The sequence below is a fragment of the Balaenoptera borealis genome, assembly GCF_965194805.1.
Source record: "Balaenoptera borealis genome assembly, chromosome: 14".
Classification (NCBI taxonomy): domain Eukaryota; kingdom Metazoa; phylum Chordata; class Mammalia; order Artiodactyla; family Balaenopteridae; genus Balaenoptera; species Balaenoptera borealis.
In genome coordinates, this window is record NC_138875.1 from 25,796,170 (window position 1) to 25,868,258 (window position 72,089).

The 72,089-nt window shown below is 46.2% G+C and overlaps 1 long non-coding RNA gene across 1 annotated transcript; it reads left to right on the plus strand.

The window, feature by feature from the left end:
* The first annotated feature begins 329 nt into the window (after positions 1-329).
* On the plus strand, positions 330-20,726 carry LOC309610970. Its single transcript, XR_014234265.1, has 2 exons — positions 330-8,165; positions 16,814-20,726. It is a non-coding gene; the product is annotated as an uncharacterized lncRNA (long non-coding RNA).
* The last annotated feature ends 51,363 nt before the right edge of the window (positions 20,727-72,089 follow it).

Below are 72,089 nucleotides of genomic sequence, written 5' to 3' on the forward strand. Positions count from 1 at the left end.
TGGAAACATGGGTAACTGGCCACCCAGGCTGTCTGCCAGACTCTCCGGAACAGCCATGAACCCCTTGCACCTCCAGGTTCCTGCTTCTTGTGTTATAGCCACATCTCAGAGGCCCCCTGTCCTGAAGAAACCACACAGCCTCAGTTGATTACCAGTACCTCAGAAGGTGACCTTCTTTAGAAATGGGGTCACTGCTGATGTAATGAGTTAAGTTGAGGTCATTAGGGGGGGCCCTCATCCAATATGACGGATGGCCTTATAAAAAAAGGAAATTGGAGACAGATTCACACATGCACGCGCGCGCGCACACACACACACACACACACACACACACACACACACAGAATGTCACGTGAAGAGGAAGGCAGAGATCAGGGGGATGCATTTACAAGGCAAGAAACATCAAAAATTGCCAGCAAACCACCAGAAGCTAGGACAGAGGCAGGGAACAGAAATTGTCTCACAGCCCTTAAAATGAACCAACTCTGTCGATACCTTGATCTTGGACTTCCAGCCTCCAGAACTGAGAATACATTTCTGTTGTTTAAGTCCCCCGTCTGTGGTACTTTGTCTCGGCAGTCCTAGCAAACCAACACAGGGACTAATCTTACCACTTTATGACACTGAGGACCCCTAAGAAACAGCTCAAGGTCACACAGCTACTAAGAAAATTGGGCTGACATTTAGCTTCTCTGACGGTGTCACAGGCTGGTTTGACGCTTTATCTGAGAGTGTCAGTGATTTCATCAGGGGCTGGGAATAAAAACATATTGCAGTTTATTCTTCTATTAAGCGTGACAGGTTACATCTACTTTCTGGGTGGTCTGTTCCTGAGTTAGATCTAGATGGTGTTTGGGGAAAACAATACTTTCACTTATCACCCTTACGAGATCATCTAAAAGCCAGCTGAATGTCCTGGGACCCGTCATAAAGACTGCAGGCTTCAGACACATCGTCAGCTTGCTGGGTAATTATAACGAGTCTGGCGTGTTTGGCTGCTTTGTTTATGGCACCCATGGCATTTTGGCATAGGCTTGGCTTTCTGATCCAGGCGTCTTTGCTACTTTATATACTTGGGTGTGGATGATTCTCCCTTCTTTGGGAGCAACCCCGCTCTTCCCTGTGACTCTGCTAAGCGGGTTCCCACACTGTGCTGTCAGGCTGTTGGTTGGAGTTTGGGGGTTGAGCAATTGGGAGGGTGTAGAAGTGGGAAGCACGGTGGCCACCAATCAGGAGGTCTGTGGCTCGTCTCTGCATCCGTAGCTGTGCGACCTTGGCTGAGCCATTTCCCCTCCTGGGCTTTAGTTTTCCCACCAGTAAATTGAGGAGATCGGATGGGAAGTTTAGCTCTTTCCACCTTGGGAGGAGCCCGGAGACCAGCAAAGTTGCCAAAAGATGCCAAGAGTGGGGCTGGCTTACCAGGTTTTTCGGGTGTTTTTCAACCTCCCGTCCAAAGTGATGGGTTTTTCTCCAGGCTGAGCCTGAGTGGGAGGCAAATGTCCGGCATCTGGCAGCTCAGCTTGGTCCTGTTGTTTTGCTCATGTTCATCAGGCCCTCTGACCAGCAGATATGTGTCTTACGTAAAAAACACAGGAAACATGAATTAATTCTTTATTTGTACAATTTAATTGTCAAGAACTCTTAAAACAGAAGCCTATTGGGCTGATACTTTTTAAAAGGTGTCTTTGATTTTGAAAATGTGGAGACCTACTGGGCCAGGGGGTCTCCAGATTGCCTCTTGCTCTAAATGCCAATGATCCCAGCCCTACCCTGAAGTGGTGCCCCCAGTCTCAGTGGTCCAAGTGGGTGGTAATCCCAGCATCTGTAACCCATCTCTGAGGTTGTCAGTGGCAGTGCCCCATAACTTCCCTCCCTCCCCTGGTCATGTCACATCTTCCCTCTTCAGAATATAACTCAAGGTCATTTGATGTAAGATGGTTTCCACTTCCAACTTGCTGGTAGCTGCCAAGACCATCCTTGGCAATTTTTGTGTATGTCTTCATGTTGTGAATGACTTTTGTGTGTGTCTTTGTGTTGGATGTGGTGTACCTTTCCTATAAGATGTGAAACTCCTCAAACTTCAAGACAGAGTTATCAGAGCCCATAACTCAATCTGGGGCCATGGATTCTTCCATCCCATGGCCGGGACCTCTGCCTTTGGCACGGTGGTGTCAGGTTCAATGAGGAAGGGTCTCTAAAAGTGAACCAGTGATGGCCAGCACAGCTGAAGAGGGGCAGAATTGGAAAGCCCACCCAGGTCTGATGCCTCCCCAAGCAATGCTCTCTCCTCTATAGCAGTGCTTTGCCACTCCACAGTCCACTTAGCACGGGGGGCCCTGTAAGAGATGGACTCAGGGGGCAGGGCAGGTTTAAGGGGCCTAATAACAAGATGTAACCTTAGTAGGGAGAGAGAAGTGCTTTCCTAAGCTCAGAAGGTGTGCAGAGGAGCTGCAAGGTCAAGGCCAACTTCAGAGGCAGGTGGAAAGGTCAGCTCAAGGCCTGGGTTTGGAATGACTTAGGTGGTTCACCTAAGGTGAATCTTGGAAGAAGATGGGTGGGGCATGGAGAATTGTAAAATCACAGAGATTGCTATTGTCTATCCATTTTCCTCTAATAACAGAATTCCCCCTTCCTTTTTTTAAGCTAGGCACTTGGCTGCCCAACATAAAAACTACATTTCCCTGTCTCCCTGGCTATGTGAATAAGTTCCAGCCAATGAGATGCAAGCCAAAGTGGAGAAGTGTTCTCAAAGAGAAGAGGTATTCCTTTTTCTTCTTTTTTTCTTCTTTTTGTTCCCTGGAGAGCAGAAGTGATGGCTGGTGTTGGAGCAGCAATCTTGGGCTTTGAAGTGACCATGTAAGCTGTATTAATGGGACCACAAGATAGGTGCCTCTTCACAGCACTGTGGGGTGTCATACCAGCCAGTCCTCCTACCTGTGGACTTTTGTGTGAGATAGAAATAGTTTCTACTTTGTTTAAGCCACAGTTCCTGTGGGGTTTCTGTCACCGAATCCCAAAATTACAAAGAAGACTACTTTTTTCGGTTTTTTGGTAATTCTTCTGCTTGCCTTTTGGTGCTGGTCTGTCTTGGAGAGCTTTCCACCTTTGCTAAATTTTCCCTGTTTTAGCAAAGAGAGAACAGAACTCACTCAGGCTCAGGCCCTCGGCAAACACCAGCATCTAAATGTAATCTATTGACATTGTTTTGTTTCTATGGTATTTATTTTTAGGTTACCATTTAATTAAGGTAAAGGACACTGCTTTTCCATTTACAATAGTGACATGAGGTCACTTTCCTTTTTAAATAATTTACTTAAGCAAAAACAATTGAGTCGATTTAAAAGGTATTAAGTGACTGAGAGCACAGGTTATATCAGCCATGGCAGAAATCAAGGAGGTAGCTGGAGGATGACTAAATCTTGGAAGACAAGGGTATAGATTTTGCTGCTTCAGAAAGAATTATATAAACATTTCCTCCTCCAGTATTTTTTGGTTCTCAGTTTGGATGATTCAAAGTATTCTTGTAATGGGGTTTCCTAATTCCTCAAGACAATAATTTAGTAAACACTCCCACAGACCATGCATAGTAGTTAAAGAGTCTGAGTGCTGAAGTCACACTCCCTGGGTTCAGTTCTTGGCTCCTGCAATTACCAGCTGTGTGACCTTGGGCAAATTACTGTAATTCTCTGTGTTCAACATCTCACCTGTAAAATGGAGTTGATGATGTTATTGGGAGGATTAAATGACACATTGTATGTAAAATACTGAGCTGAGTATCTGGCCTACATTAAGATGCAATAAATGGCTGCTGTTATTATTACTGTTATGTCTGACTTGAACACATCAAGAAATCAGTGTTGAAAGCTTTATATTAAGCCCTTGGGAGTTGAATAACTGTCCCGATGCTCAAGAAGATTTACATTTTAAAGGGAAGGTTTATCTCAGTTTTTCTATTAATGTCCTTTTTCTGTTCTAGGATCCAATTCAAGACACCACGTTGCCTTAATCTTCACATTTACTTTAGTTACCTCCAATCTGTGATAGCTCCCTACTCTTTCCTTGCCTTTCATATCCTTGACACTTTTTAGGGGTACTGGTCTGATATTTTGCAGAATATCCTGCAATTTGGACTAGTCTAATGCTTTCTCACAATTAAAGTGATCATCTTGGGGAGGAATACTACCGAGGTGACTTGTCCTCATTGCATCATATCAGAGGGTACATGGTGTCAATGTGTCTCACTACTGGTGATGTTAACCTTGAGCAATTGGTTCGTGGGTGCCTGCCAGGTGTCTCCACTATACAGTTAGTATTTTTCTCTTTTTATACTCTATTTGTTAGATGAAGGTCTACATCCAGCCCACACTCACAGAGAGAAAGATTAAAGTCTCCTTCCTGGAGGGAGAATTGTCTGAGAATTTGTGAATATATTCCACCACAGGAATTAATAAATATTTGAGGAAGATATTTTGAAACTACTCTGTTTTGTCTTAGACCTTCACCCACAACTTTTAGCATTCATTGGTGAATCTTGCCTGCAACCATTGTTACTGTGATGTTCTCATGGTGGTTTTCTATTTCCTTCTTTTGTTCTACATTGATTAGTTGGAATTTTTATGAAGGAGGAGTTGTCTCATCCCCCATCCCATTTACTTATTTAGTCAACAATTAATTTATATCAGTATGGAACAATCAATATTTATTATATTATTTGGGATATAATTCAACACTAATGTATTAGGAGCCCTTTCACAGTGGCTTGTGTCCTTTGGTAAGCCCCCATAATTTTTTTTGAGCACTTCCTTACTTTTTGATACCACAAGATGCTCAATATTCATCTTTTATTTCCTCTGCCCTAGCCCCCTTGGGATCAACCATTTCTCCAAGGACCCCTGTTCCTTTCATTAGAGAATGGTATTTAGAAACCAAGATCTGGGCACTAGGTGCACTCATTGCTATGGGAGTGTCATTGTTTCTAAATCCTCTCAGTGAATAGAGTTAGGAATATATGTATGTACACTAACTCATGTGAACCCATCTATTTCTATCTCTCTCTCTCTCTCTCTTTCTCATCATCACAATAAATGAGTTTCTACTGATATCCAACACTAATCCAATGCAATGGGGGTTCATTCTAGCCTTCCTCTCTTGCTTATTTGTAACTTCTTTCTCCAATAGTGAAAAGCCTGACCCTCAGGATTAATATCAAAAGGGGATGACAAGAAAAAAAATCAGTGAATGTAAAGGTACATCAATAGAAATTATCCAATCTGAAGAAAAAGAGAAAAAAAGATAAAAAAAAAATGAACAAAGCCTCTAGCACCTGTAGGACAATATCAAAAGTTCTCATATAAATATAATAGAAGTCTCAGAGGAAGAGGAAAGAAAGAATGGATCAGAAAAAATATTCGAAGAAATAATGACTGATATTTTTCTAAATTTAGTGAAAGACATAAATATGTATAGATTCAAGAAACCTAGAGTATATAAAGTAAGATAAAGGCAAAGAAAATCACATCTAGGTTCATTATAGTCAAAACACTGTAAACTAGACATAAAGAGAATATTTGAAAGCAGCCAGAGAAAAACAGCACGTGACATACTGGACAACAATAATTTTAACATTCACCAAGTTCTTAACAGAAAACATAGAGGCTAGAAAATAGTGGAACAACATCTTTAAAGGGTCAAGAGAAAGAGTTATCAGTTTAGAATTCTATATCCAGTAAATATATTCTTCAAAAAAGAAGGCAAAGTAAATATTCTTTTACATTGCCTGCAGAACTTCACTGGAAGAAAGGCAAAGCAATTTCTTCAGGCTGAAAGGAAGTTATACCAGAGGGAAATTTGAACCGCCTGGAAGGAATAAAGAACATTAGCAATGGTAAATATCTGGGTAATATATAAAACTATTTTTTTCCTCTCAATTTCTTTAAAATACATATGACTATTTAAAAAAGAAATTATAATATTTCTTATGGATATAGATATAATACACATGGCAATTACAGCATAAAGAATACTGTGAGTAGAGTAGTATTAGGGATAAATGGGACAATACAACTGTAAATTTTCTACATTTTATATGAAATGGTACAATATTAACTTCGTGAAAAATCAAGGGTGTGTAGTATAATCCCTAGTGTAACCTTTAAAAAATGATGCAAATAGTGCTAGTTAAAAAGCCAATATGTACATTAAAGAATTCTAAAATATATTTAAATAGTCTAAATTAGGAAGGAGAGGGGAACAGAGGAACAAAAAAACAAGAAACAGATAACAAATAATAAAATGGTAGACTTAATTCCAATCGTATCATTAATTTAAATGTTAACGAACTAAGCACTCATAATAGTAATTCTCATTAACATCATTATGACTTAGACTGCAGAAAAGTGGCGTCATTCTTTGATTTGACTCATCTTTCAGATTATCATTCAACCCTTGAGCATCCAGGGTTTGGCTTTGAATTATCTGCTGCTTTTGGAAAAACCTTCCTTGTCTCCCCAGCATGCAGGATGCCCTAAGGAGAGAATCTCTATGCTCTTTCTGTCTCCCCTGAGTTCCCAGGCCTGAGCTCACCTTGGATGCTTAGAGCACGGTCCTAACCACATGTGGGGCAGTGCAGAATCAGCCCCTGGGAGGGTATAGTGATTACTGAATCCATCCTGACAAATGCCTCAGTTTTCCTTAATAGAAATCTCTTATCTGAGATTAGTTTTTAAACAGATTTTAAATATATATATATTTAAATACTGTGCAGAAAGATTTACAGTGAAAAGTCAGCCTCCCTCCTATCCTGGATCCTTGAATCCATCAGCATGAAGTTTTTATGTGTTCAGCCTGAACCGCCTCTTGAGGGACTGTTGGAGGTTGTGGGTACCGACAGAGACACCAGCAGTAGGAGCAGTTGGATTTTACATTCTTCTCTGTTCAAGCAGATGTCTGCCTCATGTTCTTTTTTTAGCATTTGAAACCAACTTCCTGGAATCTATGTCCTCACCATGGGCAAGGAACAGTGTTCCAGAAAGCTTGTTTTTATGGAGGAAAATCCAGCTAAGCATGGTGTTCTGGTCCTGCCAGCTTTATAAAATACAGAATTTGAGGAAAATACAGATTAAGAGGAAAGTCCTTCATAACTGAGAGTTGAAGGGGTGGGGGAGGGGAAGTATACCTAGAAATAATCTCTGCTGGTTAAATTTAGGAATTTGGAAAACATAAAAGCCATCAGTAAAACCCTATTTGATATTCAAATGGCTTGGGATTGTTTCTCTTCATAGGACAGGAAGTAGAGTGGAAAAGTGAAAAGGTTGTGGGCTGTGGAATCTGATAGAATTTGTTTCATCCCCATTCTGCCACTAATAGCTTTGGCAAGTCCCTAAACCTCTCTAAGTTTCAGTTTTGCCAAATGATCCTGGTACATGGTAAATGTTCAATAAATACAGTTTTCCTACCCAGCCCTCCCCTCTCCCTGTGTTTTGGTGTTTTCTAGTTATCTAACACTGCATAACAAACCATCCCAAGGCTTAGTGGATTAAAATAACAAGACATTAATTTTGCTCAGTGTGAAAGCCTTTTCTGATATGGCTCCTGGTATTCTCTCCCCTGTGTAATCCTCTCCCCTTATGTGGCTGGTCCTAGTGACTTGCTTCTAATAAACAGAATATGGCAAGAGTGACGGGCGGTCGCTTGTGTGATTAGGTGGTAAGACGGTGATTTCCATCTTGCTCTATTTTCACTCGGTTGCCTTCTTGGCCTGAGTGAAGTAAGCCACCATGTGACGTGAGGCCCACATGACAAGGAACTGAATGCGATAATTCAACGGGCTTTAAGGAACCGAGTCTTGCCAGCAACCCTGTGAATGAGGTTGGATGTAGAGACTCCCAACTGGCACCTTGAGATGATTAAAGTCTCAGCCGACACCTTGATTACAGCTCCTGAAAGACTGACACAGAGAACCCAGCCAAGCCGTGCCCAAATTCCTGATCTGCAGACCGTGTGGGAAAATAAATGTTTCAAGCCACAAAGTTGTGGGGTAATTTGTTACGCAGTAATAGATCACTAATACATCAGGAATCTGCAATTTGAGGAGGACTTCGTGGGGATAGCTCGTCCCTCTTCCACTTGTCAGCTGGTTGGGTGTGGAAGCTGGGAACTGAAATCAGGTGAAGGCTCCCTCCTCCCGCCCTCCCCCCTTCACTTGTGTAGCAATCCATGCTGGCTGTGGGCTGAGACCTCAGTTCGCTGTTGGCTGAAACATGCGTGTGGCCTCTCCCTGGGGCCTGGGCTTCCTCATAACAGGAGGCTGGGTTCCAAGGGAGAGAGAGAGAGAGAGAGAGATGGAAGCCTCCTCACCTCTTCTAACCCTAGCATCAGGAATCAAACAGCATTACTTCCTCTGGATTCAGTTCATTAGAAGAAAGATTCTGAAGCTAAGCAATATTCAAAGGGAGGGGAATCAGACTCTATCTTTTGTCAGAGGATTGTCCAAGAATTTGGACAAGCACGTGGGATCAGAACTATTTCTGTATCCATTTTTGGAAAATGCAAACTTCCACCCTTGGGGAACTCATTCTTCCTGTTTTTGTCAGGTCTCCCCTCTGTCGTTATTTGCCTTACTCTAGTTGGTCCCCTTTAGAGGATAGTGTAGCTGGGTAAGAGATTTCAGAAAAGTCTGTTTCCTAAACTATTCCACTTCCCAGGGAATCAACTTGGCCAGAGGCTCTATCTGCCTTAGGGAGCTCCCCCCGACTCCACTCCCTGCTTTTTTTTTTTTCCTTGGAAGACACAGTCTATGTGATGTGCAAAAATATACTTAGGTAACTCATAACTGTGACAAGGGGAAAACTGTGAAGTTCACTGGCTCAGTGGAAAGCCACTAGCTCGGTGACTTACAGGATCTCTGCATGAGCAAATCTGCAGAGGCAGCACTTCTGAGAATTTTCTGGATTCTTGAGGAGAGAGAAATCAAGTGGGGGGGGGGGAGCTAAGAGAGGGAGGAGAGAGAGAAAAAGAGAGGGAGAATATCAGAGATAAGAGACATAAATCCAGAAAGATGAGTGGGATAAAAATACGGAAAGAGGAAAAGAATGGAAAGCATGAAATGTAAGAAAGCAATGACCCAGTCCTACCCAGGATAAGCAAGTGAGGATTAATGCTGTTTTTAAACAACAGATTTAGTGAGATATAATTTACATACCACACTATTCACTTGTTTTAGTTCAATGTTTTTTAGTATGTTCACAGTTGTGCAACTATCACCACAGTCAATTTGAGAATATTTTCATCATCCCCAAAAGAAATCTTGTACCCTTTAGCTGTCACCCTCCATCCTTCTCCACCCTCTCAGCCGTCGGCTGCCACTAATCTACTTTCTATTTCTATAGATTTGCCTGTTCTAGATACTTCATATAAATGAAATCATACAATATGTGGTCTTTTGTGACTGGCTTCTTTCACTTAGCATAATGATTTCACGATTTGTTCACATTGCAGCATGTATCAATCCTTCATTCCTTTTTATGGCTGAATAATGTTTCATTGTATTGATACACCACATTTTACTTAGCCATTCATCAGTTGATGGGCATTTGGGTTGTTTCTGTTTTTTGGCTATTATGAATATGCCGAAATAAACCTTCATATACATTTTCTTATGCTTTCATTTCTCTTGGATCTATAACTAAGAGTAGAATGGCTGGGTCATATGGTAACTCTGTATTTAACATTTTGAGAAGCTGATAAATTGTTTTCCAGAGCGACTGCACCATTTTACATTCCAAACAGCAATGTATGAAGGTTCCAGCTTGTTCACATCTTTGACACACCCTCTGTCTTTTTGATTCTAGCCATCCTTGAGGGTGTGAAGTGATACTTCATTTTGGTTTGTATTTGCATTTCCCTGATGGCTGATGATGTTGAGCATCTTTTCATGTGCTTATTCGCTGTTTATAAATCTTCATTGAAGAAATGTCTATTCAGATCTTTGCTCACTTTTTTTTTTTTCATGAGTGTTGACACCACATTTAGGAGAACACTTGGTTTTTAGAACTTTTTTAAAAATTTTTATTTATTTATTTATTTATTTTTGGCTGTGTTGGGTCTTCATTTCATGTGAGGGCTTTCTCTAGTTACGGCAAGTGGGGACCACTCTTCATCGCGGTGCGGGGGCCGCTCTTCATCGCGGTGCGCGGGCCTCTCACTATCACGGCCTCTCTTGTTGCGGAGCACAGGCTCCAGACGCGCAGGCTCAGTAGTTGTGGCTCACGGGCCTAGTTGCTCCGCGGCATGTGGGATATTCCCAGACCAGGGCTCGAACCCATGTCCCCTGCATTGGCAGGCAGATTCTCAACCACTGCGCCACCAAGGAAGCCCCTTTGCTCACTTTTTATTTGGGTTATTTGTCTTGTCAAGTTGTAAGTGTTCTCTATATATTCGGGACACAAGTTTCTTATCAGATATACAACTTGCAGATATCTTCTCCTATCCTGTGAGTTGTTTTTCCATTTTCTCAATGGTCTTGTTTGCATCACAAAGTTAGTAATTTTCATGAAGTCAATTTAATTGGTTTTTTCTTTTGTCACTTGTGCTTTAGGTGTCATATCTAAGAAGGTTTTGTTCAGCCCAAGGCCTCAAGGCCATGAAGATTTATTCCTATTTTTTTTTTTAAGAGTTTTATTGTTTTGCTCTTACATTGAAGTGTTTGATCCATTTTGAGTGAATTTTTGTGTATGTGTAAGGAAGGGATTTAACTTCATTCTTTTGCATAACATAATACATAACACTATTTTTTTTTAAATGATAAAACTTATAAATCCACTTTTTATATACTGCTTTCCTGGACCAAGCAAGAGAAAGTGGTATTCGCTTGCCCCTAAGTTCAACCTTATTGTAAACAGGAGATTTCTATGACCACTGCTACGTCTTTACTCTCTACTTGTGTGTAATGTGAATATGGGTACATTTCTAAGATAAATAATTGTGGAGAAGGGTCTTAGTTGTTCCATTTGTTTTTTAAAAAGGATTGCACTAGGATAGTGATTCTCAGCCCCGGCTGCTCATCAGAAATTAGAATCATCTAGGAGATTTTGAAAGTCCCCATGACAGAGTCCTGTGCTCAGATATCCTGATTTACCACCGGTCTGGGATAGGGTTTGAGCACAGGTGTTTTTCCGAGTGTCTCAGGTGATTCAGTTGTGCAGCTGGGATCATAAACCCTGCCCTAGATGAACTCTTTGGGGTTCTTCAGGACTATTACTCTGTGGGTCTCTGGTGGTTCTGAACAGCAGAAACCTGACAGAATATGGTTCTCTTAACCCAGGTGAGTCCTGTTGCCAGCTACCCACATTGGGGAGCACTCCATGAGTAGTTGGTGTCTCTCTGGGGTTTGACAGGGCAGATATCTGTCCATCTCTTCCAAGAGCAGGTGGTAGTGTTTCTACCTGGTCCCTAATGCCTATAATACCTTGAGGGTACCTCTGAAACAGTGCAGACTGATGACCACTGTTTATGGGACTGCTGCTTCAGCCAGCGTCACATTTGCTGTTCCTTCTGCCTGAAAGCTCTGTCCTTCCCCTTTTCTCCACCTGCTTCCTCCTACTCTCCCCCTCTGATCTCAGCTTAAACATAGCTTCCTCAAAGATGCCTTTTTTCCTCCCCTTTCCTTTGGATCACCTTTATATATTCCCAGAATACCATATTCCTTGGCCTCTGTGTCCCAACTGTGATTAATTATGGATATAAGTATTTTCTGGAATGTCTTTCTCACTATGTTGTAAGACAGGGTCCATGTCTGTGGACAGTGGACTTTGGTACACCCAGAGCCCAGAACAGTGTCTGCCACATAGCTCTCACCCAGTAAACAGCTGCAGAATAAACAAATGATCCTGGGATGTCAAGAAAAATCTTAACTCTGTTCAGCTTCCTCTTTATAAGAAGACAGAGCTGTGTACAATTCATTTGGAAAGGGTTTCTGTCAAGAAGACTTAACATGGCCACCATTCAGATGTTTCGTGAGAATCTTTGCTTATCTTGGGAATGGATTCATCAAGAACTCCTCATTCCCTGGCTGTGCAAGGACGAGGCAGCATCATGCTGTGACTTTGGGAAAATGACAGTCGCTCCCATGTAAGTTTATTATATGAATTGCCGTTTATGAGTTTGACATGCATCCTCTCAATCCACTGGATAGTCTGATTGATGAATGCCCTTGCCAAGTGCTCTATGATTCCTTGAATTTAATCATGAATTCAGTAGGCAGGGCACCATCCGACTTGTACCTTCATTGCCTCTGAAAAATGAGAGGTTGGACTAGGTCTCCAAGGGCCCACACTGGACACCAGTCACTTTGCTGTCTGCTCCAAATTACTTCTCAACGCCATCCACGAAGTTGTGTTAGGACTTATTGTCTCATCCCAATCTCAGCTACTGATAGGCCCGGTGGTGAGCACTTTGACTCAGGTTGGACCCAACGGTTCCTCCCCTCAGCTGATAAACTGAGGAGTGTGGGAACCTGAGAGGGAGTTGGGAACAAAGATCTAACCCTAAGAAGCTCTTTGCCAGAACAGATGAGGCATGACGTTTCCCTTTGCCCTGCTGTGTGTCTTGTGCTGCAAACGGTGCCTCGAGTGGTGTCTGGCACGTGGTGGATGCACATGAGAAACTTACAGCGTGAATGCGAGATGGGTTTGCTCCCGTCTCCTCCAGTGTAGTGGTGCCAAACACATGCGTTTGTGAGGGGTATTGGTGGCTGGGGGAGGGGGTAGAATGGAAGATGTGGACAGAAATAAAGTCAAGGTTCTATGGTGGGAAGATGCCCATGGGTGGCTGGTGACGTGGAAAATGTTCTATGTCCTGTCCTGTTGCTTCCAGGCGCCCTCAGCCCCTCACTCGTGGACCTCGTGTATTCTGGCCTCTGTGCCATCATTCTGTAGTCTCACTCACCATCCTCTAAGGATCTTATTTCCTCAAGTCCTGCTCCCACTGGGATGGCTCACTGACACCCCAACTGGAAGGGATCCTTCCCTCAGCACGGCTCACACTGCATTTCTTTACTAACATCTGTCTTCCCTGCTCGGCTGAGAGCTCTTGAAGGACAGGACAGGGTCCCTGACACACGGCAGCACTGAGGGCCTGCTTGCTCATGAGCTGACTCCTGGACCAGGTTACCTGCCATAGAAGGTGCCGAGGAGAAGGAGGGGAGGTGACTGGGACCTCTGTTTCTACTGGTCTTCCTTCACTTGTGTCATCTACCACCCTCCCAGGATTTAATTTTTGTTTTGCTTTTTCCCTTCTCCTAGACTCTTAGTCGGTTTACAGTTTCTTTAGGGATAAACCAGCCAACCTGGGGTGGTGGTGTGTCTCCGAGGACTTGATGCATTTAGGGGCTGTTCTCTTAGTGCGTCACCTCCCTGCGACCTCAGGATACCAGAAAGGGGGAGTCTCTCCCATGTCCTAAGCTCTGCCTCGTCTCCTCCCTCCCTCTCCAATCACCACCCCCCCTGCCCCGCATCTCTGTGCCCTAATATGCAGGTGATAATGAGGCCATGATTTCTCTTGGGAAAAGGAGCGTCAGTTATTGATTAAAAAAAAAAAATTTCATGCCTGGGGCTCATGGACAACCAATTAATCCATAATTCCTCAAACCACAAAGTCCTTCCTCATTTTTATAAGCCCCTCCTTTCAAATAGGCTAAGCTTTGGTGACTTTCTTTTCAGGCTCCATTAGTGGAGCAGTTTACCCAGGTCTCACCAGGATAAACATGGGCATGGGTCTGATCACAGGGAGAGGGGGCAGTGGGACACATTTATCACCTAGATCATGAGGGAGGTGGCCGAGATTGGGGCAGGAATCCTAGGCTGAGTTACAAGAAGTTCTACTAGATCCATGGATGTGTTCAGGGTGGGGTGTGGTCCAAGGGTGTTCTGAAGCTGTATGACAATACTGAGTATATGTGCTGGGGCATTTTCCTGGGGATTGGTCAGTGGTTTTCATCAGTTTCTTTAAGAGGTCTGTGGCCCCTAAGAAGTTAAGAAGCCTGGCCTGGATACTCTCTCTTGAGATCCCTTCTGCTTTAGGCTTCTGCACTTTTGAAATAAGAAGCTGTCTCAGGAGCCCCAGGAGGGGAGATAAAGGCAGCGGCTGATTTCCTGGGGCCACCTGGTGGTGCTGGGGTGCATAGCATCCTTTGGGCAATAGGAAAAAGCCTGGGCGGGCTTCCTGCTGGACAAGTCCTAGGAAAGGGTCCAGAAGGAGGTTTTGGAATCTGGGTGCAGCTGCCTTCTCCCTCAAAGGAGTGAGAACAGTGCTGGCCCAAAGCTGGAAGGGAAGGGCTGGGTGGCCGGATCACCTCCTCTCCACCCACTCTGCACTCAGCTTCCTCTGAGCCCTCTTGGGAGACATCTTGGGAGTCCAGAGTCGGGAACCAAGTGAGCCTGGGACTGGTCTGGGTGGAGGGTATGCCAAGAGTGGCCCTGGGTGGGAAGGGAGGAGCTTCCGGCTTAAGTGGGGATAGAAGGGCTGAGGAACCCTGGCCAGGCTTGAGAATAAAGGCTGAGCTTTGCGTCTTTCAGAGGACTTCACTTGAACCAACTCTTTCACTCTACTCTATCCTGAGAGGCAGGCTCTGTTTATATCCACTCCACAGGCGAGGAAACTGAGGCCCAGAGGGTGACATGATTTGCCACAGACCACACAGACAGCTGTGGAGCTAGTCTCCCCACTGGAGACGAGCGCCTCTGCTTTCCCAGCCTCGCTGTGGCCCAGCTCAGCAGCCCAGCCGTCCTTCCTCAGCCTGGAAGCCGGCTGCTTTAGGACAATCCGAAGCAGGGTATAATCCTCTGTGTGGTAGGACAACCCTACAACACGGTATAAAACAACAGGGTTTATCACCCCAGGTTGAATATACAGCAGGAGCCAGGAAAGGCTTCATCTTTCTGTGGCAGATCCATGAAATGTCACTGAAGCTAAGTCAGGTTAAAGCTGGGAGGAAGGCATCACAGAACCCTCTGCCTCCTCAACTTAGAGATCACTTCCTTTGGCCGGGGTCCCTGATCTCCACTGAGTCCAGAAACCGTCTTCCATCTTCTCTTCTCATGCACAGAGCGCACATCTTCATTGCATTGGACATTCTCTATTGCACTTGCCCATTTGCTTGTCTGCAGCCCTTTCAGGCTCTCAGCATCTGAGGGTGGGACCGTGTTGGTCCTGTGATACTGTGATACCATGTTGGTATCCCTAGCCATTAGTCCATGGTCTGGCACACGGGAGGTGTTACCAAAAAAATGTATTAAATGAGGAAGTGACTCAGTCATATAGTATCACATAGGATTGTGGGGAAGTTTCTTACCTGGACAGAAATTCTGAGATGACCACAGTGGAGATGACATCTGTCAGGGTCACTGAAATGGCAAAAAGGAGCAAGGTCTTGGTCTTGCCTTAAGTCCCTGGCATGAGTAGGTCTCCTGGCTGCAATGGTCATTAGCAGTTCTGTGCCTTTGTCAGGCTGTGTCAGTGGAGACTTGACCTTGTAGGATGCTACAAGTTGGTGTTAGTGAAGTTCATGGCAATCCCAGGGGAAGGCCTCTCTTCTCTTGGTGCCATTGCTGTACCTTTTCTTTGGGTCAAGAAAACAGTAAGCTATCAGGTTTTCAGTACATTTTATTTTATTATTATTCTTTTTAATATGGAACGCTTCACGAATTTGTGTGTCATCCTTGCCCAGGGGCCATGCTAATCTTCTCTGTATCGTTCCAATTTTAGTATATGTGCTGCTGAAGCGAGCACAGTAAATTTTAAATAGTTATTGGATTTTAAATTCATTTGAAAGAATACACATATGAACATATAAAAGATATAAAAAAATAAAATGAATATATATCTACTGTGCATTAAGGTTAAGAAATTGTTTTTACATATTGCACTTATTATTTTATTCAAAATATTATCAAATTTCCATTGTAATAACTTTGAAACTTCCTGTGCATTCCTTCCAAATTCCTTTCCCATCTCCAGGGAAAATTTTAGGTTTATAGTTTCCTTTTTTCCTTTATAATTTATCACATATGTATGTATCAGAAATAATATATTATTTAGTTTTGAATGTTTTTGAAATTTATTTAAGTGGAATCATATTGCACACATTCTTTTATGACTTGATTTTTTTTTTTTTTTTTTACTCAACATTTTTGTAGCTTTTGTCCGTGTTGGTAAATGCAGCTGTGGTATACTCATGTGCACTGTTGGACGATATTCCATTTTACGACCAAATCACAATATATTCATCCATTCTCCTTTCTTCTGAATAATAGTTTGATGGTATATATATTTATATATTTTTCATCCTTTTACTTTCAGCCTTTGTCTTTATGTTTTAGGAATGTCTCTTGTAGATAGCTTATAGCTAGATTATTTAAAAATTCAGTTATATGAACATTTTTAACTGGTAAGTTAATTAATTAATCCAGTTATGTTTGTTCTGATTACTGATAAATGTAGATTTATTTATATTATCTTATTTTGCATTTTCAATTCCCCAATTTTCTTCATTTCTTTTTTCGTCTTTCTTGTTTTCTTGTGTACTGAGGACTCCCCTGCCCCCCACCAATATTTTGGAGTTACAAATCTTAGTTCTAGCATTCTAGTGGTTGCCCTAGAAACCTTGATAAGTGTACTTAATCTAATAAAATTAAAAGCTAATCGGTATCTTTACTCTCCTGTTCAAGGCCCATAGATTTAACCCCAATCACTTCCTGTCTGACTTACTGTGGCAGACACATCCCAATGATCCGTATTCTTGTATAATCCTCTCTTCTAGAGTATGAGTGGGACCTGTGACTTGCTTCTAATCCAAAGAATATGGCAAAGATGATGGCATGTCACTTCCATGAGTATGTTTCTTTATATAGGACTCTGTCTTAGCAGACTGAAGAGAAAGAACTTCCTGCCAGTCTTGAAGAAGCAAAAAATCATGTGTGTTCACATCTACAGATAGGGCTATGTGGCAGGGAATGGTGGGAAACCTCTAAATACTGAGAGACAGCAGGAAAATGGGGACCTCAGTTCTACAGCTTTGAGGAGGTGAATTCTGTTGACAACCCGAAGGAGCCCAGAGGCCCATTTTTCCCTGTCGAGCATATGATGAGGCTGCCTTCTCTGACACCTGGACTGCAGTCTCGTGAGACCCTGATCGTAGGACCCAGTTACGTGCCTGGACTCCTGACCCCTGGAAATTGTGAAATAATGAATGGGTGCTAAGTTGCTATGTTTGTGGTAATTTGTTATACTATACAGCAATGGAAAACAAATACATATGTATAATAATTTTTCCAATGTTTTACTTAAATTTGCTGGTAAAGCCTCTTGAACCTGTTATTTCCTTTGTGTAAAAATTCTAAATTGTAGATTGAGTTATTACAATAGTCATAGGACTACTCAGATTTCTTATTTCTTCCTGAGTCAATTTTAGTAGTTGTATGCTGCTAGGAATTTATTTCCTGTAAACTTTAAAATATATTGGCACAAAGTTTTTCAGTACATTCTTTTGACCTTTTTCATATGGGTAAGATCTGTAGTGATGTATTCATTCCTTATATTGGTTATTTGTTCCTTCTCTCTTTTTTCTTAATTAGTCTCACCCAAGGGTTATCAGTTTAATTTTTCTTTCTAAAGAACCAATTTTTAGCTGTATCATCTATACTGTATATGATTTTTATTAAATTAATTTCTGCTCTTTTATTATTAAACTCTAATTCTTGTTTTTGGATTTTCTTTGTTATTTCTTTTCTAAATTTTTAAGATGGGTTTTTCTTTAGCTTTTCTTTTTTTGGTGATAATATATGCATTTAAGCCTATTAAATTTCCCTCTGGTGTTTTAGCAGCATCCACCAAGTTCTGGTGTTAAGCATTTTATTATTACTCAGTTAAAAATATTACCAAGTTTCCACTGTAATTATTTTCTTTGACTCATGGGTGTTTTAGAAATGTATTTCTTTAATTTCCATGCACATGGGGACTTTTCAGTTATATTTTTATTATTAATTCCTAGCTAAAGTTAATTGTGGTTAGAAACATACTCAGCATAATTTGGTTTTCTTTTTAAAATTGAGTTGTAATTTACATACAATAGATTGATGAGTTTGGGCAAAAGTACACTCCCATATGACTGGTAATGCAATTAAGATATAGAGCATTTCCATCACCTCAATGAAATCTTCATGCTCCTTTCCAATCAATCCACCTCCAACCCGCTCCCCCTCTGCTCAAGGCCACTACTGTTTCAATATCTATCACCAGCATCTAATTTTGTCTGTTCTATAATTTTATATGAATGATGTCACATAGTACACATTCTTCTGCATCTGGCTTTTTTCACACAACCTAACAGTTCTGAGATTCATCCATGCTATTATGTGTTTCTTCCGTTTGTATTGCTGAGTAATATGTCACCGTATACCACAGTTTTTCTATCCCTTTTCCTTTGATGGACATTTAGATTATTTCCAGTTTTTGGCTATTATGAATAGCAAAATGAAAATTCTTGTACAGGTCTTTTTGTAGATACATGTTTCTATTTCTCTTGGATATATAACCATGAATGGAGTCCCTTGTTCATAGTATAGGTGTATACTTAGCTTTATAAGAAACTGCTAAACTGTTTTCCAAAGTAGTTGCATCACTTTACAGGCTCACTAGATAGGTTAAAGAATTCCAGTGGCTACATGTTTTGTCCCATGTCAGTCTATTTAATTTTAGTTGTTCTGGAGTGGCTGTACCATTTTACATCTCCACCAGCAAGGTATGAGGGATCCAGTATCTCTGCTGTCACTGTTACGTTAGCCATCCCGTTAGGCATGTGATGATAACTTATTGAGGTTTTAATTTTCATTTCCCTAACAGTTAATGATGTTGAACATCCTTTCATGTGCTTATTTGCCACCCATATGACCTCTTCAGTGAAATTTCATTTTTTTGCCAATTTCTAACTGGATTTTAAAAAAAATGTTGAGGTGTAATTGACATACATTATATTAGTTTCAGGTTTACCATATAATGATTTGATATTTGTATATATTATGAAATGATCACCCAGATAAATCTAGTTAACGTCCATCACCATACATGGTTACATAATTTTTTTCCCCTTGTGATGAGGAAGTTTAAGATCTACTCTCTTAGTGACTTTCAAATACGCAATACAATATTATTAACTATGGTTGCCATGCTGTACATTACATCCCCATGGCTTACTTATTTTATAACTGGAAGTTTGTATCTTTTGACTCCCTTCACCCATTTTTCCCACCCTAATGTTGAGTTTTGAGAGTTTTTGTACACCTTTTGTTAGATATGTGGTTTGCACATATTTTCTCCCAGACTGACACATGTCTTTTCAGCCTCTTAACTGAGTCTTTCACATAGGACAGGTTTTAATTTTGATGAAGTCCAATTTATCAACTTTTTTCTTTTATGAAACATGCTTTGATGTCATGTCTAAGAACTCTTCTCCTAGTCCTAGGTCCTGAAGATCTTCTCCTATGTTTTCCTATAAGAGTTTTATATTTTACATCTAAGTCCACAATGTATTTTTTTAAATTAATTAATTAATTAATTTATGGCTGCGTTGGGTATTTGTTGCTGCGCGCGGACTTTCTCTAGTTGCGGTGTGCGGAGGCTACTCTTCGCTGCGGTGCGCAGGCTTCTCATTGCGGTGGCTTCTCTTGTTGCGGAGCACGGGCTCCAGGTGTGCAGGCTTCAGTAGTTGTGGTGTGCGGGCTCAGCAGTTGTGGCTTGTGGGCTCTAGAGAGCAGGCTCAGCAGTTGTGGTGCACAGGCTTAGTTGCTTTGTGGCCACAATCCATTTAAAATTAATTTTTATATGAAGTATGAGGTTTAGTTTGAGGCTCTTTTTTGTTTGTTTGTGTGTGGCCTGTGGCTGTCCAATTGCTCAAGCGCCATTTGTTAAAAAGACCATCCTTCCTCCATTTGATTTGCCACATTTGTTAAAAATCAGTTGGGCATATTTGCGTGGGTCAATTTCTGGGTTCTCTATTGTGTTCCATTGATCCGTGTGTCTATCCCTCCACAAATAGCACACTTTCTTGATTACTGTAGAAATACAGTAAACCTTATTTTGGCTAGAGTAATTACTCCCATTTTATTCTTCTTTTTAAAAATTGATTTAGCAATTCTAGGTCCTTTGCCTTTCCATTTAAATTTTAGAATGTATGAAATAAAAACATAATATTTCACTTTAATTCTTGAAGGATACCTTCTGCTGGGTATAGAATTCTAGGCTGGCAGCTGTTTCTTTCAACACTTAGAAGATATCTTCCCATAGTTTTCTGGCTGCCATCTTTCTATCAAGAGGTCCTTCAAAGATAATCTTCCTCTTCTTTCTGGCTCCTTTTAAAGATTTTATCCTCGTTTTTGTTTTTCACCAGTTTTACTACATGGCTTTAATCTTTCATTGGCTTTTGAAAAATCTCAATCATTTGAGATTTCAAATATTGCTTCTGCTTCATCCTCTTTTTTCTGGGATTCCACTTGCATGTGTGATTGACATTCTCATTGTATCTCTTATTTCTCTTACACTCTTATGTGTATTCCATCCTTTTTGTCTCTCCATGAGTCATTCTGATTAATTTTTCTGATGTTTGTTTCTTTTTACTAATTCTTTTTTCACCTTTATCTTTATCAGCTGTTAAAGCCATCCATTGAATTCTTTTTTTTTTTTTTTTTAATTTACTTACTTATGGCTGTGTTGGGTCTTCGTTTCTGTGTGAGGGCTTTCTCTAGTTGCGGCAAGCGGGGGCCACTCTTCATCGCGGTGCGCGTGCCTCTCACTATCACGGCCTCTCTCGTTGCAGAGCATAGGCTCCAGACGCGCAGGCTCAGTAATTGTGGCTCACGGGCCCAGCTGCTCCGCGGCATGTGGGATCTTCCCAGACCAGGGCTCGAACCCGTGTCCCCTGCATTGGCAGGCAGATTCCCAACCACTGCGCCACCAGAGAAGCCCCCCCATCCATTGAATTCTTAATTTGGGTTATTTTACTTTTCATTTCTAGAATTTTTATTTTAAAAATTTAAAATATTTTTCAGTTTTTTTCTCCTGATGTCCTAAATCTTGTCTTTACCTTATTGTACAATAAAAGCATTCTTGTCTTTCCCACGATTTACTGGCAACTGTGTTCTCTATCACATTGCACTTACACTGTTAATGTTCTGAATATAAAGCATATTAAACATATATTTAGTATTTTATATTTCTGTTATTAGTTTTTGCTCATCATTCTAAAATTTTCAGGTATTTTGCAATCTTTATTTGACCCATTATTGTATAAGTAGGTCAGGAAGTCTGGAGAAAGGACACTGACTCAAAGAACCATCACCTTTATTCTCTTCTGACACAAGCTCTGAAAAATAAGTTTAGCATGGCATCCAGGGATGGTGCAGTCTTGGTGGGAAATCCATGAACTGTAAATTCAGCATATAAGAGAAAGTTCCTGCCCATCAAGGAACTTATCATCTAACTTGGGGGACAAAAGGACACAGATTAAATGATTAGTGGGGCATATTAAAAGTATGCAGCTGGAGGCTAATAATGAAACACAGGTTCTGATGTACTTTGCTTTCTAGATGAAGACTCTAAGGGCTGCAATTGTTGTGAAAGGCCTTGTGTGCTCTTGCCAGGCCTAAGAAAACGGGTCCTACAATGAGTTATTTTCTTAAAGCTTTAATTAATTCAGTCATCCACTTGACAAATATCTTTGAACACAATATATACCAGGCGCTGAATTCTGTGCCTGCCCCATTGGTGAACAAGTTGGAACTTTACATTCCAGGCATAGTTTCTGGACCAGAGCAGGGAGTGGAGGGTGCCAGTCCGGGGAGGACCTGCAGGCGAGCGGCCTGAGAGGAAAGAGCTGGGCCTGTGACCTGATGATGAGGTGCCATCTGATTTCCCAAAACACCTGGACCTTTTTGGGGGGTGAGACCCTGGAAGTTCTGCCTGCTGAGGACATAGTACTAACAAAGGCCCTCACCCTGGCCTTCCGAATTTGGTGTGGGTCTTGGGGTGGGATTAGAGGATGGTGTGAGGAAGCCCACCACCTCTTCTCTCTGTGACGTGAACCAGATTGCGATTTTGAAGTGAGTGACTATCTTTTCATCTCTGAACCCCCAAAGCCTGGCACATAGTAGCTGTGCCATCTATGTTAATCGCTGAAAGATGTTACCCCAAGAATTGTCTGCTTGAGTTCTCTGCCTCCAGGTACTTGTCTTATCCCCACTTGAAGATGAGGTTGAAGGAAGTTAAGTTTACTGACTTGCTCATGGCCGCAGATCCTGCATTTCCTGAAGGCTGATTCAATGCTCTATCTCGTCCATTAAGTTCTCTGTCATAATTCCAGTTCATAATTGGGTTGACCTTTCCCTGAATTCTTACAACACTTAGCCTGAATTAATCATTTTATCATCTCAATAATAATAGCAACCACTTAAAAAGTCATTTACTGTCTGCCAAGCACTGTGCTAAGTGCTTTCATCCTTCAGCCTCTGTTCTTTACAACATCCCTTTGAGAGAGAGACTTTTATTATTACCGTTACAGAAGAGGAAGTTGGGGCTTACAGGAGTTAAACAACGTGCCCAGGGTAGCACAGCTAGTAAGTGCTGGAGCCAGGCTTTGAACCCCTGATGTCTTACTCAGAAGCTTGCACATAGAACCATCACACTGTACTGCTTTTACCGCACTGTGTGTTAGGCTCAGTTCCCCACTGCGAGGCAGGCACCTTCAGGTGCAGGGAGCATGGTTTAGCTGTTTGTTTATTTGTATGTCTTTGCTTTTCTTTTTGATCTTCTGCCCACCCCCGATGGCCTGGCATAATGCCTTTATATGGTTGACTTTCCATGAAGACTAGTTGACTCCGAATTTTCGCTGTGGCACTGTCAGACAGCAGGCTGCCGCTAGGTGGTGCTACATTCCAGAGAGTGGACGGAGGCTGTGTCCAGTTCAGCTTGCAAGAGGCAAGCTTCCTGCAGCTCCTGGCAGTGGGAAAGTTCAGAAGTGGGGAGGCTGGGGCAGGTGAGAAGGGGGGACTCCACACCTGCTGAGGAGAGAGAATCCATCACCTTAGCTGGTGCCTGATGCTGCCTGCCAGGAAGCAGGCAGTCAGAAGAAGGGGTTCACCAGCGAGTGGGGTGGAAACGAGTCAGGGCCACAGGCTATCAGAAGAGCAGCGTATAGAGCTCTTGGTAGAGAGGGCCTGCCCAGTCATGTTTTGGTGGAGAAACACGGTCAGTGCCCAGGACTGGGACGGCAGAGCTCAGATGTGGGCTGTCCGGGTCAGGGAGGGCTTCCTGGAGGAGGAAGGTCCCAGTGGGCAGATGAGGTCTGATTCTGTGGAGCTGAGTGCCAGGCCTTGGTGCTTGGATGGTTCAGTTTAGCAGGAAGAACCTAGGACATCAGGAGACCCGAGCATGACCACAGATGACACTGTGGGCGGTGACTGCCTCTCTCCTGTCTCCTCTTCTGCAGGCGACCATAGAGTGCACTGTCCACATCAGGACAAGTAAAAGGGAGTATTATTAACAATTACCCTGGGACAACAGGGGGAAACTGGGACAGCTAGCAGGGCAAAGCAGGACCTGTGATCACCTATCATATCTGAAAATGAATTTCCTTCTAAGGACCATCTTACTCTGAGTCATCTGATGTTTGGCTATAACGGAAGCACGAGGCTGGGACACAGAAATAAGGCCAGGTGTCCTGGTTCTGTCACATTGTGAGATGCATAGAAGCTTTGGGTGGAGCTCACTCATTGATCCCTGGTTCCAATCCATCCATCCATCCATGCATCCATCGATCCCTGGACTATACAGATCCAATATATCCATATGAAGCACCCCAGGTCCTGGTCCTTGGAGAGTTACACAGACACACCCCTGTCCTCAGAGGAGAGGTACGTCTCCCTCTGCCTGGCCGGGGCTCTCTCGTGCACTGGTTGGGCCCTGTCCCCCTCCCTGATCCTTTCCAGCTCTGCCCCTGAGGAGCCCTGCCCTGTCCACACTCTCTCCCTTGGGCTCCTGGTACATGGAGTGGGCCTTCCCTAGGAGGATTTCTAGGGGGGACTTGGGAAAGCCCCCTATTCTGTCTGGCCCTGCCTTGCCCCCTCCCCTCCTCATCCCACCCCAGCTTCTCCATCCTAACAACCTCATGACAAATTATCCCACAGCTAAGTTAAATTGGCTGCTTCATCAAATGCCGTGATTGTAGGGTAAGGAAAGTACATAGCTCATTAATTCAAATCCAGCCCCTCCCCCAGGCCTCATCCTTCCTCCCTTCACTTATTTCTGGAGAAGGGACTTGGACAGAGAACAGCTGCCTCTTTCCTTCAAGGACTTCTTGGGTGAGGGAGAAACTTGAGGGCAGAAGACAGTGTGGTTTGGACAGTCAGTCAGGACAGGGCATGAAACCTGCAGTCCTCACACCTCCTGGGATCCACCAGCAGAGGGCGCCACGGGGGAGAGCCGCCCCTTTCAGCTCAGGCCCAGTCCTGCAGGACTCCTGGGGGATGAAGAGGAAGCTTGGGGGAGGGCGCTTCCTCCCCAGGCTTTTCCTTGTGGAAGGAGGGGCAGATCTCTTCTGGAGACCCTTTCTGGAGCAGGGGAGGGAACAGCCCTGCCAAGAACCAGGGTCCCCCCCCTGCGAACCCCAGAAGCCTTGCTCAGCATCAAGTGTTGTGTGTGGAAGGAAGGCGAGTTCCTCTGGATGCTGGGGTGACCTTGCCTTGACCTGATGGTGGGGATTCTGGTTTCAGCCAAACTGCAGGGTTGGCATCTCTAAGGGGAGGAGATTCAGGGAGACCTGTTCAAGATTCAAGAAAGGAAACTGGTTGGTTGGAAGATAATGTCGTTCTCCATTCAAGGGCCCACCTGTGGCCAGTGATAGGCGGGGCCTGGGGGAACCGCCCTTTCAGAGGGTCATGAAGAATTCATCAGGCTTTTGTGTCTGCCTGCCTGTGTGCTCGGAGCAGAGACAATAGTGGGGCTGGGGGGGCCTTTGTCTCCATACCTACAGAAGCAGTGTCAAATGTTGGCCACTTGTGGGTGGGGAACCCGCCTCTCTTGGGAGTGGGGCAATCCTGTAACTTGATGAGGGGCACCAAATTCAGGGCTAATTAGTTGGGAATTAAATTTTCCGTTTGACTTGTCCAGGCACCTAAATTCAGGAGAGTCCGTTGGGAGGAGAGATGGTGTCAACTGTGTGTGCTTCCTTGAACCTCACATGGGGAAGAGAACGGGAGTGCCCCACAGGTACTCATGGTCAGAAAATCAACCAACCAAACAACCAAACAAACCAGCCAACAACAAAAAAAATGGTAATTATATATTGAATGCTTTCCTAATGAGGGGGTAAGCCAACCACTTGCCTTAAGATGGAGAGAAAGGGTGCTTACAGAGACATCAAGAAGGCACATTATTCTACAGGTTGTTTCAAGCACCTACTATGTGCCCCGTACTACGTTGTGTCCAATAGCTATTCATGTACTGTCTGAAATTACACCATTAGAAATTCATTTCTTTGTGATTTTATGACTGTTTAATTAATTTAGCATTTACCAAGCATTAACTGAACTCACCCTTTATAGCAGGCACTATTTCAGATGTGAGGCTACATCTTGGTCCTCAGGTTTCCTTCAAGACTGAAGTACTGCAGGTGCCAAGCTTGAGGGAAGGAGGCCGGAGGGGAAGATCCTCGGGGACTAGCGGTTGGTGCCGGGACAGGTGGGAGGGGGCAGCGTGCAGAGCGTCTGTGGCATCAGCCAAGGTGGCAGGGTTGGCTCCCCTTCACGCCGCCTCCCCCTCGGCCTGCTTTAAAAACAGAAGACGTTGGGATGGTTCTGGTGATAAGTGAGGGCTGGGGACAGGGGAGCGGTGTCCTGGGTTTCTTTGGCGCACACCCCTCCTGTTCCCCGTGTTGAGGGGGAAGCCGGTACCAGAACCTGGCGGAACCCCTGGGCCCTCACTATCCACCTCTAGCATCAGCTGCCCGCTCCTCCCGAGGTCTTCCTGACCCCCAGCTGTCGGGGTCCTCTGTCCCATGAGCTTCGGAGACCCCTCCCCTGCTTCTGGCCGGAAACCTTGGTTACAGGTTTACAGCGGAAGGCCCCCTCTTCCCCTCCACGCTGGCGTCCAGCCTGTTCACAGAGCGTCACTGAGAGCGTACCGCAGGCTCTGCGCACACAGCGGGGATCCGGCCCTCCAGCAGCCCCAGTGTGTGTGGGGCGACGAGGGGACCGAGCAGAGAGCCTGACCGCACAACAGGGCCTGTGGTTTGGTCTGAGGAGGGCTGGGAGACACACACAGGCTGAGGTCCCACCTCACTTTGAAAACTATATTGACCCCAGGAGCGCTTTAGGCAGGGAAGGGCATGATCTCTGAGGGAGCCCGTCAGGGCTCCATAAACCCACGGGAATGACGCTGCGCCCTTGTTAATTTCAGGCCAGATCAAAAGCAGTCCGGCCCATCCAAGGTTCTCCAAACGCTCACGTGGGGCTGGGCTCTCAGAAGCTGTCCTGGCCCTCTCCCCTAAGCAGTCCATCTTCCCTGTAATCCTGAACTCCCACCTTGAGGAAGGCCCCCCCCTTCCTTGGACTTGTCTCTTCCAATCCCATTCCCAAAGCAATCCCCCAAATCTGCACTATCCTGAGAACTCTTTAGAGGTCCCTTCATTCCATTATTATTTTGCCCTCGTTTTCTCTTCCTTGAGTGCAGCCAAGGTGATGTTGGTTCCTTGTCAGCCATCCAACGGGAGAGAGGAGGGCGGGCGGAGGAGAAAGCCGAGGAGCCGTCTTCGGGTTCTCGAGCCTCCGGCCCGTCCGCAGGTCACCGCAGCAACTGGGACACCAGGGGGCGCCCGAGCGCCGGGGTTCGCACGGCCGCTCCTCCCGGCCAGGCTGGTGCGGCGCGCGGTGGCCACCAGGGGGCAGCAGAGCGCGGAGTCGCGGGCGCGGGGCGCGGGGCGCTGGCTGGGCGGTGGCAGCTGCGTTCCCGGCTCCGAGCGCAGTTCTCTGTTAGGAGGGTAATTTAGAGCAATTACACCGATTATTATTGCTTTTCTAATTAGCGCTTTTCCTACAGAATTAGCCGAGTGTTTATTAGGAGCTGCTTGTTGCCAGCAGCTTAACTGCTTCGCTGCCGGCGCCGGGCGCCGAGAGCGGGGAGGGGCAGCACCGCCCTCGCCGCCGCGTGAGGCCGGTTGGTTATGTGGTTTCGCATAAAAGCACGGATTAAATATTCATTCTACTTTGTTACATATAGCATTAAATTTTTATCAGCTGTATGTTTTCCTTGAAGTTTCCCCTGCGTGTTAACATTCAGGCGGGCAGCAGAAAAACTCCTGGGCTTTGGCGGGTGGGGAGGACAGACGGGGACCCCGGGGGCGTTGGGGCCGGAGGGACTGGGCGAGGGAAGGATGGCCACCTCTCTGACATCTGTGACACCTCTAGTCTTTTCCCAAGCCTTGTGTTCCCGGATCCTCAGAACCCGCCTAGGAGGTAGGCGGGGAAGGAATGATTCACCCCTTCTGATGGGTGAGAAAACTGAGACCCCCGCAGTGAGGCGTCTTGAGTGACATCCCCAGGGTGACACGAGGCCAGATTGTGGAGTCAGGCTTGTCTTCTCCAGTCCACTGTAATCTTTGGGAGCTTCCAAAACCAGGCCCCTCTGGCCCCCGGGACACCGCCGAGGTGCCCCACCCAGACCTCCCCTCCCACCGGGGAAGGGCAGGTTGGAACTTTCCTAGGCTCAGTTCCAGCTAAAGCCGGGCGCCAGGAGGCAAACATGCCTACATTGTGCTCCTGGATTCGGCCACCTCCTGTACAGTTGCTCCTCTGGAGCCCTTAACCAGGAGAAGCAGCTATGGGGTGGTGAGAGGCAGAGGAGAGAGATGTCGGGCTTATTGGGTGCACTGCCTTCAAGTTGGGTAGCTGCTACTTACCTCCCCTCGGCAAGGGGAGGGGCTGCCCTCACGTCATGAGCCTTGCGGACCCCAAGTGAGAAACACTAAACACACACATGCACCTATAGCAGAACCAGAGGCTGCTGCTTGTGTGTCTGTGTGTTTGATCCACTATTCAAAAGGCTTCTTGGAAAAACACCCCCCTCCCGCATCCAAGTGTTTGTTTACAGCTCATTAACCACTTGATGGAAAGGCTGGGGTGGGGCGAGGCAGGGAAATATTGACAGAAAACCAATCAGAAATGAAGATGAACGATCTCCAAGGTGTTCCTGTGGGTCAATAGGGAAATGGGATTTGAGTTTGAAAAAAAGGGTCTGATAAGCTGAGATTTCATTCCCCCGTTTGTCTCTGCACAGAGCGAGGCCCACCAGAGTTAAGGCACCCTCCTGCGGATTCGATTCGGGGGACGGGGCTCCGAATGGGAACCGGTTAGCCTCCTGGCCTTGGTTCCTCATCAGCCCGGGGAGAATGGAGGAGAAATTCAGGCTGATTCACCTCCCCACCACTGTCTGACTGGTCAAACTGGGTCCAGGACATGCTCCAAAGGGCCTTCCCTACGTCCCACTCTCTGCCTGTGTTTTCATTTGAACAAGATCAAGTTTCTCTGGTGGGAGTGACAGGGGAGGCAGGCGGGTAGTTTTAAAGAAGTCCCCAGGTGCCAGAGGGTGAAGAACGCGCCTGCCCCCGGGGGCCCCGGAGGCCGGGCAGCTCTGGAGTTGCTCTGGCCACAGGGGCTCCAACCACAGGGCGGAGAGGGTCTGGCTCAGACCCCCTCCCCATTCTGCTTGCAGCCTTCCTGCTTTGCCTTCACGCTCTCCCAAGTGCCTGCCTGGCAAGTGGGTCAGACAGGGTAGAAAGGTGCTTTAGCTACTACCTCTTACCCTGAGCACAGCTGGGTGCCCCCCACCCTGGCCAGCGTCCCAGGGACCCAGTACAATGCCTCCAGTGTGTCCTGCTCCAGGCTGCTGTGGCCACCTGGGTGGGTTCCCTGGTCCCCCTGCCCTGGAGACCTGTTTGGGGCCTGGGCACGTTGGGCAAGGCTGGACCGCCAGGCCTAGGGGCTGGCCTCTGCAGGTGCACCACACAGCCGGGTGCCCCCCTGCTCTGCCCCCCTCCCTTAGGTACTGCCGCTTCCAGCCACCTCTTCCTGGGTCTTTTTCTACTTTCCACCCTGCAAGAATCCTTGGGGCCAAGAAGCAGACCAGGGCATGGCTGCCTGTTTGAAATGGAGAGAAAGAAGAAACAAAGGGAGAAACCCCAACGTGTAGTCAGGGTCTGTGTTATGTCTGACAGGGCTTTACGCAGGGAGTGTCAACTTGGTGCTAGGGGGCTTGTGTGGAGGCTAGGGACCTCTGGGGACAGAATCTTGGGCCACCGCAGCTCTCTGGCACGGGAGGGACATGTCTGTCACATGTCTGTCTATCCTCTCATGACAGTGGTGAGCCTGGGCCCACTCAGCTCTTCACTTACCAGTGACATTTTGAACTAGTCACCCACGGGCTCACAGGGCTCTATGCCAGGGTGCCTCCACCTTGGCGGTACTGACACCCGGGCCCGGATCATTCTTTGGTGTGGGGCTGTGCTGAACATTGTAGGACGTTTAGCAGCACTCCTGCCCTCTACACACAAGATGCCAGAAGCACCTCCCTCTCGTCCCCCGTTGTGAAAATCAGTAATGTCTCCAGACATTGTCAAGTATCCCCTGGGGACCAAAGTCATTCCCGGTTGAGAACTACTGCTGTATACTAACCTTCTTTAACAAACGCCAAACTGATATCTAGAGATGGGATGTGACATATGAAACATAATTTAAGGCAAAATAATAGAGTGGCCAAGTGCTTGGATTCCGGAGTCAGCCATACCTAGATTCAAATTCCATCTGACTACTGACTAGGTCGACTGAGATCAGAGGCAAGTAACCCCTACCTGCCTTAGTTTGCACATCTATTAAATGGGGATATTAATATTTCCATCCTTATGGGTTGCTGTGAATATTAAATAAGATGATTATATGCTCAGCAAATTCCCTGGTTCCTTGCAAGGGTGCAATTAACGGCAGCAAATATCAGAATCAGAAGATAAGTTCTGGACTCTTCTCCTGACTAGAAATACGAAGGCCTAAAGAAGGTACCAGATGATGGCATTCTGAGGACACACTATAACTTTCTTCCAACCAAAAAATATTATCTAAAAGATGTAGAGGCTTTTGGATTTATATAATCAGAAAACTAGAGATCACAGAAATTAAAATTTTGTTAGTTGAAATTTTAAAAATCTCAAAATTGTTGGACTGAATTTCAAAATGAGCACAGATGAAGGAAGAATAATTGCTGAAACATCAAGGCAAGGATTTTTCCAGGGATGCAGTGCAAAAGGTAAGGAGATAGAAAGTATGAAAGAAAAGCTCATCAACACAGAGGACACATAAGTGAGGAAGGAGTACCAAGAGGAAAAAAAATAGACATAATGGAGGAGAGGCAATTCTCAAAGAAAAGAAGAAAAATTTTCCGGAACCAAAGAAAGACACAAGTCCTAAGATTTAAAGGGCTGGTGCATGACCAGCAAAATTTTAAACCCACAAACATAGCCATGTTATAGTGAGATTTTAGAACACAGAAGATGCAGGGGAAATCCGAAAAACCTTCAGAGAGAAAAAGAGTGACATACATGTGTATTAATTTCCTACGGCTGCTATAACAAAGTCTCACATCCTGGGTGGCTTAAGACAACAGAAGTGTAATTATCACAGTTCTGGAGGCCAGAAGGTGGAAAGCAAGGTGTTGGCAGGGTTCGTTCCTTTTGGAGGCTCTGTGGGAGAATCCCTTCCATGCCTGTCTCCTGGCTCCTGGAGATCCTTGGCGTTCTCGGCTTGCAGCTGCCTCAGTCCAGCCTCTGCCTCCATCTTCACGTGGCTTTCTTCTCTGTGTTCTCTCTTCTTCTTATAAGGATGCTAGACTATGGGTAGGTCCACCCTGAAGGATCTCATCTCAAGATCCTTAACTTAATTATATCTGCATACACTCTCTTTCCAAATAAGGTCACATTCACAGGTGCTGGGGGTTACGACACCCATAGTGTTGGCGGGGGGACACTATTCAACCCACTACGCATAGGAACAAGAATTGAATTGATATCATACTCCTTATCAGCAAAATTGGATACAAGAAAATAATGAAGCAATATTTTCCAAGCTCTGAGGGGAAATGGCTTTGAACATAAATTATCATTCAAGTGTGAGGTAAAATGAAGCCATATCAGACAAGTACGGACTCAGAACATTTACCAGCCTTCCAATTCTTCTTTGGAAGAATTATTGTATTTGGCTAGCATGTAAGATGCCTTCTTTTCCCCATCACCTCCCCTGCCAACAAAGAAAAAGTAACCCCAAAGTGCCTGGCATTAATATATTTATCTAAATAGATTTGATTTATATTGTCTAGCAAACTGTCACATTCATATAGACAAAAAGTATTGCTAGGGGTAAAAGAGCAGTTTGCTACCCTGTCTCTCTCCATTCTAAATTTTTACTCCCCAAAGCAATAAAACTCTCAATGGTTCTGGCTATGTCTTCGCTATTTACTTCTATATTTCTCAGTTTCTTGTGTATGTGGCTATTTCTTGATTTCTCAGTTTTAAGAATTACCTATTGACTTTCAATATGGAAAATTAGATTTTAGCTCTCTCTGCCCATTTTCTCCCTCACCAAACACATGTACTTGTTCTTCCCCCATCCTCCAATATAGCTCTATCACAAGTTTTGGTTAAAATCACTACTGGGTGCTTATGTTAGCGTGATTATTATAATATTATTCACAGCTAAATCATGTAGGGTGTTATGATTATAATTCTTTTGTCTTCCCTCTGGATTAGTACTGGTTTTCATTTCTATTTGCTTAGTTTATATACCTGTCGGCACAGAAGAGCTAACCCATACTCAAATTCTGCTACAGACAAGAAAATCTCTCTCTTCTCAGTATGTTCAAATGTGGTAACTATTGTATCAGCGAATACCCTGGAATTTTTCTTCACCTCTTTGCTAGGTTGGGTTCCTGTTCCTTGGATCCCATGTCTTTCTTTTTTTTTTTTTTTTTTAAATTTATTTATTTTATTATTTTTGACTGTGTTGGGTCTTCGTTTCTGTGCAAGGGCTTTCTCTAGTTGCAGCAAGCGGGGGCCACTCTTCATCGCGGTGCGCGGGCCTCTCACTATCGTGGCCTCTCTTATTGCGGAGCACAGGCTCCAGACACGCAGGCTCAGTAGCTGTGGCTCACGGGCCCAGTTGCTCTGCGGCATGTGGGATCTTCCCAGACCAGGGCTCGAACCCGTGTCCCCTGAATTGGCAGGCAGATTCTCAACCACTGCGCCACCAGGGAAGCCCCCATGTCTTTCTTTTTCTTGGTTTACTTCTTCATTTTGGTGAACTGCATCATTCAGTAGTCTCCTGTGAATGACGAAAAAAAAAAAAACCCTCTCATTGGAGGGTATGATTGGATAAAGAATTCTCAGTTGGAGAACATTTTCCCACAGACTTGTTTTTTCAAATTGAAGAATAGTTGATTTACAATGTTCTGTTAGTTTCAGGTGTACAGCAGAGTGACTCAGGTATATATATATATATATACATTCTTTTCAGATTCTTTTCCATCATAGGTTATTATAAGATACTGAATATAATTCCCTGTGCTGTACAGTAGGTCCTTGTCCCCACACTTTTAACAGTATTGCTCTGTTGTCTTTTAACTTCCAGTATTGCTGTACATATTTTTTAAATTAATTAATTAATTTTATTTATTTATTTTTGGCTGCGTTGGGTCTTTGTTGCTGTCCGCGGGTTTTCTCTAGTTGTGGTAAGCGGGGGCTACTCTTTGTTGCGGTGCGCGGGCTTCTCATTGCGGTGGCTTCTCTTGTTGCAGAGCATGGGCTCTAGGCGCCTGGGCTTCAGGAGTTGTGGCTCACGGGCTCTGGAGTGCAGGCTCAGTAGTTGTGGCGCATGGGCTTAGTTGTTCCGCGGCATGTGGGATCTTCCCAGACCAGGACTTGACCCCGTGTCCCCTGCATTGGCAGGCAGATTCTTAACCACTGTGCCACCAGGGAAGCCCCTATTACTGTACATTTTTAATTCCAAGTCATTTGAATGTGACCCTTTATTTTTTTTTATTTTTATTTTTTTATAAATTTATTTATTTATTTATTTTTGGCTGTGTTGGGTCTTCGTTTCTGTGTGAGGGCTTTCTCCAGTTGCAGCGAGCGGGGGCCACTCTTCATCGTGGTGCGCGGGCCTATCACTGTCGCGGCCTCTCCCGTTGAGGAGCACAGGCTCCAGACGCACAGGCTCAGTAGTTGTGGCTCACGGGCTTAAGTTGTTCCGCGGCATGTGGGATCTTCCCAGACCAGGGCTAGAACCCGTGTCCCCTGCATTGTCAGGCGGATTCTTAACCACTGCGCCACCAGGGAAGCCCACCCTTTATTTTTAATGTGATCTTTTTCTACTCTCTGCAACCTTTTAGGATTTTCAATTGATTCCTGCTATTCTTAAATTTCACTATAATGTGCCCTAATGTAGGCACATAGTCATCCAGTTAAAAAAATAAAACAACACCTCATTTCTTAACCTCCTTGGCAGCTAGGCATAACTTATAAACATAAATAGAGTTATTGTGTTCCAGAACATCTCCTTGAAAGGATGGGGTGCCCTACATTTTCTGCCTTCTTCTTTCCTGCTGCCTTGATGGAGATGTAATGGCTGGAGTCCTAGCAACCATACTGAACCATGAGGTAGCTTTGGGGACAGAAACCATGTTCTGTGAAGCAACAAGATAGAAAAAGGCTAAGTTCCTGACACCATGCAGTGACCACACTAGACCTGGACTGATTCCCTCTGGGCTTTCTTTTACATGAGAGAAAAACACATTTCAATGTTTTTGTGGATTTTTGGTTGAAGAAAGCCAAACTTATCCCTAAATGATAAAATGGACAAAATAATATATTTTCCTTCATGAAATCATTTTTTTAAACATTTTCAAATAACTCTCAATATGTGTAGGATAAAAGCATGTAATTATTTTCCCTCAAAATATATCTGAATGAAATTGAGATGGGCCTCATACAACTGAATATCTCACATGCAACCAAATACCAAATAACAAATCTATAGGGAAGACACAAAAAAGTGAAAAGAAAGTAGTAAAACTTGTGGCTTATTCTAAAAAATGCTTAAAAAGTAAAAACCGGAACAAAAATTTCAGATACTATCAAACATGGGAGATACCAGGGTGAAGGTGATGAGGGAAGGAGGGAGTGGCAGGCAGTCTGTTCTTAGTTTGAGTTACAGGATGAATATAGATACTGAACATTTGTAGGTATTATAGAAATGCAAGGGATTGCTGACAAAATTTTAAGGGTAGGCACTAGAAAATTAGAAATAGAGGGTATAACTTTTAAAATATTAGAAAAAATGGAATTAAATGAAGACAGCTCAAACAAATTACCAAAAGGCAGAAAAATAGGTAAAAACCAAATCAGAAAGCATGATAAATAGAATATACCCAGAGACATGCACACACAGCATTGTTAAAATAACTCTAAATGTATCAGCAGTCACAATACTTGTGAATGAGTTATATTCTTAAATTGAGTGTTTAAAAACCCAGTGTCATGAAGTTTTCCAGCAAGATACACATATAAAGCTAATGGAAAAATTAAAAACAAAAGGAAAGGTGTAAAGATGTGTATCAGGGAAGACTCATAAAATGGAAACAGAAAAAGCAATATTAACAGCAAACAAGGGTTTCCCTGGTGGTGCAGTGTTTAAGAATTCACCTGCCAATGCAGGGGACATGGGTTCGAGCCCTGGTCCGGGAAGATCCCACATGCCGCGGAGCAACTAAGGCCATGCACCACAACGACTGAGCCTGTGCTCTAGAGCCCACGAGCCACAACTACTGAGCCCGTGTGCCACAACTACTGAAGCCCGCGCACCTAGAGCCCATGCTCCTCAACAAGAGAAGCCCATGCACTGCAGCAAAGAGTAGCCCCCACTCTCTGCAACTAGAGAAAGCCAGCACACAGCAACGAAGACCCAATGCAGCCAAAAATAAATAAATAAAATAAATGAATTTATTAAAACTAAAACAGCAAACAAAATAAAGAGAAATATTTTATGTTGTTGTAAGGAACTCCTTGTTAAGATGATATATAACAATGATGAACCATTATGCACATAACAAAAAAACTTGAAAATATATAAAGCAAAAACTGATAGTACTGCTAGAAGAAATAAATACAATATCATAGAGACTAACTTCTCAACAGATCAACAAGACAGACCAAGAAGACAATCAAGTAAAGATATAGAGGATACAAATAATATGATTAACAAGGTGGATGAAATATAAAATGTATGATGTATACTGAACAAATAGAGAATACAAATCCCTTTCAAACATATATGAAACATTCACATAATTATCCATGTGTTAGGTCACAAATAAAATATCAATACATTTTATAATATGACTATGATACCTAAAGGTCACATTCACTAATTCTAATGCAATAAAATGAGAAATCATCAACAAAATGATAGCAAAAATAAAATCTGTGCATCTGTCATTTAAATAACATAGTCCTCTAAATAATTATCATGTTAAAAGGTTGATCACAATGGGAATTACAATTGTTAGAATAAATACAAGAACACAATATATGAAAATACATATGGTGTGGGTATTCAGAAGATAATTTAAAGCCTTAGATCCATTAATTAGAAAACACCAAGTCTGAAAGTAAATAATCTGAGATTTCAACTCAAGAAATTCAATAAAGAGCAACAACAGAAAACCAAAGACAATAAATGAAGGAATTAATAAACATGAAATCTCAAGTGAATTGAATAGAAAACAAAGAGCAGAGTTAATTCATAAAATCAAAAGCTTATTTTCTCTTTTAAAGACCATTATAATAGACAATCCTTTTCCAAGATTGACGAAAAACAAGAATTGATAAAAATAAGCAACAGTAGGAACTAAAAATGTGTCTAATTACAACAAAAGGAAGATAGAAAAATAAATTATGATTTGCAAAAAAATGTTCACATTAATATTTCCACTCCGACCCTCAGCTTTTTCATGTCTACAAATATACTATAAATATATTAATAAAGTGGTTACTTTATTAGTAAAATTTCATGGTCCACATTAATGTTCCTTACTTATGTATCTTTAGATTGATAAAGGGTGTTGTTGTATTTTGTATGTATGTCAGAGTTTTCATTCTTCTTCTTTTAAAGGTCCCCTCTCCCCCCATAGTTTCATCCATTGTGGAAAAGTCACATGTCAACTGGCACCTCTTATGATGCTCTGTCTCACTCCCAATTGACTCGCACCATGGATGTTTGTTTGGTGGGTGTATCCACGCTAGACTCTTTTGGTTGTAAGAGACAGAGCCTGACTCAGGAACAAAAGGTCTTTGTCAGGTCACGGTTGAACTGGATTGGGAACAGGAAGCTGTCAGGACCCAGGCAGGAACGGTCTCCCATCTTTCTCTGTCTGCATCTCTAAGCCCTCTCCCGTCTTCTCCCTCTGCCAACAGCCTTCCACATCATGCATGTTCCCTCATCCTGCCAGCTGAACATGGTTCTGACTCACTCCACCTCCCTCACTGGCTGCCTCTCACTAGTCTCTGGTTTAAAACCTTAAGAGAGGGTTCCTCTCATCTCCTCACACCAGGCCTTCACAGGTCACTGTCCCCCCCAGGGCAGGTCTGCCCTCGAGCTGGGTGCCCACCACTGGTTCAGTCAGGCAGGACCAGGGGTCCCACAGCACAGAGCAGGCAGTGTGGGCAGCAGGGGCTCTGCTGGTCAGTTCTCCTCGGAAGGGAGCATGGAGGTGTCCAGCGTGACTGACATGTCTGGTATAGGCTGATGTGCTAGCCTGGGAGCATGGCCACAGTCTGCCCTGCAGGTCATTCAGAGGGTCTGGGTCTCTGCCTCCCTGTTTGATTCCAGCCTTGGCTGTCCCCTCCCAACCCCTGGGAGAGGGGCGTGAGCTCTGAACCTCTCAGAATGTGAGTACTGTGTGACAAAGCCCTGCCTCATCCTCTGAGACTAGGCATCCTTGGGCTGGGATGGAGCTAGTGAGTCTCTACCGTCTGACTGGGTACAACTGTTGCTTCTTCCCTCCTTGGACATGTGGAAAATGCATAGCCCTCTACAAGGTCTCTGGGGACACCTCCCCGTGGTCAGGACCCAGCACAGGCAGCCGTCACCTAAAGGCACACTTTTGGGCTCTGAAGTAAGTCACCCCTCATATTCCACTTAGCTGAAGTGCTGTGCCCCTGACGGATCACCAGGGCCCACGGTGTTCTGCTATCACAGCATCTGGGGTCGTTCGTTCTGTGGTTCGATGTTTGCTCCCTCCTTCCCAGGCCATCCTGGGACCTTTGGGAGGTGATAAGGTCATGAAGATGGAGCCCTTGTGAGTGGGATTAATGCCCTCATAAGGAGAGACACGGGAGCTTGCTCTCCATCTCTCTGCTCTTGCCCTGTGAAGATGTAATGAGAAGACAGCCATGAACCAGGAATGAGAGGAGGACATTTCTGGCTGCCTGATAATAGGTTGGGCCAGACCATATGCCTGGGACAATGAAATGAGGGTAGAAGTGGCATGTGTCAGTTCAGAGCAGAGGCTTCCAAAACCCTCTTGTTGCTCTGTTAGTTCTCTTTTCTCCCTGCCATGGGCCCTTCATGTCTAGAATGGTGGCTGCTCTTTCCACCTTGGTGATGAAGTGAAGAAGGTCACATCCAGCCTGTGATGCTCATGAATGTGGGTAAGAGGTAAAGCTTTGCTGCTGGAAGCACCTGAGGTTTGGGGTCACTTATCACAGCAGCCTCCTTAGCCTGAGCTGACTGATAGAGCACACGCCCTCCTGCTCTGTGATCTCCCATTTGTTTCTGCCTCCTGCATTAGACTTGAGAGCAGGGGCTGGGCCTTTCGTTTACTCAACAACTAGTTGACAAGCATTGTGCTAGACCTTGGAGATGCAGAGACAAAAAGATAAGTCCTTGACCTTGAATTGTCCAGTCTGTTATGGCTGAATGCCTGGGTCCCCAAAATTCATATGCTGAAATCCTACTCTCCACTCTGATGGTATTAAGAAGTGGACTTTTGGGAGGTGATAAGGTCATGAGGATGGAGCCCTTGTGAATGGGATTAGTGCCCTCATAAGGAGAGACATGGGAGCCTGCTCTTCATCTCTCTGCTCTTGCCCTGTGAGGATGTAATGAGAAAGCCATGAACCAGGAAGCAGGCTCTCACCAGACACTGGATCTGCCAGCACCTTGATCTTGGACTTCCCAGTCTCTGGAACTGTGTTTGTTGTCTAAGTCAGCCAGGCTATGGTAGTTTGTTATAGCCACCAAAACTAAGACACCCACTAAAGGAAATGTGCCCAAGGAGCAAAGGAAACCAGGGGAAAGGGATCCATGGGGATGGGGAGGGCCAGGACAGGTGACACATAAACCATGTTTACAAAGTTAAATAGGTCTGTCTACACTTCTCAATTAATTTATTGATTTGTGCCCAATTTCATTCCAGAAAGGTCTTGAAGGTGAAGCAGCCATTGGGTTTTTGCCTGTGGCTCCACTGCTAAGCAGAGAGCCTGGCACATGACGTCCGCCAATAAACACTGCTGAGTGTCGAGTGTCCCTTTCCTGCCCTTCCTTCTGCTGTTGCAGACCAGGCCTCCTACTGCTCTCTCCCTTCCTAGGTCCCAAGGATTTAGGCTTCCTCCCGCCAAGCGAGAAGCTTTTCTGACCCACATTAACATCTGCAAGCAGAGCCACTGGCCTCGCATAGCAAGAAGGTGGGCGTTTGGGGTGAATGTTATTCCAGAACACATATTCGGGATCTTTGGAAATCCTCGTACACCTTCCAGGTTTGATGACTCAGACTGAAGGTAAGAGAGAGACAATGTGTAAATGGCATTTAAAGTAAATTATTAACGTTAAGAACCTCTTTATTAGACAGTCGTACACAAAGGAATTTTATTTCAGATCCTCTGACACATGACAAATGGCTGCTTCAGATGGGAAGTAAACTGCGTCCTCTGGCAAGCAGAACAGAGAGCTGTATCAGCTGGGGGAAGAAAATCCAATTTGCTTTTAAATGCCATTTACAGACTGTTTCTTTCATACTAACAACCCAAGTTGAGAACATAAAGTTTAGACGTTAAGAAACTTTACACAGACTCTGCCTAGTCAAGGAGCCTTCCTCAGCCGAGGCTGGGACGGTGTGGGCATAGAGCAGCCCTGTTTTTCATGCATCTTCTTTATCTCTGATATGCCAGGGGTTTGTGGAATAAACTATTTTGCCAGACAGTGAGCAGACCATAAAATCCTCTGAATTACATCCTACTTAGGAGTTTCCAAAAGGCGGCTTTGAAACAAATTCCCTAGGATAAGTAGGCTAGGAAACAGTGTAGCTAATATGTGTACACACACATAGTCAACAAAGCTTGTCTTCTAACTGTTTAAATAGCCAGAGCTGGGAGGAGAAATGGAAATCGTAGTCAACAGCCTATTCTGCTGGCTCTTTTTCTCCCTACCTGCCACCCCTGCTGGAGCAAGTGGAAGATGGCAGGCTAGTTTCCGGTTCCCAGGCTGGGTGAGCAGAGGGGTGGCAGAGGGGTGTCATATTGGATGGAGGGCTATGTGGGCAACTGGCTGGGGAGTCAGAGCTGGCGGAGTTGAGGCAAGGCTGGGAGCAAGTCCAGAGGGACAAGGACCTGGAGGCAAACAGCTAAGACATGGGCAGGGGCTCTGAAGCCCAGGAGGACTGATGGGGTGAGCGGACACACAGCAATGAGAGATCACAGGGTTTCTTGGGAGTGATGTGATGGTGGTGGGCATTCAGTGGTTTGATGGTGGTGGGTGCTGGTGCAGGTGGACATAAGGGAGAGATGAATGGGACAGAGACTTAGGGACAATGTGAGGCAAGGCACGTGAAGAGTAGGGAGCGCACAGACTCCTGAAGTCAGGGCAAGCAGTCCCCACAACTGCCTACGAGAGAAGACAATGAGCTCATGTCCATCTCAGCCTCAAAGGCTCTGCCTGAATTCTGTCACTGGCAAGAGTCATTTCGAGGTCATGCTTAGCCTGGGCTCTGCAAGTGGACCCAGGTTCAAGACAATAAAGCCTTAACGGCTTGTGAATGGTGACTGTGGGATTGGAGTCAGGGCAGATCATGATGGGGGCGGGAGTGGAAGTGGTCAGAGATGCAGCCCCCCAGTGTCGGGGAGAATACAGTGGTCCAGCATGTGAGTGCTGTGAAGATGTGTCTTGCTACCAGCGCAGGGGAGTCCAAGGGCTTGTTACTATGGTGTTGCTGTGAATGTCCCCACTCTTCACTTGAACTACTTGCAAACCCAAGGAACCAGTTTCCTCCAGCCTGTCTTGTAGATAGTGTGGGACTGGTGGATTGGAAGAGAGGTTAGTGAACAGGAGAGATAGCACTCAAACCTGCCCAGGATCTTCGCAGGTCTCTCTGCGTCTACAGCACAGCTGGGAACCCATGACAGTCTTTGCGTCATGGTCTCAGGGAATGGCCCTCAGCTCTGTTTCCTGAGCCTTCTTTCTGCTCTCTTGGCTGCTCTGGCTAAAGAGTCAACTTGGATCATGGTCTGTCTCTCCACCTGTGGTTAACCAACTGCCCCTTACATCCCAAAGCCGCTCTCGTAAAGGATGTGGACTTCAGTTCTCTGTCCTCCAGCCCGAAGGTAAGGGACTGGCTCCTTCTTCCCTGCACCCCAACCTGTGCCAGAGATGCTGTCCTTACTTGCTTGGGGTAGAGATTGGTTGGCTGGAGACAGAGGTGGTGCATCCCTCAGGTGGGAGGATGGGAGAGGGAGTTTGGGGTTCTTTTTTGCCTGTATCATTATGTGGGAGTTAAGGCCCCAGTATCCTAATTCCAGCTTTGCTAACTCTATTCCATTCCATTCCCTCTAATCCATCCATTTCACCCATTCTTTTCCATTCCATTCCACCCATTGGATTCCATTCCACTGGAGGAGCACCAGCTGGAGGGGCATGGGTAGACACTGTCTGGGGATTCACAGACCTTGGCTTGAATCCTGGATCCATTATGAAGCTTGGGAAATCTTGCAGCTTCCTGGGGCTTGAAATCCTTGTCTGTTGACTTGAAGCTTTAACCGGAATAATCTAATATTCCTTCCCAGCTCTGACATTTCTGTTTTTAAAATTTACTTTATATTTTGCCTCTTTATTTACTTATTTCTGCTTATGCTAGTTCCCAGAACAATTTGAGGTGGTTGCCCAACTCCAACACTCTTTCCTCCACGGCACACAGTGTCTCCCAGTATTACAGTGGAACTGGCACTGGGGGGAAGTGGCAATGACAGCCATGGGCCTCAACTGTCCCCTCATCCAGGCCTGCTCGTGTCCCTGCAAGGCGTTCCTGCCCAGAATCTCTGTACTTATCAAGCCCCATTGCTGATTCCAGCCCGCGGCTCACAGCTGCCCAGTCCTCACTCAACCTTGACCTTCCCTGACCTTTACCCGTCCATCCAAATGTACTTGTCCCCTCAAGCATGGACTTGTTCTTGGTTGACTTTGGGGCCTATGTACACCCAGAAATCTACTTTTATAATGGCAACTACCCCACTCATTGTAGGTAATAATAATAATATTGGAGATAATTATGATATTGAAAATGATAATAATATTGCAGATAGTAAAAATAATGTTGGAGAGAGTCGTAATATTGGAGGAGATAATAATAATAGAAATAATAACAGTATTAGAGACAATAATGCTAATGGAGATAATATTGGTGATAATAATAATATTGGAGAATCTGATATTGGAGAATATAACATAACATAACATAACATAACATAACATAGCATACCATAGCATAACATAACATAACATAACATAACATTCCATTAGCATAAAATACCCCACCCAGATGCAACGTGGAGTGGCTACTCCTGGGAAGCCCTAATATGTGCTGATACCTAATAATCCCAAGGCAGGAAGTGGTGGGCCTTAGGGAAGGGGGCTGGGCAGGGAAGTAGTGTTGAGTCGTGTCACGGAAGCTGGGTGGGAGGCTTATGAGAAGCTGGATAGGACCTCAGGGTTTAGAGCTGTGGGACCAGCACAGCCTGTCCTTGCATCTGTGCTAAGTTGCTGAGCCACAAAACACTCCAGACCCCAGTGCCACGCCCTCCCAGTTCTGGTCAGTAAACATTGATCGATCTCTCTGGGGCATCACCTGAGGCATGAGAACAGGGATGGAGACAACACTGGAGCTTCCTGCAGCTACCACTTCTCCCACATCCTGGGTTCTCTGGAAACCTTGCTGTGCGGTGACAAGGTGTGAGTGTGTTTTGGAGAAATGTGCTGAGGGAGCCAAGCTCAGCAGAGAGCACTTTGAGCCTCGTTTCTATCCCTCAGCGTTCCCAGAGCCACTTGGGAGGCCCTTGGTTGCAGTTGGTTGGTCCTCCTCACCTTCACGTGTCCTCCTGTGGGGTCCTGCCTGTGGGATACTTTGGACCCGGTGATGCAGGTTCTGGTTCTTCAGTGATGGGGGTGGGTGGTCTTCCACTAAGGAAGAAAAGACACTGGGGACAAGCCCATCATCTCCGGAGACTTGACCTGGTTAGCAGGTGAGTTGGAGGATGATCTGTGTGTCCGTGTCTATTTCCAGCACTTCTTCTGTCCGGCAGCCGCCCCAGCTTCCAGGCCAATCCTGAATTTCAAGCCTACCCAGCATTGCCTTCATCTTCTTTCAATCAAGAGATATTTGTGGGATGGCTTCACGTCGTGTCTTAACTGGATCGTTAGTTCTCAGAGGGTGATACCACATCATTTTATCTTTCCCAATTCTTAGCAGTTACCCCAAAACTATTTATAGTTACACCAAAATATTACAATTATCCAAACACTATTATTATAATTTATTTACTTTCAAAAGGAAAAAAATCAAACAGTCCCACCCACAATACAGTTATTACTAACTGCTTTCATTTTTCTAGGTTGTCATTTAATTTTTGCCCTTATTCATGCTCACCCTTTGTAGTTATAATTGTAAAACAAGTTTTAGGTTCTCTCTGAAATACCCTTTAAATGTTGTGTCAAGAACATTTTTTGGCACCCTTTCCTCCCGCTTCAACGTCCGGCGTCCCCGCGAAGGTGCGGAAATTGGATGGAGATGTGTGGGTAGAGATTATTCAGCAAACTCTTGGAGGAAGTGGGTATGGGGGCTGCCCTGGGTCTCCCCTCTCTGCATCTCCCTTTGTCCCTCCCCTTCTCCCCATCTCTCCCCCAACAGGCTGCTGTTTGGTTAAACGTATTTCTGCTTTGGCTGTTTCTTCCCACTTGCTAAGGCTTGGGGAATAACTACATCGCAAACTATCTAGCAGAGGCTGAAATCCACGCATTACATCCTACTTAGGAGTTTCCAAAGGCGGCTTTGAGATAGATTCCCAGGGATAAGTAAGATAAAAGAATACAGCAGGTAATATTTGTACACACACAGAGCGAACAAAGCCTTACAAACTTGTTAATGGGAAAGATGGGGGAGTGCATTTTATCGGCTGGGGCTGGATCAACCAGCCCTCATCCCAGCCGGGAGTGGGGCGAGCTGCTCTGGGAGGGAGCTGCTGGCCTTGGGCCTCCTTCAGGACACGTCCCCTCCTGACCTGGTTTTTGTTGTCGGCTGGTATTGTTTCTTAGAAGCCCGTGGCCATGTTACTGAAAATGGACTCTCTGGAGCTGTGGGAAGCTGGGCCTCACCAGCAAGGGGACCTCTGTCGTGTAAGGTCTGATATTAGGGTCTGACACCATGTGCTGCCTTGACAGCTGTGAACTTGGGAGGCCCCCAAATGCCCTGATGAGTGTTCCCTTCCCCCACTGTGCTCACACAGATAGGGCTTCCCACCCAAACAACCCTCATCGAGGGGGGGTCCTGCAGTTTCTGCTTATTCCTGTGAGTCGGTTTCAGTCCCCCATCAACCTCAGAATTATTCAACCAAGCCAATCACATCTTCCTGTGGGAACCAGAGGCCATCTCACCCTCTTGCTACTACAGCCTGCCACCCACCAGCCCTGCTCGTTCACTCTGTTCCTGAGTGCATCCCCCAAGTGGCTCTGTGGGGTGTGCCCTGTCTTCCTCCCCTGGGCTTTGAACATCCAGGACTAAGAAACTGCTGCCTATCTCACCTGTCCAGGGTTGGGTGTTGTGTACCTGGTCATCCCCATAACCCTAGGGCAGGAATTCCTCCCTCATCACCAGGGGGGCAGGAGGGCATTAAAACAGTCGCAGAGACATCAAAGGCAGGGAGAGGTTCAGAGTTATGCACAAGCAGGGTGACCTCGGACAGGCACTGGGACCTTCTGGGTCTCATTTTCCTCACCTGCCCATCGGGGATGACACTTTCTGCCCTTCCTTATGGGGTTGCCCATGTGTAAGATGACGGCATCTTGGCTGTCCTGACAAGGGGCTGGGGCGGGGGTGGGAGGGGTGGAGAGCACAGGGAGATGGCAGGTGCTTGTGTGTGTAAAGTATGATCGTCCTCATTATCCTTGCACAATTGGATTCCCTGCTCTCCGAGCACATTCCCTTTATTTTCATTGTTTATCTTTTTCCACTGGAAGCAGCTAGAGACATTTTGTAAGTTTCTCTGTCAAGCCTCCCAGCTTCTCCATCGAGGAGTCGATGATCTGTAAACAAACGCTTCCACGCACAGGGGAGCACCCCCATTTAAAGGCACCTTAGGGGGAACGCTTTTTACAATGAGAATTATTGCCCTGTAATGTCTCTATTCAGGAATTTGGAATTTTGCTTAGCAAGTTATTTTAAAATGGCGGCAATTGGTCCTGGGCAAAGCCAACCAGTAGCACGGTGGATGAGACTTTTCCAAATGCAGTAAGATTGTCCCGGCCACGGGTGCGGCCAGGGAGGCTTGCTTCTGTTAGGAAGCTTGCTTTCAAGGACTCAGAGGCTAATGAAAAGTGATGCTGGGGAGATAGTGAGATGTGGTGGAAAGAGCTCAGCCTCTGTCTCTTTCTATGTGACCTTGGACTGGTTTCCTCAGTCCTCCCACCTGTAAAATGGGTATAGTAATTCCTACCTTAATTGTTACTATAAAGATGAAATGCAATGTTGTATGTGCCAGGCATGAGATCTGCAAACACAAGATACTGTTTGGGCTCTGAGGTCACTGTCTTTTCATTTCTTCCCTCCCCTGATAGAGAGTGCCGAGGGAAAGATTGGTTGGTTTTGTCAATGTCTTGCTTCTCCAGACTCATCTGGGGACTCCTATGTGAGCCTGTTAGCATCCTTGAAGCTGGGACTGCTGTGGGAGTGCTGTGTTCTCGTAAAAATTCTTTCTGGGCTGAGTGCAAAGCAGTCACGAAGGACCCCACTTCCAGGAAGTCCTCTCTGATTGATCTCTCCTTTGCCTTGATGGTACCATGGCCTTTTCTTTTTAGTCCTCACCCTCTTCCCCCTGATTTCTTCCCTCTGCCTTCTGGTTCATTTCCTCCTCTCCGTACTCTATTTGCTTCTTCTCTCTATGCCACTACCTTCTCTTGGGTTTTCCCTCCTTTCTCCCCTTCCCTCCCCACTTCTTTCCTGCTTCTCCCCCACCCCTGCTTTTTCATTCCCCTAACTCCACCCTGAACCCCTTAATCTGTGTCACAGAGTTGGGAAGGCAGCTCAGTGTCCTCTCCCGCCGCGGCCTCCCCCGAGTGCCACCACGTGGAATTGCCTACGGTCCTGTCCCATTTTGCCCTTCTGGGGTCAGGATTTGCACAAATGAACCCCTGGCCCCAGCTTGGGGGCCCGGGGCACTGAGATCTGGAGTGTCATCTTCCAGCCCAGCCTGCAGCCCCCTGGAAATAAGCTGCTGTCTTGCCCAAATGACAAAAATAAAAGACATCACGGGGAAAGGGGCTGTACTGACAGGCCCAGCAGTACTGAGTGAGACTTTGCACCCGCCCGCTCACCAGCTACTGCGAGCTGGGCTAATTAGAGGGGCCTGCAGTCCCCGTGGTAATTTGCTTAAATGAAAGAAGTTGATTTTCTCTCCTTTTTCTGTTCTTAGGAATTCCAGTTTTAGGCTCTGGCAGTCTCTAACCACCACTCCCTTCCGCTCTCTGGGGAGGTGTTTGCTATGGAAATATGCAATTAATATTGCAGCGATCATAATTGCTAATTATTAAAACAATGCTACCCCCTTTTCCTGGCCTAGTTTCATGTTTAAAACCATTTAAATAACAGGGAGGAAGAAAAAAAGGAAAAAAGTTAAACACCAGTGCTGAACTTGTGCAAAAGCCAAATGAGAGGGTCCCTGGGCTGCTCGGGGTTTGTCCTCGTGCCTGGAAGGACAGTGTTCTCTGAAGTCCATCAATTCAGCTCCCCTGGAGCCATGTGCTAGATAAAAGTGAGGTACAAATTGCATTTTGGTCACTGGAATCCCATTTTCGCAGTGACACAGAGCTCTTTTCTCCTTGTTTTGATTGATCTCCAATAGGGTCCCAGATCGCAGGGATTCACAATGTCCAGGCTCAGTCCATGTGTTCAACCTTCTCTGACACTACTCACCACCCCAGCCAGTCTGGCCATTCCCCAAATATTCCCAAAATGTGATGCTTCTGCAGCTATGTAGAATGTCCTTTTCAGCTTTACTCAGCAAGATCAAGTCCATCCTTAAAGATCCCCCTTCAATCTCCCTCCATCCCAGGACATGACCCTCTTCTTAGAAGGACTCCCTTGTCCTCTGAACTCTCCTAGCAAATATTTTGTCTCTTATTACACACTGCTTTTTACTTAGGCCATTTTCATATGTACTAGTTAGACTAAATCCTAAACTTCTTGGGGATGTAGATTTGTACTTACTGACCTTGGTCATCTTTGCTTCTCCAGGGTCTGGCCCCATGTTTTGCATATAGTAGGAACTCACTAATGATTAAGAAAAAAAAAAATGGATAAAACCCAAGAAACATTTCAAAGAAAAAAAATGCACATGGTCACTGTATTAATTTCCTAGGGTTGCGGTAAAAAAGTACCACTAAGTGCCTTAAAACAATGGGAACTTATCCTTTCACAGTTCTGAAAGCAGGAAGTCCAAAATCAAGGTGTTGGTAGGGCCATGCCCCCTCTGAAGGCTCTAGAGCAGGATCCTTCCTTGCTTCTTCCAGTTTCTGGTGGTTCCTGGCAATTCTTGGCAGTCCTCCAATCTCTGTCTCCATCATCACATGGCCTTCTCTCTGTGTCCAAATTCTCCCTCTTCTTGTAAGGACACAAGTCACTGATTAGGGCTTGTCCCTGTTCAACCCAATATGATCACTAACAGGACAATGGAGATGGATAAAAGGGCTTCACATCTTTTAAGGTGGAGAATCTTGGAAAACGGTGGAGCTGTAGACCAAGAACAGAAAGATTACAGGACCCTCTGCTTTTTGTCATGTGTCAGGTGGAAGTATTCATCCAGAAGCTGGAGTTATAATAGGATAGAACTGATGGTGATAATAACTTGACAGTTACCAACTAGTTATCAATTAGAGTGGAAGATCTTAGCAGAATCCAAGTTTTGGGCTTTATTCAATAAAATATTTTTTTAAATAAAACACACTTATCTCCTCTACCTTAAAATATTCACTACGATGTTAGTAGAGAAATATAGAAGGATGTTAAGTCACAAGTACACATGAAACAAGAGAGGAGACAGCAGTGCACAGAGGGTTTTAATGATATTTGCGGGGATGCGGGGTGGAAAGCAGACTAAGGCAGGTGCTTCAGATACTGCAGTGGAGGGTGTTATAACCTAGGAGTCTGCAGAGGAGAAGGTCTGGAAGAAGTGAGCCTGTCCTGAAGGACCTCGGAGGGGCCCGTGCAGAGATCCAGGTTACCCCAAAAGGTGAGAATGAGGAATGAGGCTGCAAACAGGCGATTGGTGGAAAGTCTGTTTAAAAATAGTTGGAATCTCTAGGATGCCTCCCCTCCCTGTGCAACCAGACATCCCTGTCTGTCCTCTTCACCCGTGGAAACAGCCCAGATGGGTGGGGAGAAGCCCTCGGCTTATATCTGACTTTGCCGCTTAGCACCGTGTTCACTATGTTTGTCAGTTGTCCTCCCCAAGCCTGCATCTTCTAGTCTGAAAAATGATACTATTTGATAAGGTCTGCCTCCGTGGGACTGAGGCGTTGTACATGAGGGTGCTTTGTCAGATATGAGGGCTGTAAACTACAGAAATGTGCAGAGTTAGGGCAGGGCTGGAATAGGTCAGAGATTTTGAGTGTGGGAGCCACGTTTCCAAAGCCATGACTACTCCACCCCTCCAGTTTGCCAGGCAGTGTCTATCTCACCCCATCATTTCATCAGTTCCTGAACCTTTCTTTTTAATGAAGCTTCTCAGATTCATTGGCTCATACAACAGAGTTTGAGCATCTGTCATGTGTCAGGCACTGTGCTAGATGCTGAGGGTAACATGAGGAGGGAAACACACAGCACTTGCCCTCATGGGGTTTACAGTCCATAGGAGGGCAAACTGAACCAAATAACCAAAAAACCAGTCAGATTACAGTGGTTGTGATGGTTACAAGGGAGAAGCAGGAGGTCCTATGAGAGCATGCAGGAGGGGCCCGATCTATGCAGGGGTTCAGAGAAGGCTTCCCCCAGGGACACAGACCAGAGCTGTGATGTGCAGGGTGAAAGTTAAGGGGCGGCTCAAGATCAGAGTGTGGGGGGAACTGGGGGCCCGGACAGAGCTGGTGTGGGAGGAGCTAGAGGATGCTGGGTGGGGCTGGAATGCACTGAGCTAGGGTCCGTGGTGCATGAGGAGGCTGGAGGGGGCAGGACAAGGCCAACCAGGGTTTTGGTCTTTATCCTAAGAGACCTGGGATCCCTTGAAGGGTTTTGAGCAGGCAGACGATGGGGCCCACTTTGCGTCCCGCAAGCTCGCTCTGCCTGAAGCGAGGGGTGAGAGCTCACCACCCTCTCTGGCTTCTCCCTAGAACCAGGGGTGCTGCCCTTGATCTGGGTCCAGTCCTACACTTACCCTTGTCCCCTGTCTCTAAAACGCTTTAGCTGCAGTTGTTATTTTTGGAGGTTCTCTCAGACAAGTCCAGTTCTTCATTTACCCTTTATGGGAACACAACCCTGTTGGTCGGGGAAGGTCATTGCTTTGTCCACTCTCTTAGCTTCCAGAGGCACCGACGTGGAGCAGTGAGGCGTGGAGGACACTGGGGAGGTCACTGGGGCTGATAACACAGTCCTGTGAGGTCCCCCTCCTCGCATTCGAGGCAACCTGGAAAGAGTCCGGGCTTTAGACACCGGGGTTCAAATCTCTCCTTGGCCACGTGGTGACCATGTGATTGGGACAGAAGATGTACTGTGCAGGAGAGCATGTGATTGGGACAGAAGATGTACTGTGCAGGAGAGTCAAGGGTGAGCTCCAGAGGCTCTTGAAACTGATCAGAGGTGATACGAACAAAAGCAGAACCTGGCAATCACGCGTGGTTTCATAAACGTTAAATGGCTTCATCACTGCCAACACATGGAGATTTGACCAAGGGCTTTGCCATCGCTGGCCCCAGTACAGGGGGTGGGAGGCCGAGGGCCCAAGCCTGGCTACGCGGAGCCACCTGCTGGTGTCCCAGCGTCCTGGCGGTTCTCCTCTGAGGAGCCCCCGCTTGCAGAGGGGGAGAAGGTTCATGTCAGAGACGATTCTCAAGCCAAGTTTTGAGGAGTGAGCTATCTGTGGCAGGAAGCTGGATGGTGGTTGTGACTAGGAGTATGGTTTTGGGAGGCAGGACAGAAGCTGGGTCTGGGCTACCACGCACCATGCCAGGCTCTGGTCCAACAAAGACGGGAGACGTGGCAAGGAGCAGGGGACACAAGCCCCTCTTGCTGCTCTGCATGGAGGAGGACAGGTACAGGCTGGGGATCCTGCCACCATTGGGCCCCTCGGGGGCTGAGGCCCCTTCACAGCAAATGCCCTGGCATCAGCAGGACGATGGGTTCCAGGCCTCTGCTGGCTGCTGGGGTCACGGTGGCTGGGATTTTGCCAGTGCAGCTGTGAGTGGGCTCAATGTCCAGGCTGGGAGGGTTGGGGTAGGTGGGGGCCCCAGGAGCGCTGGTGTGTGGCTGCATTTGCTGATTTCCCCATCGTGCTGAGATATTGGGTTGTGTTGGTGATGCTGCTTTGCTCTTGTATGTGAGCCTGGGGGGCAGGGTGCACTGCTCTGTCCCACAGGGTCTGACCCTGGGCTGCGGGTGATTGGGTTCTTCCTGCTTCCGGGTGACACTGGGGAATGGAGAGTGACCCCTGTCTTCGCTACTTGAGCTGAACCTGAATTCACAAACCTGAGGCCCAGGGTTTGTTTTCTACAAAGCTGCCCTTCGACAAGTAAAAGATGCCTGTGAACGTCCCCTCCTAGAACCAAGGGTCCATTTTCTTCCCCACATAAAAGGAAATGAAATGTGCAGAGCTCTAATAAAACATGAAAGGCTTAGGTGTAAGCCGGGAAGCAGGGCTTTGAATGGGATTCGGTGGTCTCAGCTGGTTGGAGGTGTATCTATTATATGGCAGCAATTAGAAATAGGTTTCTATTAACTGGCCGACTTTGTTTGCAGCTACCAGTGAAATGGACCACTTTCTCAGGGACATCCGCCAATCCCTGCACGCCCTGGAGTCAGTGCCAGGTGTTAAGGGTTGTAGGTCTTACATCTGTATGTTGAACCTGCACACAGTTTTTGCAAGGGTACTGGGGCCTTAGTTATAATGCTGAGAGCAGATGGTTTCATTTATTCATTCATTCATTCATTCATCCAACCATGTGTGCTTACAAATACTGCATGAGCGTGAGTGCGTATAGATGAAAACAGGTAAGTAATTTTTTTTCTTTTTTCTTTTAACATCTTTATTGGAGTATAATTGCTTTATGATGTGTTAGTTTCTGCTGTATAACAAAGAGAATCAGCTATATGTATACATATATCCCCATATCCCCTCCCCCTTGCGTCTCCCTCCCACCCTCCCTATCCCACCCCTCTAGGTGGTCACAAAGTACCAAGCTGATCTCCCTGTGCTATGCAGCTGCTTCCCACTAGCTATCTATTTTACATTTGGTAGTGTACATATGTCAATGCTACTCTCTCACTTCGTCCCAGCTTCCCCTTCACCCTCCCCGTGCCCTCAAGTCCATTCTCTACCTCTGCATCTTTATTCCTGTCCTGCCCCTAGGTTCATCAGAACCTTTTTTTTTTTTTAGATTCCATGTATACATGTTAGCATACAGTATTTGTTTTTCTCTTTATGACTTACTTCACTCTGTATGACAGACTCTAGGTCCATCCACCTCACTACAAGTAACTCAATTTCATTTCTTTTTATGGCTGAGTAATATTCCATTATATATATGTGCCACATCTTCTTTATCCATTCATCTGTCGATGGACACTTAGGTTGCTTCCATGTCCTGGCTATTGTAAATAGTGCTGCAATGAACATTGTGGTACATGACTCTTTTTGAATTATGGTTTTCTCAGGGTATATGCCCAGTAGTGGGATTGCTGGGTCATATGGTAGTTCTATTTTTAGTTGTTTAAGGAACCTCCATACTCTTCTCCATAGTGCCTGTATCACTTTACATTCCTACAACAGTGCAAGAGGGTTCCCTTTTTCCACACCTTCTCCAGCATTTATTGTTTGTAGATTTTTTGATGATGGCTATTATGACCAGTGTGAGGTGATACCTCATTGTAGTTTTGATTTGCATTTCTCTAATGATTAGTGATACTGAGCATCCTTTCATGTGTTTGTTGGCAATCTGTATATCTTCTTTAGAGAAATGTCTATTTAGGTCTTCTGCCCATTTTTGGATTGGGTTGTTTGTTTTTTTGATATTGAGCTGCATGAGCTGCTTGTATATTTTGGAGACTAATCCTTTGTCAGTTGCTTCTTTTGCAAATATTTTCTACCATTCTGAGGGCTGTCTTTTTGACTTGTTTATGGTTTCTTTTGCTGTGCAAAAGTTTTTAAGTTTCATTCGGTCCCATTTAAAAAATTTTTGTTTTTATTTCTCTTTCTCTAGGAGGTGGGTCAAAAAGGATCTTGCTGTGATTTATGTCTTAAAGTGTTCTGCCTTTGTTTTCCTCTAAGAGTTTGATAGTGTCTGGCCTTACATTTAGGTCTTTAATACATTTTGAGTTTATTTTTGTGTATGGTGTTAGGGAGTGTTCTAATTTCATTCTTTTCCATGTAGCTGTCCAGTTTTCCCAGCACCACTTATTGGAGAGGCTGTCTTTTCTCCATTGTATATTCTTGCCTCCTTTATCAAAGATAAGGTGACCATATGTGCGTGGGTTTATCTCTGGGCTTTCTATCCTGTTCCATTGATTTATATTTCTGTTTTTGTGCCAGTACCATACTGTCTTGATTACTGTAGCTTTGTAGTATAGTCTGAAGTCAGGGTGCCTGATTCCTCCACCTCAATATTTCTTTCTCAAGATTGCTTTGGCTATTCGGGGTCTTTTGTGTTTCCATACAAATTGTGAAATTTTTCATTCTAGTTCTGTGAAAAATGCCATTGGTAGTTTGATAGGAATTGCATTGAATCTGTAGATTGCTTTGGGTAGTATAGTCATTTTCACAATGTTGGAAAACAGGTAAGTAATTAATATAAGGAAGTAGATAACATTGTCACTCATGTGGCACTGAAAAATGTCATGGGAGTTTGAAACAGGAGGATTGTTTCCGGGGGCCTCCATGGAGGAGGAGGCACCTGAGCTGCACATTGGAAGATGGACATAGATGGAGTGAGGCATGCGGGGTCGGAAAATGATCAGCCACAAGGTGGACCCAGCCTAGGGGACAGTGAGGGGACAGTGAGCTAGGTGAAGGGATATATGGGGGGAAGAGAGGAAGACAGGTTTGATAGGGAGGCTGTAGAGGCAGAGTGAGTCCAGAGCTCCCAATACCTGCTCTCTTCTGCTTATTCTGCTGTCTTACCCTACTTGGGCATGGCCAAGCAATGGATTCTGTGGGGTCACACTCAGGAACACATGAGTCCCCAAGCTAAGCCTCTGAAGCAGAACCCAGGGCTCTCCACACTGGTGCCTTTGGAATCCTGTTTCGAAAGCAGCCCTGTCTGCTGGTGGCTGGGAGCTCTGGCATCCTGGGCTGTGTCCCCTGTGGAATCAGAGCAGGTCTTGGGAGCTGCAGGAGCTGATGGCAGCTCAGCACGGTAAAACATTTCCAGGGCAGGGTGGGTGTATCTGGGCAGGAGCTGGGAGAGCATCTCTTGGGTGGAGGCACTTGTCATGTTGGCTTGACCGGAGGAAAAAAATCCCAGTTTTCCTTGACTCACCCGCCTTTGTCCTATAGAAGAGTGAGCAGCAAAGGCAGGGAAGGTCCTGCAGGGACTGAGAGCAGGGTTGCCTCATACAGCTGCACAGGTATCTACTGCCCAACGGCAGAGAGACCTTTCACGTAGAACAGCACCCCTGGAGCAGTGTTGGGGCAATCCCGGTAACCTTGCACAGCCTGGGGGAGACCTTCACGGCCCGGGAGAGGAGGGCTCCTGTAGTCCCAGAGGAAAGGCCTCTTTTAGGGCATACAGCTCCCAGGGTAACCCCACCAGCTGCCCAGACACATATTCTCTCCTCATTCAGGCTCCTCTTGTTGGCATTTGGAATCCGGTGGGGCGTGGCCAGCCTGTTTCCAGGTTTTTCTGGGAGAAGACCTGTGGCTTTGACCTGGGATAACCTCCTGGGACCCTTCTTCCACCAGGTGAGTTGCCGGCCCAGGCAGGGAAGAGGTGGTGAAGGGGTTTGGGGAGAACAGCAGATGGCCCAGCAAACTAGACAGTTAATCCAACCAAATTACGGCAACAGATGTTTGAAGATGTTTGCATTCAAATTCAAACTGTTAGGTCTCTTGGAAGAGCCAACCAGAATGGGGAGGTTCAGTCTCCCTCTTAATTAAAGCAAAACAAGACTAAACAATCATTTTAAAAAATCAAGCCCTGGTACCAAGATGTCAGGGATCATCCACCGGCAATGGTAGAGACTGTGACCGCCTGTCAGGGCGTCGGGGCCCAGCCCTCTGAAGAGGGGCCCTCCTGTGGGAGTGGGGCATTGGGGGAGGTGGTCAGCTGCCCCGCAGGTGGGGGAAGAATGGGAGGGCGGTAATGATGTGCGGCCCGGGAATGCCCACCAGCGATGGCCGGGCCTGTGTGCGGTGTGGGGGAGGAGCGGCATCTCGAAGAGGGAGCATTATTGATGCTCTCGCCTCGGGGAGGGAGAGCCGATAATGGATGGTGGATGGGGGATGAGCTTTGTCATCAAACAAGGGGGCTGAAGGATGGTCCACTGGAATGTTATCAGTCATGCCTTGATCAAGATGTAAGACTCTCAAGGTCTTCCGTCTTCTCGCTCCTTCTCTTCCTCCTGCTGTCCTTCACCCCTCCTAGGCTCACCTTCCTCCCTCTACCTTGATTCCACGCTCTCCTCCTCCTCCCCCCCCTTTGCGCCCCTTCTCCTGCCTCTTTTCTTCCCTTTGCTCTCGTTTAGTCGATTGCTTCCTTTGTCTTTCTCTATTTTCCTCCATTCCCACTCCTTCCTTCCTCTCCCCCTCCCTCCCTCTTTCTGCCTGTCCAGTATTTTCTCTAACTCAGGGCCCTTCTCCTTGTCACACCTTGGCCCCGCCTGGCCCATGTGTTATGTGGGTAAGATTTTTATTTCAAACCAAACTACTTCAGTGATGCTTTTATTCTCAGTTGTCACTTCCCCCTCTCCTCTCCCAGGCCCCACAGATGTCACTGAAAGGATCTTGGAAGTGATGGGGTGGGTTTAAGAAATTCAAACTAAACTTTTGTATTTTTAGCAAATTCTCAGCCAAGCTGGGTCGCTGCACAGCCCATACTGGCCTCGAGCTGGTTCCCAGCTGCGTGGGTCTCTGTCTTCAGATCCCCCGCCCTCTACCGCCCCGGACTGAGTACTCCCCAGAATAACAGAGGTGCCGGGAGTTGCTGCTATCCCTCCGGACTGGGCTTTTCTGAGCAAAACTGGGACACTGTTCTAGAGGCCCCCTCCTCCCTGGCCTCACTTTTCTCGGCACACTATCCCCTACACCTGGTGCCCTCCTCTGGCCAGCACACCTCAGGAGACCCCAGGATCATTGATCTAATGCTTTCATCTCGATGCTCACCCACCCCAGAGAATCAGTGCAAGAGAACAGCTCAGTTTTACGATGAAGCTGCAATGGCAGAATTTTAGGTGTCATTGGGCAGGTGTGAAAGGAATTATTTGGGACAAGAGATATTCTTGGTGCCCTTGAAACCACAAGGTGTAGGAGACACAGTCTTTATTTGAGAGTGATCTTTGTTTACAGATTAGACACCTAGACATCTAGCAGTAACATCTTTCTGATCGTAAGACAAAGGGCCAGCCTCAGTCTAATTCTCAAGAGGTATGTATGGGGACAATATGCCAGGGTCTGTGGCAGGTGCTGGGTCTCCTTCGGTGCTTGCTTGTAGAATCCTCAAACAGCAGCCTGCTATTGGTCTCACTGTCCAATACTGGCTATGTTTGTTGAGTGCTTATTATGCAGGCACTGTGTTAAGTGACTTACATACAGGATCTCATGTAATCCCCACATGTCTCTGATATGAGTGATATTAACCTTATTTTACTGATAAGGAAACTAAGGCCCAACAAGGTTAAGCAACTTGCCCAAATCCATCCACCTTATTAAACAGCTGAGCTGGGGGATACCCCGAGATCAGATTGACTCAAAGGCAATAACCCTAACAGCCCACCTGGGCTTCAGAGAGGGACCCACCTTCATGGACAGGAGTGACTCTGATGGAGAGAACAGTGCCAGGCTGAGGGGGCAGCTGGTCGCCGCAACGCTCAGTGGTCAGGACCACGCTGGAGCTGGCTCCTATGACATCTCCTCCCAACTCTGCATTTAGTCAACTGGTAACTTGCAATCAACCATGGGGAAAGGGGTATTTACACCATGGAAACTGGCAAACTCCATAAACCAGAGCTTTTCCTCCCAGAGAGCCAGTTGTTAAATGTTTACCACCACCACTGATTCTGACCCACCCATGGGAAAGGTTAGGGCAGCTGCATGGACATGTGTCCTAGCCTTTGCAAAGTGGGGAGCAGGAGAGATGGAATGGTCCATCATTTCAGGTATTCACTGAGCAACAGGGGCCTGGTGCGGTGGTAGCGTCAGGGAGGTGGTACAGGAGGGCCAGGCGAGCTGGCTTCAGAGAGAACAGGTGCATTAGCATTCCCCGCGGAGCCATCAGGCAGCTGATGCCCATACCTAATGCCTGATTGAGCTTAGCCCCGGCTTACATAGGTGGGATGAGAAGGAGCCAGGGGCATTGGTGATTAGAAAACCAATGAGGACCGGAGGGGGCGAGGGGTCAAATTTAGCCAAGGGAGTAGCCCGACTGGCTCCTTGCCCGCCCCTCTCTGCCTCTCTACATCTGTCTTTCCAGACCTTTCTTGCTCTGAACAGGCAGGTAATGAAGTTGGGCAGGCACCTGTTCTGCTGTGTGTACCATGCTGTGTGGTAGAAGTGATGCCCAGGACTCCTCCTTCAAAGTTCCCGCCTGTGTGGACTGTTGACAGGGGACAGGATGATTTCACCAGGTGTAGCCCGTGTGGTCAGGAGGGAGGGTCACTGGGGGCTAGATTCATCCTCACCCCAGCTGCCCCCTTCCCCCAAAATGCTTCCCAGTCCCTGGTCCAGCTGTGTGAACCTCCTGTGAACTACCACAGCCCCTCCATATCCTTCCCTGAAAAACTGCCCGATACCCACCTGCCCCTCCCGCCTGGGATGGGAGGTCCTCAGCTCTGAGCCCCGGGTCCCTGTGTTCTGCCACTGCACATCCTTACGGATTAAATATGCAAACGGTGAGGAAGGGCGCCCGGAGGAGGCGAGGCATGGGTGAGGAGTGGAGGGTGAGGCGGCTAAGTGAGGCCCTGAGGAGAGCTGTGCCTGGTGGGGGACCGTGAGAGGGCTGCCCCCGAGCCGGGGCCAGACGTGCTCCCTGGGGAGTTGGGGCATCTCCTACAGGCCCGAGTCAGGCAACAATGGGGTCAGACGGCCTGAGGGAGGCTCCCTCTGTCGTGAGTTAGGGGCGGGGGCCTTGAGGGGGAAACAGCTGGGGTTGTGATGGTGGAGGGCGTCGGGGGTGGGAGAGTGGCAGGTCCAGGCAGGAGAATTCTTTGCTCCACAGCTGAGCAGGGGACTTCAGTCAAGGTGGGAACAACACCCCTGGTAAAAGAGGTAGCTCTGGCTTGGGGTATGAAGCTATAATTTTACCTCAGAGGGCCCTGGAATCTGCAAGCCTTTCTCAGCCCCTGCCAGCCCCATGTGGGCCACAGACACCATCATGATAGAAAGAATAATGGCCTCCAAAGACATCCATGTCTTCATCCCCAGAACCTGTGGATATGTTACCTTACACGGCAAGAGGGACTTAGTGACAAGATTCAGTTAAGGCTCTTTACATGGAATATTAGTCTGGATTATCTGGGTGGGCCCAATGTCATCACAAGGGCCCTTATCAGAGGAAGGCAGAAGGGTCAGAATCAGAGCACACAATGTCATGAAGGAAGCACAGATAGGAGGGATGGGACCAGGAGCCAAGTAATGCTGGCAGCCTCTAGAAGCTGGAAGAAGTTCTCTCCTGGCATTTCCAGAAGGAACCAGCCATGCCAATACTTTGATTTTAGCCCCTTATGACTCATTTTGGACTTCTGACCTCCAGAACTATAAGAGAATAAATTTGTGTTGTTTTAAACCACGAAGTTCCTGGTATTTGTTACCACAGCAACAGGAAACTGACAGAACCACAAACGTCAGGTGGGAGCAGAGTGCTGTTTGGGCACAGCCATCCTGGCTCCCTCCCACCTCTGCACTACCATCTCAGGCCATTCCTCATCCTCTCCAGACACCCGGGACCCTCCTCAGTGCCTCTGATCTTTGGAACTCTCCCCGCTGCAAGGGTTTGCCGTTGCCTGAGACATCTCTCCCTTGACTGTTTGTACATCTGGCTCCTTCTTAATCTTTAGTCCTTGGCCTACATGTCACTGCCGTCTAAGTGACGTTCCCATTCTATTCTCTGTCAAGGCACCCTATTTATACCCCTCACACATATTTGATCTGGTTGTCATTTATTGTCTATTTCTTGTCATTAGCAGGCAAGTCCCTTGAAAGCAGGATGTCCTCATCATGCTATTCTGACTCTGCTATATCTTCCTTCACAGCACTTATTCCCACCTTACACATGATATACCTTTTTCAGCTCCATCAGGCAGGGGCTCAGCATTGTGCTCCTGCACAGTGCCTGGCACAGAGGGGTCCCCAATGTATATTGGTGAATGAGTGGATGGATGGGTGGATGGATGGGTAGTGATGGGTGGGTGGGTGGATGGATGTGTGGATGGATGGGTGGATGGATGAATAGATGAATAGGTGGATGGATGGGTGGTTGGATGAATAGATGAATAGTTGGATGGATGAGTGGATGGATGGGTAGATGGATGAGTAGTGATGGGTGGGTGGGTGGATGGATGTGTGGATGGATGGGTGAGTGGGTGGATGGATGAATAGATGAATAGGTGGATGGATGGGTGGATGGGTGGGTGGGTGGATGGATGAATAGATGAATAGGTGGATGGATGAGTGGATGGATGGGTAGATGGATGGGTAGTGATGGGTGGGTGGGTGGATGGATGAATGGATGGATGGGTGGTCTCAGAAAATGTCCTGAGGGTTGTTGGCACCATGGGTATGGATATGAGGGCTTGAGTTCTCTCTCTCAGGAGAAGTTGTGCCTCTCTCCTAACAGATTTTTCAGTCTTGAGCATTTTCTCAGTGCCAGCCCTTCTAAACAAGCCAGCCATGTAGCCATCATTATCCCTGCTTGTAAATGGAGAAAACTGAGCTGTGACAAGATGAGCGATTTGCTAAAGGTCACAGAGTCAGTGGGTGGTAGGAGTGTTTTAGACCAAAAAACAGCTACTGCCCTAGGCCACAGGCCTCAGTGTGGTTGGAAAGCTGGACCCATGGGAAAGGGATTTTAAACATCCCCAGGGTAGGATGAGGAGTGCTTTGGGGCAAGGGTATGTGGGGAGAGGTTTCCAGGGGCTCTTATAATCATACCTGGAGGGTTCTATCTGTTGGGGCACCACTCAAAGCTTGGGCCCAGGGGCCAGCATGTTCAGGAGGGCTCCTTCACAGAGCTCCCCGCAAGTTGCAATTGATCAATCGCTGTCTTAACTTGGAAGCCCTCCTGCACTTCCAAGGATGGCTGATGAATCCACTCCATGGCCCCTTTCTGGCACCGTAGTCACATGGCCATGGGGTTTTATGGTTTGATGAGCCATAAAACACCCTTGTGCAGCACACCTTTTATTGACTTCAAATTGCCTCTTGTCATCGGAGGTCGGGGATCATAAAATGCTGGCCTTATTAGTTTTCCTGCGGTGGGAGCTGCTCAGAGAGAGGTGTGGTGTCAGCTGGAAAAAAGAAGGTAGCAATCCTTTCCCCCTCCCCTAAAAGCAAGGAGCACCTTCTGAACTCGGGGTTGGAGATGGCTGGCTCTGTCCTCATCTTACCAGCTCAGTGAGGACAGCAGGCCGAACCCTAGAGTAATCTACTGAAAATGCTCATCTAGAAGACTCCTGCACTGACAGCTCTAAATGTGCTGCCCCCTGACATGTTGTGTATTTATTTGTGTGTGTGTTTTAATGAACTTCTTCTATCCACTAGAATGAAGTTTCTAGGAGGGCAGGCACTATCTGTCTTGGGCACTGCTGCATCCTTGGTACCTAGAATGAGGCCTGGCTCAGTATATATTTGTAGAATAATTGACAAATTGAGGGCAGAAAGGATCTGACCCTGCTTTCTACCTCAGTCTCAGCTCTCATCATTCTCTGCCTAGAAGGCCAAGCCCCAGCCAGTGGACCCCCAATAGCCCATGGTGTTTCCGGTCATCCTGCCTTTGCTCTTGTACTGCTTCCTCTGCCTGGAAATCCTTCTGCCACTCTCTCTATGCCCAGCCCTTATGCCCGGGGAATTGCAGTCCATCCTTGAAGACTCGGCTCAGGTGTCGCCTCCTCCAGAAAGCCTCCCTGAGACCCCCCTGTCTTGGTGGATACCCCCCTCCCCAAACTTCCCCAGGAGGAAGTTTGGTCAGGTTTTAAGGGAGGAATGGGGCAAGGCTTACAAGAGGGGAAATCAGGCAATCCAGCTAATGCACCATTTCCCTCAGAGCCATAATGGGGTTGCAGGTTGGCTTCTTGACTGCTTTCTGTCCTCGGCCAGTGCCTTGGTTTCCTGACCCGCAGAGCGCGAGCTCTCAGACCTGCAAGCCCAGCAGTGTTGCCGTGGCACTGAATTAGGGAGCACGACCGGCAGTTGGAAGGGGTGATGAGATGCAGGGATGGGAGGCTGGAAGGTTGTCCTTCTGGCGCAGTGATGACCCAGCGGGCAGTGCGGTGGGGGCCAAGCGGACAAGGCTGACTAGTGCTCGGACGCTTCTGCAATCCTCTCCCCAGCAAAGCTGCTGGGCCGGGGAATCTGTCCAGAGCACCTCCCTGCTCCCTCCTGGGCCTTCCTCTCTCCACCATGGCCCACCCAGGTCCTCTGAGAGCCTCGACCCCAGCTAGGCTGCCACCCTGGGTGGCAATGAGCAGGGTGCAGAGGGGAAGAAACAGTTCCCTTCTGGCCACAGCCTAGACCCTGCTGGTTCCTACCCCTCAGCGCTCCACGGAGAGAGGGCTTTGCTCCAAAAGGAATTTGAGAGCATCTTTGACCATTGAGCATTCCATCTGCAAGGACATTCAAAGCTCCTTCCTTCCTAAGGCTGTTCCGTGGGTCGCTATGGTGTAAAATCAGAAACTGACCACATGCACTGTTCTCGGGGGCGGGGCTTATTAGCTCCAGCAACTTGCCGTCTCCCGTTCAAACGGCAGAGCTTTACGACTAACCACCCAGGCTGCAAAGGCTTCCGCCACCTTCCAAAACTCGATCCCGGAGGCTCTGGGAAGGGACCACGGATGGGTACACCCTCTGACCCTGTGCGCAGCATTGTCTGTCGGTGGGCTTCTGTGTGCATGTGCAATGGTCCAGAGTTTCGCCCAACACTCAAAGGGTTTTAGCGGCCAAAGCAACAACAGAGATGGGGAACCGTCATGTCAAGCCTAACGGAGTATCTAGCTTGCGGCAGGCACCGCTCCTCTCTAGGAGCTCACAGTTCAGTGGGGGTGATGCCTCTGAGACGAGACGTGGCCTGGGCAGCAGGGGAAGACTTCGGCAGAGGTGGGGACTTGAAGAATGGATCGGAAGTCAGCTACTCGGAGGCCATTACTCCACCAGGCAAGGTCATGAGGCAAGGCGAGGAGGAGAGAATGTATAAGCCGCAAGGCTGTGGACAGTGGGTTGGCTGGAGCAAGGTTTAGGCAGAATCTGTTTCTACTGTGGTCTGTCAGGGGCTTCAGGAGACTTTGTTTAAGCTTTTCCAGAAACCTCCCTTCCCCCATCAGTTACAATGAGGCCCCATTGGACACACTGTTTAAACCAGGCTGCGGGGGGGAGGGGGGAGGGGGGTTGGTGGCTGAGAACATACCCGGGTCATTCATCGTCTTTACTTGTTTAACTGGCCCCCAAGTTCCCCCATGGCCTTCTTCCCCTCCCTTAGCCCTGCTCCTTGCTGCCCCAGAACATTAAAAGGATTTTAGAATGCCGAATGATTATTGATATACTAATGAGTCTGTCCAGTGGCCATTAGCCTGCAGACTACTTGGATATTTTTAAACTACTAAAATCAGATCTTGCAACATCCATTATGCCCTGGATGGTACATTGCTGCTGAGGCCCCAACATGCATAAACGCAGCTGAGCCTACATTATCAAACATTTAAGCCCTTAAAAATTGCCCAACCTCTAAAATCTCCTCTTAGGACCCCACTCTGGTATTGCCCAGCAGACACTAATCTCCCCATTAAGACCTCTCCACCTATTCCCCGCTCGGGGCCTGGGGTCTGCTTTAGACCAGAGCAGCAGCTTTCAAGCGCATTAAAGGATCAGGCTGAAGCAAAGATGATTTTCTTCTCTCTTTGCCCGGAGGTGGGCTGAGCAGGCAAACTGACCAGTCACTTTCTAGGACAGAGCACTGTTGAACATAATTCTGAGTGTGTCTGTGTGTCTGGGGCGGGCTGGGCTGGGGAGTGGTACAGAGCTAGCGTGCTGACGCCCAAGTGGCTTCTCTGTGACCTCCGGAGAACCTGGGGCTCTTCATGGACAGCGGACAGGGTTAGGTCCCGGCAGGAGGCAAGGTCTGACCTCAGTGTCACCAATGCCCTCTTCCCTTTTGTCAACGTGCTGTCCACCTTGTAGGGGGAGCCATTCCAGAGATCCCACTTGGGCCCAGAGAATAGGGGCCCCCAGCATCCAGAATATTGCAGAGGGCGGCCTCCACGGGGGGAGGGCTGGCTCAGTTCTCTTTCCAGCTCTGCCACGTCCCGGTGGTTTAGGGTTAGGGACCCTCTCCTCCCTGTGGTCGGTTTATAGAGGCAGGTCCAGCCTGGGCGGGGGAGAGGCCCATTGCTATCCTGGGACGAGAGGACACTGTCTAATTCAGGAGTCAAGTATCAGGGAGCTAGTGGTTCAGGTCATATTTCCAAACCCGCTTACAAAGGACGCCATGATTTTGGATTCCCTCTGCCTGACCCCTGGGTCTTATTTCTCAGTTGATGTAGAAATTGAGTGGAAGAGGAGGGGGTTTCTTTTTAACCCCTTGATCTCGTTATACCTACCTAGGGTCTAATACTTCAGCTCCCACTGAATGGCCTCTTGCATCTTCCCTCCTAGGGCCTCGAGTTTTCTTACACACTCAAAACACCCAACACTTTCTTGCCCCTTCCCCGGGACCCTAAACTCAGGGCTAAGCTGATGAAATGACTCCACGTTCAGCCCTGTGCCGGGCAGTGGGTGGGGAGAAGAGAGATGCAGAAGATGCAGTCCCTGCCCTCAGGCTGCTCACGGCCCAGCAGCACAGACTGCTGCAACCCCAAAGGTCCCTTCCATTGCCCCACACTTACAAAGCCTCCCCAGCGTACTGACTGCCTTCATGACTCTTAGCTCGTGAAGCTGGGTGCTGGGGAGGCGGGTGCTGGGACTGGAACCGGCACCCATTCTTGCGGGGGTAGGGGCACCCACTGCTCTACCTCCAACCAGCTGTGTGGCCGTGAGCAAAAGATTTCATATGTAACTTATCTGAGCCTCATTTTTTGGTCCCTTCCTGATTCACTAGGATTCTAGTGAGGATAATCCACAAAGAGCACCTGGTACGTCATAGCCTTTGGATAAATGTTAATTTCCTTCCCTGACCTTTTCTTTGCTGAGTGACCTTGAAAACCCATTGGGCCATTCTGAGCCTCGGTTTCCACCTCCTTTTCCTTCCTTCTCCCCACCCAGTCTTGATACTTTTAAAGTCCTGACATAAAACTCTTTGCGCATCTTTCTTCATCCATAGACTTTCCTGTTCACTCGAGTCACTGTCTGGAAAGGGTTGCAACTCTTTGGTTGCTGATTTGCAATTCTCTCAGGACCTGAAATGTGGCCTTTGCTGTCCTTTCTTTTCTGCTACTATTTCCCGCTGTGACATTGGGCCATTTACAGAGGGAGGATAGCAGCAGAGGAGGAAAGAAAGTGTGCGGGAGTTGAAAGTCCAGCCAGCACACCGGCCTCTTCTGCAGGCAAACCTGCCTTCGGATAATCTGAAATGTGGACAATTTGCAAGGGCACTAATCTGCCCGGTGGATGTGGGAAGTCGGCAGGCTGAGTCCCCTCTTCCTGTGGCTCTGTCCTCCCATGGTTATTATGCTTATTGCTCCTCTGGGCAGAAGGAGGCCTGGGTGCTGTGGTGTAGCTTCACCCAGTGTGGTTATCTCAGTAGGGCCTGTCTGTTTGGTGCATGCCAAGCCCCTCGGTCTGCTCCAGCCTAGTCTCAGGGTTTCTGGGGCAGAGAAGGAATGGGGGCCGGAGAAGGAAATATCTGTGCTTGGTGGTCAATACCCCGCCTTGTGACCTTGGGTGCGGAGCTCCCAGGGGCGCGGGCATGCTCCCTCTCTCAGCTTCCTGCCAAGTTCTCCACCATTTTTCGTGGCTCAGGCCTCACGCTGGAGTTAAGCCGGGGCTTAAACTACCCACCTCCTAGCAGTGTGACATCTGTGAATGGATTTCTAATTACTCATATAAATCAGCATGATTGGAAATTCTTGAAATTTTATTGGGAAGGAAATTTATAGTGATTAAAACCAATTAATTTGGGCCTCCTGTTAATCCAGGCAGCAGGGTTGGGTCTGCCGTGCTCCTCTGCCACCTGAAAGCCACTGGGTGGGGATGGGCTCGATCTGGGGGCCACTGGGGGCGCGTGCTCATTTTCCAGGTTACAAATGCTCATCCCATGTTTTAAATTACACCCCTGCCCCTGGCCACGTAGCTTGTTTTGTGTCTAAAAATAGAGTTCTGGGCTTTCACTAAAGATTCAGAAACACTAAAAGGAATCTTTTTAATCAAAATAAAGAACCCTTTTTAATTACTCAGCCTCCCTCACAGTTGGAGGTAATAACTGTCGTGTGCTCTTAAGTAGGGCTATTATTAGATTTCCCTGGGGCTCCTCTATTTTCTAGAAGTCAGCAATGCTGGCTGTTGAATGCCAGGGAAGAAAGAATCTACTCTTGTCTCTTTAAGTCTTTAATGTCAAGACCCCCTTTAAAGTCAAGATCAGGTTGGGGAGCTCCCCAGGTTACATGGAAACAGGCGGGAGAGGCATGGGCTGTGGTAGATACTCTGTCTGTCTTGGGAAGAGCCTTCTGGTGGTCCCACACTGAGGACGAGATCAAGTTCAAATCTCTCCTTGGCCAGCTCCCAATTCCCCATTTAATATCTTTTTCCAAAGACCCCAACCAATACCCCATCCTGCTTCGCCCAGTCCAGGAGCTTTCCTGGTCTCCATTCCTACCAACTCACCCCAACTCTGGGCAGGTGAGAATGGGCCTGGATTAGTGTCCTGAGGCTGCCATGAGAACGTTGTACAAACTGGGTAGCTTAACACAACAGAAATGTATTGTCTCCCAGTTCTGGAGGCCAGCAGTCTGAAATCAAGGTGTCAGCAAGGCCACACTCCCTCTGAAATCTGTAGGGAGGGTCCCTTCTTTGGTGTGGACTGAAAGTCTCAGGCATTCTCTGGATTGTTGATGTAGCGCTCCAATCTCTGCCTCCATTGTCACATACCATCATTTTCCTGTGCGTCTCTGTCTTCTTCTCTTCTTATAAGCACCCACCAGTCATGTTGGAATGGGGCCCACCCTAATATCTCATCTTAACTTGATTACATCTACAAAAACCCTACTTCCAAATAAGGTCACATTCACAGATACCATATCTTTCTGGAGTGCACAATGCAACCCATGACAAGGGCCTTTGTTGACAGATCTCTGAAGTTACAGGGCTACTTCTGGTTCTAGAGTTAGCAGTCCTTAGAACTTTCAATAGTACAGTTAAACGCCTGTTTCTTGTTCCTCTGGTGTTCATCAGAGTCTTTTGACTCTGCGCTTTGGAAGATCTGGAATTAGGCCTCTACTCTTTCCTCCAATTCTCTCTCTCTGACACTTGTTCTTTGGCATCATGTGGCAATATGAGATGAAACTCCCATTTCCTTTTCCTCCTGGGTACACAATAAACTGCATTTTCCACCCTACCTATAGTCTGTTGAAACCAAGTGGTTGAGCCTGGTCAAAGGAAGGTAGGGAGAAGTGTGTGTGTCACTTCCGGGCCTGGCCTCTAAAACTTCCTGTGTGGTCCTCTGCACATTCTCTTTTCTAGTCTGCAGGATGGTGTGGACAATTTGGTGGAGGACTTGGAGACCTTAAAATGAAAATATCATTATTAGAGGGAAGGACCCTGGGTCCTTGGGTCACGTCATAGAGCAGAAACCCCATCTTCACTTCCTTATTACCACTTGCCTCATTCACTGTAACGTGAGCAAGACATCAACCATTATGGTGATAAGACACCAAGATTTGAGGATTGTTTAATAAAATGATTAGGCTATCTGACTAATACACAAAATCAAGGGTGTTTACATTTCCACCCTGCCCTGCAGACCCAACTGAGCCTTTCATGTAGCTGAAACCTGGCACTAACATGGAAAACAGCATTTACATAATTATGATCATGCACTCTGCTGGGCCAAAGAAGGGCCAGGATTACATCTCTCCTGGCTGGCGTTGAACTCACATGGATTCTCCATCAATGCATTAAAATTGTGCTACAGGTTAGATTACATCTCATTTGGAGCATTACTCTCTTGTACAGCTTCCCTCTGACCCCCTGAAGTTTCTAATTGCTACCTTTAATTTTTCTTGTAAAATATAGCTTTACTATAGCCTCAACTTTTCAAAAATATTCTTAATTACATAATCTATTGCAATCTATTTCTCCACCTCCACTTCCCAGGTTTCCCTCCCAGGACCATCCCCTGCTCTGAGACGTCCTGTCAGCTGCTATTTAGCCATCATCTAAAGAGTTCCAGTCACTTTTTCCTGGACCCCATGTTTTTCTCTTTTTATTTCAACTTCAAGCTATAGCTTTTCCTTTTTCGAGTGACCTCTTTAGGAAGAATATTTGGGAGGCAGGTTTTCTGAGTCCTTACTTGGCTGAAAATGTCTTTATTCTACCCTAACTATGGAATGATAGATGTTTGCATACAGAACTTTAGGTTCTGACTAATTTTCCTTCAGAGCTTTGCTGTATTGCTCTACTGTCCCTCAGTGTACAGTGGTGCCTGAGCTTTTTACCTTCATTTGTTCTTTTTTGTAAGCTTTCAGTATCTTTTCTTGTCCTTGGTGTTCTGGAATTCCAAGAGAGTGTATCTAGGTGGGAGTTTTTTCATTCATTATGTGGAACCTGTGGTCTGAACACCAGTGTCCTGCTTCAGCTCTGAAAGTTGTCTTGTATTATGTCTCTGATATTTCCTCTCCTCCATATTCTCTGTTCTGTCTTTCTGGGAACCTACTAGTCAAATGTTGTACCACCTGGCTCAGTCCTCTAAGTCTGCTATCATTTCACTCATAATTCCTCTCTCTCTAGTTTGTTTGGGGGTGGTCTATATTCTGAGAAATTTCCTTAACTTTATTTTTTGTGTGTCTTTCTGTTGAAAAAAAAAGAAATGATACAATTTACATTTCTAAGAGCTCCTTCCTTTATGATTAAAATAAATATCCTTCCTTTTTCATAGCACTCTGTTCTTTTCAAGTTGATAAAATGTGCTCTGAAATCTGTGATGATTTTTTAATTTGAGAAAGTTAAGGGTTTTCTGAATCATTGTGATTTTCCCAGGGAGTCAGTGTTTCTGCTTGCTCTCCTCCTCCACACTGCTCATCGTCCCCATGTGCCGGTTGCCCCTGGGCAGTCCGTTCATAAGGAAGGAAGGCTGGTTAGAGTTTCCCCTGCTGGGAGTAGGTCTTTTCTCCTCCCCCTCCAAGAGTCTCCCTTGAGAGGGGAGTATGACTTGGAGCTCCTCAGTATGTCTGCTTGGCTGGCACATTTTAATTTAAAATGCATGAGCTAAAACACATCAGTCAGGCCACCTCATCCTCAGTACCCACACAGATGCACACATAGTGGCAGAATGATCTTACTCTATGGTCCCCATAGGCCTTCCTGAAACCTTGGTAGTCTCTGGTCAGTTCATTCAATTCCCATAGAAAAGAGTTGCTACATTGTTTTTTTTTGGAAGTATAGTTGATTTACAGTATTGAGTTATTTTCAGGTGTACAGCAAAGTGATTCAGTTATATATATATATTTTTTCAGATTATTTTTTATTATAGGTTATTAAAGATATTGAATACCTTTCCCTGTGCTATACAGTAAATCCTTGTTGCTTATCTATTTTATGTATAGTAGTTTGTATCTGCTAATCCCAAATGTCTAATTTTACCCTCCCCCTCCCTTCCCCTTTGGTAACTATAAGTTTGCTTTCTATACCTGTGAGTCTGTTTCTGTTTTGTATATAGATTCATTTGTATTATTTTTTAGATTCCACATACAAGTGATATCATATAATATTTGTCTTTGTCTGACTTACGTCTCTTAATATGATAATCTCTAGGTCCATCCATGTTGCTACAAATGGCAAAATTTCATTCTTTTTTATGGCTGGATAATACTCTGTGTTATATATGTACCACATCTTCTCAAACCAATCGTCTGTTGATGGGCATTTGAGTTGTTTCCATGTCTTTGCTATTGTAAATAGTGCTACTATTAACATTGGGGTGCATGTATCTTTTCAAATTAGAGTTTTCATCTTTTCTGGATATATGCCCGGGAATGAGATTACTGGATCATATGGTAGCTCTATTTTTAGTGTTTTAAGGAAACTCCATACTGTTGTCCACAGTGGCTGCACCAGTTTACACTCCCACCAACAGTGTAGGAGGGTTCCCTTTTCTCCCCATCCTCTCCAGCATTTATTATTTGTAGGCTTTGTGATGAAGGCCATTCTGACCGTTGTGGCTTTGATTTGCATTTCTTTGGTAACTGAGCCCTGACATCTTTTAGCATAGAGGTACTTGCTGGGCACCCACACTCAGGAGGTAAATGGAGGTGGGTGGGGAATATGCAGAGATGGGGTATCAAATGGTACATTGTTCAAGATGGAGACCTTCAGCTAATCTCCTTGTTTTCAGTCCCATTTCTTGCTCCTGCCATCACCATCATCAGAGGGACATGGAGAGGCCTGGAAGGTGTTTCCCCAGGCCGACTGGCATCTACTCCTGCAGCGTCTTTGTAGCTTTCTCGGCCTCTTTCCTCCAGCAACAAGCTTCCGTCTACTTTCCGTCTTCTAGAAATCTATTGAACTTTCTCATTAATTTGTCACCCCACCCTACCCCACTACCAGTTTCTTCAATATTATAGGTTTGTTTCTTTTTATTTTTCTATACTTTAATTTCAGTGAGATTCCAGGAGGGCAGGAAAATGAATATATGTGCTCAGGCTGCCATCTGAACCAGAAGCAAAATATATTCTTGTGTGAGGTAACTGAGGGGGTCTGTTTCTTGTAACCAAAAGAGCCTGAGTAATGCACCAAACCTTTTGCTTTACAGATGAGAAGAAGACGGACGCCCAAGAGGTTGAATGGTTGGGGTCATATCTCTGCTTTCTATCTGGAATCCTGATCTCTTGGGGCTAGAGTTCATGGCAAGTGGAGAAAATGGTCTGGATAAGGGAAAATTTTAACTAGAATATAAGTTGGAAGAAAATACAGTAGGACTATTTTCAAGTACACATCAGGTCAAATAACTAATAAAGTGTTCAGATTCTTTGGGGATTTGCCATAATGCAAATTTCTAGAAACCAGAATAATTTGGAATGACCATCTATGCATTTTTTTGCAGGTAAATGAAGGCTTTTAATGTGCTTCAAAGTACTTCATTTTCTTGGGTCAGGTAAGCCTACCCCATGCAATCTTACTTGTACCATTTCCTGAGCATGGCTGAGCATAGGCTATCTTATCACTGTCTGTTGGTCACAGACTTCCAAGGGATGGGTGTGGACATGTGTTGTTTTAGCCTGTTTGTTAACCCGCAGGGTTAGCAAGGCAGGAAGAGGCCTTGGGTTTGCTGTGGTCTGTAGGACATAGAGTTCCCCTTCCAGTCCAGGAAGATAGGGAAAGGAAAAGTGGGGAATGTCAAGATAAAAAGATGGTCTTTCTTCCCCTCACCTTCCTTTTTAATGCCTTTTAACCCCCCTTTCATGAATCCCAGCCCTCTTTATCTTTTGCCCTATAACTGGGAGGCATTTATTCACCCTGAAGTAGTAGGGCCTTACTGTCTCACTACCCTGGGGGGTATGCAAGGAAAGTGTAATATTTCACAGAAGTGAGTGGATAAAGGTGAAATTTTCAGGCGCCAGTGAGGAAGATAATTTGGATGTAGATGCCTCCCCAAATCACGTCACTTCCTCTGTAGGTGGGCAAGGCCAGGTCCCCTGGCAGACTTGAACCCATCCTTGATTTTCCCCTAAGTAATGATATATCCTACCAATCAGTGGAACAGCTTTCATCAAGCTCTCTTTGGATTCAGTCCTATGGGCATTTGACTTGGAAGCATCCAGGAGGGTGGAAGCTGTGTGTTTGTTATCCTCGTGTCCCCCATGGTGTGTGTATGAGAAGAGAGGAAGATCTAACATTTGCTGAAGACCTAACGTGTGTCAGGCTTTGTGTTAGATGTTTTATGTATGTTATTTAATCCTTCCTAACAACCTTAGGAGGTGAATATTATCCCATTTTCTAGGTGAGCAAACTGAGGTACAGAGAAGTTAAATAACTTACCCAAAGTCACAAAGTGCTAGGACTTAAACTCATTCTATCTAGCTTCAAAGTTGGTGCTCTTTCTAAAATACCTTACACATAATAGGTTCTCAGAATATTTTTATTAAACTAAATCTAACCAAACACTTCACAAATCCTCATGAATGAGGTTTTGAAGCTGGATAAGGCTCCAGATAACTGGCAGAGAACCATCCCTCAATCCTGGTTCCCTGGCCTCCAAGTCCCTTTAAATCGGGCTGGTAATTGCTCTGGGCTTGCTGCAAGGCAGTGCATTTAACAAAACAAACACAGGTTCTGTTTCACATGCAAGTGAATATTTTCCCCAAGTGATTAGCACCCAGATAGCTAATAATTACCCCATGTGACACTTTTAAAAGCTGACTATGCATATTTATGGAAAATGATTATTCACAATATTAGGAGCTCATTAATCTACAAGAGCACATGTGACAACATTCCAAAGTCAATGTAACATTTGTGCGCCATAAATACCCATCTGCTTTGAAAGCTGGTGTGGCGAGTGCTAGAGCATTCCACAGGTAGGGAACCCCTCTGAATGACGAAATATACACTCTTGTTTGAGGTATGGCTTTGAACACCCTTGTTCTTACCAAACACAGCACCTAACATGTATACACACACACAGACAGACACGCCCCTCCCAGCAGGATTAAGAAGGACTAAAGTGCCTTGCTTTCCCCCAAATGTCTGTTTCACCCAGAGCTGAAGTTCCTGCCCTTAGAAAACATCCTCAGGTTAATGGTCAAATCACTGAAGGTGTGGTTACAGTGCAGTAGGCCCTGGGATACACTGGCACAAAATTCATTAATTTTGTAGTGAACAGGGCCTTAAGGGGTCAAGATGCAGAATGAGTGTCTGGAGGAATCCAGCTAGAACAGGCTCGTCCAAGCCAAAGGCCAAGCTGGACAGGTGGGGTCCTGTGTCAGGGGGTCTTGGGCACACAGGGAGAATGAGAGACAATGGACAAGCTCTGACCCAGAAGTCAGAAGTCCCAGGTTCTACAACTAATTTGCAATGAGACCTTGAACAAGTTGTTTAATCACTTCGGACCCAGTTTTCTCATCTGTAGAAACAAAGCATTGGATTAGAATGACCTCTAAACATTATTTTTCCTGTTTTGATCTTTTTTTTTTTTCCCATAAGAGTAAAGGGAGAAGAAGGAGATGCTGCTGAAGATAATTTAGAGGCAGGGCATCCAAGCCTCCCGCACTTCTCAGCTCTACAAAGGAGAACACGCATCCTCAGACGTGCCCAGCCTCCTGTCTTGAACACAATACCCTCGACTTCCCTCACCAGTCTCTGCCATGTTTCCCTTCTCTTCAGAACTCAGCTTCTGAGAAAAGTAACCCCATTTCCCACTCATTCTTCAGTTCACCCTTCACCTCATTGGAACTGCTTTTCCCAAGGATAAGGTGACCTCCTCGTGAATACATCCAATGGGCCCGTTTTCAATACATCATTCTTGACCTCTTGGCAACATCTGGTCCTGCTGACCTTGACCCCTTCCTGTAGCCCTCTCTTCCCTGGGCTTCCATGACTTCATTTCTCTTGGTTTCCTACCACTCAGGCCTCTCTTCCACTTTGGCTCCTTTCCTTTGCT